Here is a 72,089-nt window from a genome sequence, read left to right on the forward strand (position 1 = left end):
CTAGTAATGCTCTAAATTCTCCAAGGCAGGCTTCAGCAATACGTGAACCGTGAACTTCCTGATGTTCAAGCTGGTTTTAGAAAGGCAGAGGAACCAGAGATCAAATTGCCAACATCCATGGGATCATCAAAAAATCTATAATGGGACTACTGAAAAATCACTGAACAGAGACAAGGAACGTCCAAAGACAAGGACATTCCATACAGAGAAAAGAAATATTTTTTTATACAAAAAATAAAGAAAACTTTCACAGTGGGAATAAATAGTATTGAGATTTAATCTCAATAAAAATCAGAAATTATGACCAGTTAATTAGTTCCCTGTAACTTGTTCAACAAACTCTTCTTCATTTCTTTTAATGAAATCACCATAATAATTTTATTTTAATAGATCATTTATGGATTTAAGTATTTTCTGAAAAGTTATATCCATGTGTTTTTCTATATCACATTCTATTCTTATACATGAATTATGGAAGCAAAATATAATTTCTAAACCACTGAGTACTAAAAACAAAAAAATATAATAATTGAAATAGTAGACTTTATGAAATCAAAGTCACTATACAACTGTGAGACATTATTTTCATTCTCATGTATTTAAATGATTTGTTTAAGTTCCTATGTTCATCTGTATTATCATATTAGTTTACTATTACAAGTATTTGGAAATTTTTATAATTAAAATAAAATTCAGATAATAAAGATTATCAAAATTACAGGGCCTAATAGTGAGTATATGTAAAAATCACAATTTCCATATACATCCCAATTTTTATATTGCAGATATAAATACCTACTAAAATTTTTTTTTAAAAAGCTCTTTATTCTAGGAATCTTATTTTTGCACCCATTTGAAATTCAGTATTTAATTCAGCTATTCATTATATAACCAGGTAATTTCTAGTGAAATAATTAATACATATTCAGTGACAGCCTTTGCATTATACTGGATTTTATAATAAATATGAATAAAAAAGATTCATATTCAATTATCATTTAAAACATATTCATAGAATGTATACAATGAAAATATATACACACATATAAATGCATGTGAGATATTGCTTACATATATGCTTACAATTTAATATATTAAAAAAGAGCATAATCAGACTATATGTTTAATTTATTGCATTTAGTTGAGAAAACCCATTTAAAGTTTTCAAAAATTAGAATTTCTTTTAAAAAAATATTCTATTTAAAAGAAGCTCTTTCTTATTTAAAATATCTTAAAATAGCCTCAAAATACACTTCAGTTTCTTTAATACACAGTTCCACATTTTAGATGTCAGTGTTGGAAGCTGAAAAAATAATATTTTGCTCAAACTGACATGCAATTTGAATTAATCGATGGCCACACCTTTTAAGTTACTGATGATATACAGTGAAAAGAAAATTGGTCTACAAATATCTATTTAACCACTCAGGTAGTAAACACCTGCTGTCGTCTATCTATTTCTCAAGTTTTCCTGCTGGAGATTCAAGACAGCCCTGTATTTCATTTAAGAAAGCTGTGAACCCAAAATTCCATGCTAGAAAATTTTGAATATAACTCCATTCAGTAATAAAATATCTGAGTTTATAAAACTTGATTAACTCTCACACTGCATCTATGACATACTTCAGAGAGTAAATGAGCTAAAACAGACAATACAAATAAAAGCAGCAAAAGTTAGAATATAAGTAAAACCAAAGTGGTGTTTTCCTCTTTCACCAATTTTCCATATAGCTTAATTTGATCTCCAGTGAGTCAGATAATATTCCTCTTAATACTCCCTTAGCAGTTACAATAACTGAGCTTGCCAGTATCACCAAATGAAGTGAACCAATAAATTGAATTGCCTCCACAATAGTTTACTCTTAAAGTAATATCTATTACATTACTATTTGGAAACTGTTATCAGAAATAGCATAAGCTGCAGAAATTTCATATTTCAGATAAAGGATGATACCTTAAATTTCTTTAGCTTTTTTTGCACAAGAATCATTATTTCTGTTCATTCCCACAAGAACCTTTGAAATTTCTTATTTCCCTGCCTGCAGTGATACTCTCTAAAAAGTCGCATGTTTGGATTTTCCTAGGACTTCATTTTTTACGAACAACAAACATTACCACCTAACAAATGTGTTCTTTGACCTAAACTAGCATCAGATCAGATCAGATCAGTCACTCAGTTGTGTCCGACTCTTTGTGACCCCATGAATCGTAGCACACCAGGCCTTCCTGTCCATCACCAACTCCCGGAGTTCACCCAGACTCACGTCCATCGAGTCAGTGATGCCATCCAGCCATCTCATCCTCTGTCATCCCCTTCTCCTCCTGCCCCCAATCCCTCCCACCATCAGAGTTTTTCCAATGAACCAACTCTTTGCATGAGGTGGCCAAAGTACTGGAGTTTCAGCTTTAGCGTCATTCCTTCTGAAGAACACCCAGGGCTGATGTCCTTCAGAATGCACTGGTTGGATGTCCTTGCAGCCCAAGGGACTCTCAAGAGTCTTCTCCAACACTGCAGTTCAAAAGCATCAATTCTTCGGTGCTCAGCCTTCTTCACAGTCCAACTCTCACATCCATACATGACCACAGGAAAAACCATAGCCTTGACTAGACGAACCTTTGTTGGCAAAGTAATGTCTCTGCTTTTGAATATGCTATCTAGGTTGGTCATAACTTTCCTTCCAAGGAGTAAGCGTCTTTTAATTTCATGGCTGCAGTCACCATCTGTAGTGATTTTGGAGCCCAGAAAAATAAAGTCTGACACTGTTTCCACTGTTTCCCCATCTATTTCCCATGAAGTGATGGGACCGGATGCCATGATCTTCGTTTTCTGAATGTTGAGCTTTAAGCCAACTTTTTCACTCTCCACTTTAAATTTCTCAGTGTCTAAAATTATCTCTTTCACTTTTTAACCTTGTTTCCCCCATCTCGTGTAAGCTCTATGAATGTAGAAATGTTTTTCTTTAATTAATACAGTTTTTTAGAGCAGTCTAAAATGAAGTGAAGTGAAAGTCGTTTCTGACTCTTTGCAACCTCATGGACTTTAACTTGCCAGGCTTTTCTGTCCACGGAATTCTCCAGGCAAGAGCACTGGAGTGCATATCTGTTCCCTTCTCCAGGGTATCTTCCCAACCCAGGGGTCTAACTAGGGTCTTCTGCACTGCAGGTAGATTCTTTACCAGTTGAGCTATCTGAGGTTCACAGCAAAGTTGATTTTGGAGCCCAAGAAAATAAAATCTGTCACTGTTTTCCCCATCTATTTGCCATGAAGTAATAGAACCAGATGCCATGATCTTAGTTTTCTGAATGCTGAGTTTTAGGCCAGCTTTTTCACTCTCCTCTTTCACCTTCATCAAGAGGCTCTTTGGTTCCTCTTCACTTTCTGCCATTAAAGTGGTATCATCTGCATATCTGAGGTTATTGATATTACACCTGTCAATCTTGATTCCAATCTGTGCTTCACCCAGTTTGGCATTTCACAGGATGTACTCTGAATGTAAGTTAAATAAGGAGGGTGACAAAATACAGTTTTACTCTTTTCCTAATTTGGAACCAGTCTGTTGTTTCATGTCCAGTTCTAACTGTTGCTTCTTTACCTCCATACAGCTTTCTCAGAAGTCAGGTCAGGTGGTCTGGTATTCCCATCTCTTGAAAAATTTCCATAATATGTTGTGATCCACACAGTCAAAAGTTTTAGCATAGTCAATGAAGCAGAAATAGATGTTTTTCTCCAATTCTCTTGTTTTTTCTATGATCCAATGAATGTTGGCAATTTGATCTCTGGTTCCTCTGCCTTTCCTGAATTCAGCTTGTACATCTGAAAGTTCTTGGTTCACATACTATTGAAGCCTTGCTTGAAGAATTTTGAGCATTACCTTGCTAGCATGTGAAATGAGTATAATTGTGTGGCAGTTTGAACATTCTTTGGCATTGCTCTTTTTTGGAATTGGAACTAAAATTGGCCTTTTCCAGATCTGTGGCCACTGCTGAGTTTTCCAAGTTTGCTAGCATACTAAATGCAGCACTTTCAGAGCATCATCTTTTAGGATTTGAAATAGATCTGCTGGAAATCCATCACCTCCACTAGCTTTGTTTGTAGTAATGCTACCTAAGGCCCACTTGACTTCACACGTCAGGATTTCTGGCTCTAGGTGAGTAATCATACCATCATGGTTATCCACATCATAAGACATTTTTTGTACAGTTCTGTGTGTTCTTTCTACTTCCTGTTTATCTACTCTGCTTCTGTTAGGTCCATACCATCTCTGTCCTTTTTGTGCTCATCTCTACATGAAATGTTCTTTTGGTAAGTCTAATTTTCCAGAAGAGATCTCTAGTCTTTCTCATTCTATTGCTTTCCTCTGTTTTTGCATTGTCCACTTAAGAAGGCTTTCTTATGTCTCCTTACTACTCTCTGGAACTCTGCATTCAGTTGAAAATATCTTTCCTTTCTCCTTTGCTTTTCACTTCTCTTCTTTTCCCAGCTATCTGTAAGGCCTCCTCAGACAACCATTTTGTTTCTTGCATATCTTTTTCTTTGGGATGGATTGAATAACCACTTCCAATACAATGTTGTGAACCTCAGTTCATAGTTCATTCATTTTCACTAGCCTTATTGAAAGGTAAACTAATATAAAAGACTGCACATGTATCCAGTTTGATGAGTTTAAACATATACTCATAAAACCATCACCTCAATTAAGTTAATAAATATACCCACTTTCTAAAAGTTTCTTCTTGCCTCTGTATTTTTGTTTGTTTGTTTGCTTTGTGGTAAGAACACTTGACTTGAGATCTACCCTCCTAACAAAATTTTAGGTGTACAATGTTTTTGTTCACTAGAGGCACTAAGGTGTATCTTCATTCCCAAGTTCCATGCAGCATTATTTACAATATCTGAGACATAGAATTAGCCTAAGTGCCCATTGATAGATGAATGGATAAAGAAGATGTGATATGTATATAATCCATTATATAATGATGAATATATAATTATATACAGATGATATATATAATCATTTATTAGAATGGAAACTATAACAATATCAATGGATCTAGAGCACATTATGCTAAGTGAAATCAGTCAGACAGAGGAGGAAAAATACCATGTGATTTCCTGTATACGTGGAATCTGAAACAAAAGGAACAAACATAACAAAGGAGAAATAGTATTATAGATGCAGAGGTCAAACAGGTGGCTGCCAGAGGGGAAGGAAGTGGGTGAGGGAAAAAAATATGTGAAGAAGATTAAGAGGTACAAACTTATAGTAGCAAAATAAGCAAGTCACAACACAAATTGTACAGTGTGGGGAAGATGGTCAATAACTATGTAATATCTTTATACAGTGACATATTTAACTAGACGTTTTGGTGATCCTTTTGAAATATACAGAAATATCGAAACATTATATTGTATAACAGGAGTTAACATAGTGTTGCAGGTTAATTATACTCCAAAAACAAGCAAATAGACTCACAGGAAAAGATCAGATTTGTGGTCATGAGATGAGTAGGTGGAGGAGAAGTCAGATGAAGGCAATCAAAAGGTACCAACTTCCAGGCATAAGATAAGTAAGTACTAGGGATGTACAACATGATAAACATAATTAGCACTGCTGCATGTTGTATACGAAAGTTGTTAAACAGATTATATCCTAAGAGTCCTCATCACAAGGAAAGTTTTTCCATTTCTTTAATTTTTAACTATATAAGATGATGGACACTCACTACATTTATTGGGATAACCATTTCATGATTCCTGTGAGTCAAATCATTAAGCTGCACATGGTAAACACATGTGCAGATGTCAATTCTATCTCAGTGAATTCAAGGAAAAAAGTTACATGCATGTCATGCAATGTTATTCTGCCTTGAAGAAGGAAATTCTGCCAAATGATACATATGGATGAACCTGAGGGGCATTTTGCTATCTGAAATAAGCCAATCACAGGACAAATACTTCACAGTCCCCTTTGTATGAGGTCTCTAAAATAGTCACACTCACAGAAAGAGAGAGGAGAATTAAAGTTGCCAGAGACTAGCTGGGAAGAGCAAATGAAGAGTTTTTCAAAGGGTACAACTTTTCAGTTGTGCCAGATAAAGTCATTCTAAATGTATATATTGAAGCAGGCTTAGAAATTATAGTCTGTTAATAATCTACCCTTTCTCTAACAAGAAAATTATATGACTCCTTTGATCCTAGATCCCCCAAATCCATGGGTACACTCTATCTGAGGATAGTTTAATTCTTTAATAACAGCTGTTATATAATGTTTAAAGTTATCTAGAGCAGTGGAAGTGGAGACATGTTTGTGGATATAATATACTAAAAGAACTAACCCATTAAAAAAAAACTAACCCATTATATTTCATTTCTTTGTAAATTATATTCTTCAGTAAAAAGATACCACAAGTAGGAAAATTGCTTACATAATTCAGGGGCTTTTCTTTGAGAAAAACATTTTTGTTCATATGGTAGTCTACCCCTACCCCAAGAGTGCTTTACAGCCTAGAGACATGAGCAATGGTCTAACTAAGATGGAAAGATTTGTAAGAAGGGGGCAAGAGGAGACTGACAATTTTCTCAGCAAGCAGATCCTAAAATCTAAGGCAGCTGTATCCAGTAAGATGAATTGCAAGGGGAAGAAAGGGAGAGTTACTGATTCTTAAGAGTGGAATTCCAAGCTATTAATTAAGCAATTTCTGCAGGATTGCCACTTTTTTGCATATGTGAGTCAAAGTTCAATTTAATGAGAAGGTATATTCTCTGCCATCAAATCAATTAAATACATATTTAATTATCTTACACTGAAGTTCTTCTCAAATTCTTGTGCAGCACTTGCAGCCTTCTATGCTGCCTCACTATGCTCTTTTTTTATTTCTGAGTATAATATTAATTTAAATAATTTCACTGCTTATATCTGAAGTGAGGCAATTGTGGAGGTTAATTTTTCATGTGAAATATATTAATCACCTTCCTCGGTAACAAGCATTTCAGGGCATGTCAAGCTTTGAAAATATCCTGGGGATGTAATTGTGTCATTATGTCCACGTTTTGAGTTATATCCCATTGCTTAATCATGTGTTTTGAAAGAGATGACCTCATCATATCACGGGCTGCTCACTTTGCATTGCAGTCCATACTCAGAAAATGTAATGAAATTGGAACCAAGTTGCTGTTTAACTGATCTCTATTATTTTATCTATACATACTTGTCTTGTGAATCTACCCAATAAGATGTTTCTATAGCCCCTGGAATAACTAGTACTTGAGGCAAAGATCAGTAATGCAATGAGATGATGGTTGCATTTATAATCTGGCTCTGTTGTTTCTTGTTTCTCAACATTTATATCTCGAATTCCTAAAGAATACACTCTCACTTGATGGAATGACATTTTTCTTTGCTTGCATAACATAAAGTGGTTTCAATTTCCTTCCTATTTAAAAATTGATAAAACTTCAATTATTTTTGTGCTTTATTTTTTCAAATACAATGATATCTTTTTAAACTAAAATTTAATTTTTACTTTGATTTTTGTTATTATTTCTTAGGAAAGTATCAAGATCTCCATCCCCAGATACGGAGGAAAAGGCTCACGGCCATGTATGATTGGCCTGTTTAGAACACAAGGGAAGAGCCTAACATATTCTCCTGATATGTTGCTTTGAGTTAATAGCTGGATGGTATTTCTGAGAGGTAATATCTTGGGAAGTAACTCCTTCAGATAATCAGAAAAACCCTTTAGGGACATACATATCAATTCAAAGTAGATAGGAAGGAGGGTGTCTGGGGTATGAAACCAAAGAAATAAAAAACAAAAACCCAATACCAAACAAAGGATTAATATAAGGGACAAGACTTCAAAGAGGTTAAAATGACCTAGGCTATTTCCTGCACTCCTTCCCTCTTTTCCTTCCTTCCTTCCTTCTTTCCCACTTGTCTTTCTTGCTTTTTAAAAGATCATCTATCTGTCAAGAAGTATTATACATATTGTGATCTATTTTAATGTTTAAATAATGACATGCAAACCCAAGCATGCTTGGTAAGATGCAGAGCTGGGCCATATTAAGAGATACTGTCAAAAGTCTGCACTGTAAACTCTTGTATGATTGGGAAGCTCAGCAGGGCGAAATGACCCCTTAGAATTCTCCTGCGATAGTCACTGGCAGATGACAGTAGTCAGCCCCTGGAGACACTTTAGGGCTACAGCTATTCTCTATCAAATATCTGTACCCTGAGGTGGGTCAGGAAGAATCAACATGGGAAGAAAGCAAATAGCATAGAATTCTGAGAAAGATGTCTTTTTTATTCTTTTGGTTGTAAATATATTCATGCTTTGTCATAAGTATAAGTCTACATTATACATAAACACTCATTTTTAAAAGGACATTATTTCTATGGATAAATTTTTGCAATCAAAAGCAAAAAAGTTTTTTTTTTTGGTCTTCAAGCATTTTTCTTTTTTTTTTTTTTATTCTTCCAATTTTATTTTATTTTTAAACTTTACATAATTGTATTAGTTTTGCCAAATATCAAAATGAATCCGCCACAGGTATACATGTGTTCCCCATCCCGAACCCTCCTCCCTCCTCCCTCCCCATACCATCCCTCTGGGCCGTCCCAGTGCACCAGCCCCAAGCATCCAGCATCATGCATCGAACCTGGACTGGCAACTCGTTTCCTACATGATATTTTACATGTTTCATTGCCATTCTCCCACATCTTCCCACCCTCTCCCTCTCCCACAGAGTCCATAAGACTGTTCTATACATCAGTGTCTCTTTTGCTGTCTCGTACACCGGGTTATTGTTACCATCTTTCTAAATTCCATATATATGCGTTAGTATACTGTATTTATGTTTTTCCTTCTGGCTTACTTCACTCTGTATAATAGGCTCCAGTTTCATCCACCTCATTAGAACTGATTCAAATGTTAAAATTATATTCCAAAAATAATTTTACAAATGCTGATGAAATCAGATGCCAGGATGTAGGCAGATACACAAAGCTCTTTTTGGAGGAGGTATCTGGGTCTCTGAAATAGAAGGATTATATTGGGTGGTACCCACAGGAACTAGAGGCATGGACATTTCACAGGCCTTGTTGACAGTCTGTTAATTACCAACAGTTTACAGAAGAACTATGCAGCTGGGACCTTCTGAGAAATATCCATAAACTTTCCTCCCCCCAAAAGTGTTAAGGCATGGCAAACAAATAATTTCTACAAATGCTGTTTTCTTCTACAGGCATTATAAATACTATGTTTTCACTTACAAAGTATTTTCCAATGATACTATAAACGGCTTTTGCCCTGGAATTTGGTTTTATGCTTATTTGTTTTCTTTTTGAAAGACATTTTCTTTCTCGCTTTCTAAAGAACAAAACCCAAATCAGCATTCACATGGATAAAAGCTGATTCAATAGAATAATGGATTTGAAACCAAAACAAATGAAATGCTGCCACTGTAAAATGAATTTTGCCCCTTAACAATTCAAAATAGGACTATTGAATTAATATTTTACCTCTCATTTCTACAGCCAATTTGAATATTAATTGCTTGGAGGCCAACAAATCTGTTCTTTATAAACCTTACTGCATTGCTGAAAATCACATTGCCAAGCAGTTTGTGTTTTCTCTTGTTAGGAAAAAAAGTGTGCCCTCTAGAGTCACAGAAAATGCAGCTAGTAATTTACAGTAAGAAATCTCTTGCCAAAATGGTTGTGAATAAGGGAACAAAGGACAGAAAAAGGCATGTTTAGTAGGGAGCCATGGTGCGTGCTAAGTCACGCCAATCCTGTCTGACTCTTTGCAACCCTATGGTCTGTAGCTTGAAAGGCTCCTCTGTCCACAGGGATTCCCCAAGCAAGAATACTGCAGTGGGTTGCCACGCCCTCCTCTAGGGGATCTTCCTGACCCACGAATCTAACCTGCATCTCTTACATCTCCTGCATTGACAGGCAGATTCTTTACTATTAGGGCCAATAGGGAGTAATTTCCAACCATATTGTCATGATCTTCTGTCTTGAGGGGACTTTCAATCTTTACTTTTTGAGTTGTGACACACAACTTTGATGTTTAAATAAACTACTGGAGTAGAGTTAGGAAAAGAGAGAAATCTTGCCAAAATTACTGAACTCTAAAGAATGCATCTATTCATTTTAGCCCTGATTTAGGCATCATTGCTCACAAAAAAAAAAAAAAAAAAAAATGTTGAACTTTAAAACAAGAACAAATTAAGTACTGGATTTATACTCCAGAATTCTCTTTGACATTAACAAACTTTTACCCTTCCATGTATCTTGCTTCTATAAGTTGAGCTGATTAGGATAGTGAAATTGTGATGATAAGAGTATTTTAATAATCAAAAGCATAGGAATCACATCAACTTGAAATAGTAAAGACAGGTAGCAAAACTTCAGGCAGGATGAGGTAAGGCAACTCTTCCTTTATTATTATTTTTGGTTGTACTGGTTGAATATTAAAATGGAATCAGAAGGCTTTATTCCATATACTTAAAGCACTAGCAAAAAGATTACCATAGCTGTATAGTACAAGCACATTTTAACAGTCATCCATGATCATGATTTAGGGATATTTTGATTCTTTACTCCTTAAAGATCAGTTTTGGTGGTTGCCAATCAGTAATCAATTACCTAGAGATTCACTGAGTCCTCTTTTGTTTGATCTGCTGGGTGGTAATTATTTGAACTGATTTTACCAATGATAAAATCTTATTTAAATTTTAATATTTTCAGTCTTTCTTGACAAACTGGAAGGTCTACACCCAAACTCCACGTGCAAGGAGATTAACAAAGGTTATACCCTTTAGACAAGGCTTTTCCCCTCTTGGTTGTCATAGTTTACATTTGTTTCTAACAGTTCCCACAACTAAGGCTGAATTTGATTGGCAAACATCATCTTTGCTGTACAGCTGCCCCTTGAATAACGTGGATTAGACTGTGTGGGTCCACATACATGTGAATTTTTATTTCAGTAAATATAGTGGGAAAAAAATGGAGATTTGTGATAATTTGAAAAACCTCACAATCAAAGAACATAGCCTGGAAATACAAAAGAAAAAAAAATCAAAAAGTTGGGTAAGTCATGAATGCATAAAATATGTGTATATACTAGTCTATTTTACTACCATAAAACATACAAATCTATTATAAAAGTTAAAATTTAGCAAAACTTACACATGTTAGCACTTACAGATCATACCATTTACAGTGAGAAAAATGTAAATGAATTTGAAGATGCAGTACTAAATCATAACCTCATAAAAGTAACTGCAGTACATGCTGTACGGCTGGAATAATTTCTCAGCCACCTCCTGTTGCTATTGTGCTGAGCTGGGACTATCAACTTGAAATGCCAGGTGACACTAACCATCTCCAAGTGAGCAGTTCGCGTCTGCAGTAAATTGCATAAAAAAATGATGTTTCGTGGTCCTCACGTGTTTTTCATCATGTTTAGTGCAATATCTTGAATAAAATCATGGGGTCCATGTGAAATGCCACTAATGATGCTGAAGCACTCCCGAGAAACAGAGAAAAGTAACGACATTACAAGAAAAAGGTGAACTGCTTGATGTATACCACAGATTTAAGTCTCCAGCTGCAGTGGCCCACATTTCAAGATAAATGAATCTAATGTGAAGACCACTGTAAAAAGAGAAAAGGAAATTCGCAAAGCTGTCATTGCAGCCATGCCAGCAGGCAGGAAAACCTAGCACTTTTTGCCAAATATGTTTTTAACTCATACTGAAAATGCAGCTTTTATATGGATGTAGAATTACTATAAGAAAGGCATACCTATAGATTCCAATATGATTTGAGAAAAACCAAAGGCATTATGCTAAGCTGCTAAGTCGCTTCAGTCGTGTCCGACTCTGTGCAACCCCATAGACGGCAGACCACCAGGCTCCCCCATCCCTGGGATTCTCCAGGCAAGAACACTGGAGTGGGTTGCCATTTCCTTCTCCAATGCATGAAAATGAAAAGTGAAAGTGAAGTCGCTCAGTTGTGTCTGACTCTTAGCGACCCCATGGACTGCAGCCTGCCAGGCTTCTCCATCCATGGGATTTTCCAGGCAAGAGTACTGGAGTCGGGTGCCATTGCCTTCTCCGGCATTATATGACAACTTAAAACAAAAAGAAGGTGAAGGACCTAAAGCTGGAGCATTTAATTCAAGCAAAGGATGGTTTGAAAATTTTAGAAAGAGGTTGGGCTTTAAAAATGTTAAGAGAACAGGAGAAGCAGCTTCTGCTGACCAAAAGTCAGCATATGAGTTCCCATGTCATTAAGAAAATCATTGAAGAAAAGGATATTTGCCTGAACAGGTTTTTAACATAAATGCAAATTCCCTCTTCTAAAAAATAAAGCCACAAAGGACATTTACTAAGGAAGAGAAGTGAGCACTAGGATTTAAGGTAGAAAGGGACAGACTCACATTACTGCTTTGTGCAAAGTCAGGTTTATGATAAGGACTGAGCCGATGGTGGTGGTTTAGTCGCTAAGTTGCATCCAACTCTTTCGACCCCATGGATTGTAGCCTGCCAGGCTCCTCTGTCCATAGGATTTTCTAGGCAAGAATACTGGGGTGGGTAGCCATTTCCTTCTCCAACTGTAAGGCTGGACCTCAAATCTTGAAGGAAAAAGATAAACCCCAGCTGCCAGGGTTTGGTTGTACAACAGGAAGGCCTGGACAACAAGATTATTGTTATAAACACTTTCTGGATTGGTTACATCAATGCTTTTTCCCTGAAGCCAGGAAGTACCTTGCCAGTAAGGAATGGTCTTTTAAAGTTCTTTTGATATGGCACAATACCCCTGGCCACCCAGAACCCCATCTTAACACCAAAGGCCTCAAAGTGGTCTATTTGCCCACAAACAAATGTCCCTAATTCAGCCTGTAGATCAGGAGATCCTAAGAACCTCTACGTCTCATTAAGCATAGTGTTCTGTGGAAAGGATTGCCAATGGTATGGAAGAGAAGACAAAACATCATGAAAGCCTGGAAGGATCATACCATTGAAGGCATCGCTGTTGTTACAGTAAAATCTGTGAAAGCCATGGAGCCTGAAACAATGAATTCTTGCTAAAGGAAAAGGTGTCCAGATGTTGTGCATCTGGATTCATGCCAGCGCCAATCAAGGAAATCTTGAAAGATTCTGGGGATATTGGCAATAAAAAAGATGTGGGGAGATGGGTTAAAATAAGATATTGGAGGAATTCAAGAGCTGATAGACCCCACACCAGGGGAATTAACAAAACGAGACTTGATGAAGACGAAGATTTCTGAGCCAGTGCCAGACAAGGAGGAAGAATATGTAGAAGAAGCAGTGCCAAGAAACAAACTCACATTAGACCATCTGGTAGAAGGGTTCCAATTATTCGAGACTGCTTTTGACTTCTTTTGGGACATGACTCAGGCTACCCAGGTAGTGCCTGTGGTAAAGAACCTGCCTGTCAATGCAGGAGACCCAGGAGTCACAGGTTGATCCCTGGGTCAGGAAGATCCCCTGGAGAAGAGAATAGTTATCGACTCCAGTATTCTTGCCTGGGAAATCCCATGGACAGAGGAGCCTGATGGACTATAGTGCAAGTGGTCATACAGAGTCGGACATGACTTAGGGACTACGCACAAGGACACGAGCATGGCTCTTCTATGATATGGGCACGCAACTAAATAAAGCAAACAGTGGAAGAAGGATTGGTACCAAATAGAAATACATTTAGAGAAAGTGAAAAAGCGATAGGAGTCAGACAGAAATCCTGGTGCATTTCCATAAATTATACCACGTGTTCCTGCCTCTCCTCCTACCTTCCTCCACCTCTTCCATCTCTGCCACCTCTAAGGCAGCAAGACCAATGCCTTCTTTCACTTGCAAAGCCTACTCAGCATGAAGACAATGAGGATGAATAACTTTACAATGTCCCACTTCCATCCGTGTGTGTGTTAGCTCTCCACTGTGTCTGACTCTTTGCAACCCCATGGACTGTAGCCCTGCCAGGCTCCTCTGACCATGGAATTCTCCAGGCAAGAATACTGGCATGGGTTGCCATTCCCTTCTCCAGGGGATTTTCCCATCCCAGGGATCAAACCCAGGTGTCCTGCATTAAAAGCAAATTTAATACTGTCTGAGCCACCGGAGAAGCCAAATAGTGAGTCATCATCATGTCATCCATTTATAAACTTATCTGTTGTGTACATGTGTATCTTTGTGTGAAAATGTAATAACTGTCCCACGAGAACTGAATGAGCCATTTTTGTGTCATAACATCATTGCCTAAGTATTCATCAGGGGGAACATCGTGTGTAAGACTTGTATTGCAGTGAATAGCCTATCCTTCTATAGGAAACATGTGAGTGATAGTTAATAAAAAATTAATAATGTGCCAGCTTTCTTATTGTTTCAAAATTTTGCTTTCAAAAGATTACATTACCATACAGTATTCCTCTCTCTTTCTGGTAATTGGAGAAACTGCATAACAGCTTATTGTCACAAGTACATGTTTCTTTTCAAAAAGGAACAATGCTTGCAATATTGTATTATGAATCTGACTGCAGTACCATGTGCCCTAAAAAATGTATAGCAATTCATTTCTTACTGCATTGGCTAGGCTACCATGAGGCAATCATGTTGCTTCTTCTTTGTCATCAATACGTGAATTGTTACACTGGTAAATACATATAAATTTATTTTTTACATTTTTTTTTCATTTTTTGATCTCCAGTGTTAGTAGTATGTCTAATATCTACAGTGTTTTGAGTTATATATGTATAAATATAGAGAGACTTACCAATAAAGCTCTAGACTTATTCATTAAACACATTCATTCATACTTCACTAGAAGTTGTGTAGTAAAGAACCCACCTAAAATGCAGGAGACGTCAGAGTTACGGGCTTGACTCTTGGTCGGAAGACCCCCAGAGGAGGGCATGGCAACCCACTCCAGTATTCTTGCCTGGAGAATCCCATGGACAGAGGAGCCTGGTGAACTACAGTTCACGGGGTCGCAAAGAGTCTGACATGACTGATGTGACTGAGCATACATGTAATAGTTGTTCTATGCAACTAGATGGTACTGCAGGGCTTCCCTGGTGGCTCAGTTGGTAATGAACCTGCCTACAATCATACAGGAGACTGCCTGCAATGCAGGAGACCCAGGTTTGATCCCAGGGTCAGGAGGATCTCCTGGAGAAGAGAATGGATACCCACTCCAGTATTCCTGCTTGGGAAGTCCCGTGGACAGAGGAACCTGGCGGGCTACACTCCATGGGGTTGCAATGAGTCAGACACGACTTAGTGACTAAATCCCCACATAGTACTGCAAGTGCAATATCCAATATGCAACACAAGATTTGCTAAGGTGCTCAGAAGAATGTAATTCTTAGCTCAGAATCAGATATGAATTAGAGAATAATATATGATCTTCAATCAAGGAAGACTTTCCTTGACTAAGAAAAATCAATTATAAAATATGTACTAATGAGAAAAATCAATTTATCCACACATTAAGATTTTTAGTGCCATTTGCTAAAACCAGTATTTTTTTTCCTAATTAATATAAAAACTAAATTATTAAAGCACAAGTAAGATGTGAGGATGTTCTGTACATGAAACAAAGCATGGGATGACTTGAACTTGCTCTCAAATTTTATGTATTTCAAAAATTGACAATGACTATTTGCCACTATAACAGGGACAGTGAAACAATAAATTCTGTTCTTTAAACAATTTAACTTGTGGACATTTAATTTTCTTTAAATATAATTGTGATGAATTTTCTCAGAATAATTTCATTTTATCCCCAGTCTTCTCTCTTGCTGCAGTCATTATTATTACATTATAATGTTGTATTGGTTTTCCTCGTGACCAAATAGACTACTGTCCAGAACGATATTACCTTTGAGCCCCTTGGTATATTACACCTTGCACTGTCCCAGAATGGAAACAAAATGAAACCCAGGGAAACTCTAAACTGGGAAATGACCGAGTTTTAAAGACAGATGTAGTATTAACATGTGAAAGTGATCCTTTTATTTACAAGTTTTTCCTGATACAAACTGCTTTCCTTACCAGACTAAACTTCCGGGGAGTCTTCATTTATTCATATTGCAATTGGGTTCATTTTTGGGGAAAAAAAAAAAAAGCCACAAAGGGATCATCCTATGTAACAATATCCACTGCCAGTGTTAAACTACCAAATAGACTAACATAATAAAGTTGTTTTGATTTTCCCCCTCATCTTCTGTCCCTCTTACGGACTCTTCCCCTCTCAGATCTGGAGTGCAGGCTTCAAGGCCTCATATTGTACATCAGCCTCAGGTGACACTATGTCACACAGCCCTCAAGTACTCAACACCCGCGTGCCATCCCCACCACCATCTGTTATTCTTCAGACCTACTTTCATTGATCCTAAAATTATGTTTGCTCTCCAAGAGCTTTATAAACAGTAAAATGTTAATAAAGCCTTACTTAAATCTCAGAAACCTTTTCCATTTATTTTTTATAAGCTGCCCGTTTCCCTGAGAAAACATGTTCATGAAATACTGCAGGACATACTAAGACAGACTGCTTTAGAGGAAAACCAGATGTATATCCAGGTTGCGAAGTGTAGAAAATTTGATGTGCCCTTTGTAAGACAAAGAAAGCATAATTACAACTGCTAAATTAAGTACCAAAGTGACTATATAAATCACAACAAACAGCAAATTTCTGAAAACTACAAATACTGCAGGATTCAGAATCCAGAAAAATACAATATTTTTATCAAATAACTGTTTTGCCACCTCTATAATACATTTTTCTTACATTCTTATTTTATTAATTCTGACCACAATGTCAAATGAAAACAACTTGTAATACCATTGTCAGTGTAGAAATTAAAAAAATATAATTCAGTCTCTCTTCTGACATGGTTAATGAAGACTATTATTATTAGTTATTATTAAATAATAGGCACTCTCCCAATGAAGAGGGCTTCCCTGGTGGCTCAGACAGTAAAGAATCTGCGGGCAGTGTTGGAGACCCGAGTTCCATCCCTGGGTCAGGAAGATCCCCCTGGAGAAGGAAAAGGCAACCCACTCCAGTACTCTTGCCTGGAAAATCCCATAAACAGAAGAGCATGGTAGGCTACAGTCCATGAGGTCATAGTTCAGTTCAGTTCAGTCGTTCAGTTGTCTATGACTCTTTGCAACCCCATGAACCACAGCATGCCAGGCCTCCCTGTCCATCACCAACTCCCGGAGTTCACTCAAACTCACGTCCATCCAGTCAGTGATGCCATCCAGCCATCTCATCCTCTGTCGTCCCCTTCTCCTCCTCCCAGCATGAGAGTCTTTTCCCATGAGTCAACTCTTCATATGAGATAGCCAAAGTACTGGAGTTTCAGCTTTAGCATCATTCCTTCCAAAGAACACCCAGAACTGATCTCCTTTAGAATAGACTGCTTGGATCTCCTTGCAGTCCAAGGGACTCTCAAGAGTCTTCTCCAACACCACAGGTCAAAAGCATCAATTCTTTGGTGCTCAGCTTTCTTCACCGTCCAGCTCTCACATCCATACATGATCACTGGAAAAACCATAGCCTTGACTAGACAGACCTTTGTTGGCAAAGTAATGTCTGCCTTTGAATATGCTATCTAGCCTGTTCATAACTTTCCTTCCAAGGAGTAAGCATCTTTTAATTTCATGGCTGCAGTCACCACCTGCAGTGATTTTGGAGCCCCAAAAATAAAGTCTGACAATGTTTCCACTATTTCCCCATCTATTTCCCATGAAATGATGGGACCAGATGCCATGATCTTCGTTTTCTGAATGTTGAGCTTTAAGGCAACTTTTTCACTCTCCTCTTTCACTTTCATCAAGGGGCTTTTTAGTTCCTCTTCACTTTCTGCCATAAGGGTGGTGTCATCTGCGTATCCGAGGTTATTGATATTTCTCCTGGCAATCTTGATTCCTGCTTGTAATGTTCTCTGCATATAAGTTAAATAAGCAGGGTGACAATATACAGCCTTGAGATACTCCTTTCCCTATTTGGAACCAGTCTGTTGTTCCATGTCCAGTTCTAACTATTGCTTCCTGACATGCATATAGGTTTCTCATGAGGAGCTACCCCATGGGGTCACAGAATCATACATGACTGAGCGATTTTCACTCACTCCCAAAGAAGACCTGATTGTTACATTAAAACTTATACAGCAAATCAAATTAAAATTACACACCTAATTTCTTTTCCTGAGTCATAATCTCTCAGGCAAGGAATCCAATTGTCTCTATAACTGGTCCCAGCCCTAAAAGCCATCCCTTCAGACTATCTATTGTTAACAAGAATGCTATTATTCTTTCTTCTTCTTATGGAATGCAGTGTTTGTTTAACAATAACTATGGCATATTAAACCCTCCCTCATACTGTGTAGTTCCCTGCATAGTGATGATGAATGTTACATTTAGAGTCTCAAGGACCTAGATCTAAATCCCACCTCTGCTCCTCCCTGGGCTTCCCTAGTGGCTCTGATGGTAAAAGAATTCATCTACAATGCAGAAGATGAAGAAGACGTAAGTACAATCTCTGGGTAGGGAAGATCCCCTGGAGAAGTGAATGGTTACCCACTCCAGTATTCTTGCCTGGAGAATTCCGCAGACAAAGGAGCCTGGTGGACCACAGTCCATGGGGTCACAAAGAGTCAGACACAACTGAGAAATTAACATATTTTTTCCTGCTACTCTCTACCATGTGACCATGAACAAACACTTTATAACTCTGATCTTTGGCTTCTTTGTTTATAAAAGTGAGTTACTATAGTACTTGCTGAATGTGGAGGCTATAAGAATGAGATAGTTCAATGCCAGGGGAAATATCAATAACCTCAGATATGCAGATGACACCACGCTTATGGCAGAAAGTGAAGAGGAACTAAAAAGCCTCTTGGTGAAAGTGAAAGTGGAAAGTGAAAAAGGTGGCTTAAAGCTCAACTTTCAGAAAACAAAGATCACGGCATCCAGTCCCATCACTTCATGGGAAATAGATGATGAAACAGTGTCAGACTTTATTTTTTGGGCTCCAAAATCACTGCAGATGGTGACTGCAGCCATGAAATTAACAGACGCTTACTCCTTGGAAGGAAAGTTATGACCAACCTAGATAGCATATTCAAAAGCAGAGACATTACTTTGCCAACAAAGGTCCATCTAGTCAAGGCTATGGTTTTTCCTGTGGTCATGCATGGATGTGAGAGTTGGACTGTGAAGAAGGCTGAGCGCCAAAGAATTGATGCTTTTGAACTGTGGTGTTGGAGAAGACTCTTGAGAGTCCCTTGGACTGCAAGGAGATCCAACCAGTCCATTCTAAAGGAGATCAGCCCTGGGATTTCTTTGGAAGGAATGATGCTAAAGCTGAAACTCCAGTACTTTGGCCACCTCATGGGAAGAGTTGACTCATTGGAAAAGACTCTGATGCTGGGAGGGATTGGGGGCAGGAGGAGAAGGGGACGCCAGAGGATGAGATGGCTGGATGGCATCACTGACTCGATGGACGTGAGTCTGAGTGAACTCCGGGAGTTGGTGATGGACAGGGAGGCCTGGCGTGCTGCGATTCATGGGGTTGCAAAGAGTTGGACAGGACTGAGCGACTGAACTGAACTGTCTATTCAATAAATAGCTCTTACTTCACTCTGTGTAACAGACTCTAGATTCATCCACCTCACTCCAACTGACTCAAATTCATTCCTTTTTATGGCTGAGTGATAGTCCATCATATGAATGTACCACAACCTCTTTATCCATTCATCTGTCAGTGAACATCTAGGTTTCTTCCACCCCCGACTATTGTAAATAAAGCTTCACTGAGCACTGGGGTACATGTGTCTTTTTGAATTATGGTTTTCTCAGAGTATATGCCCAGCAGTGGGATTGCTAGGTATATTAATGGAATGCATATTAATATTATGCAAATATATGGCATCTAGAAAAATGGTGCAGGGCAGGAAAAGAGATGCAGATAGAGAATGGACTTGTGGACACAGCAGAGGAAGGAGTGACTGAAAGTCTCTCAGTCGTGTCCGACTCTATGGGACTCCATGCACTGTAGCCTACCAGGCTCCTCTGTCCATGGGATTTTCCAGGCAAGGGTACTGGAGTGGGTAGCCATTCCCTTCTCCAGGGGATCTTTCAGACCCAGGGACTGAACCCAGGTCTCCTGCATTGCAGGCGATTCTTTACCAGCTGATCCAGCAGGGAAGCCCAAGAATACTGGAGTGGGAAGCCTATCCCTTCTCCATGGGATCTTCCCAACCGAGGAATCAAACCAGGGCTTCCTGCATTGCAGGTAGATTCTTTACCAGCTGAGCTACTAGGGAAACCCATAGGGTAGGAGAAATTGAGAGTAGCATTGATATATACACTACCAGTGTAAAGCAGACAGCTAGTGGGAAGATGCTGTATAACACAGGGAACTCAGCCTGGTGCTCTGTGATAACTTAGAGGCCTGGGAGAAGATAGATGTACATTTCTGGCTAATTCACTGTGTTGTATGGCAGAAACGAACACAGCATTGTATAGCAATCATCCTCCAACTAAAAATAAATAAATACATAAATTGTGCTACCTTTCTTATCTAATTCCACAACACTCTTGTAATGCAGATGCTTGTTGTGGAAAGTCATCAAAGAGCCAGGAAAGTCCCTAATCTGGCCCACAAGCTGCACTCGACCCCTGGAGGCTCATCGCACCCTCCTTTGTCCTTGGCATGTGCATTCCACTCACCTTGCTCATTCCCAGAAGCTGTCTCAAGGACACAGCCTTGAGATAACAGTGTGATGATGAAATGGTCTGGGCTGCATACATAACTGAACCCAGGTAAGACCTCTATGCAAACTCCAAGGTTCTGATGGGCAGGTGCAGAAACGTACTTGTTGTACAATAATTTATCTTGCTTATTAAACCTGCCACCTACCAATGTAGAGACATCTGCCCTCCATTTCTAAAATCTAATAGATCTAAGATCTATTTCTTAGATCTCTCCCTGCCCTTTGTATAAGGGGTCAGTCTCAGATTACAGACAGGAAGTTCTGGAGGAAACTGCAAATCAACAATGCAATGCAATTCAGTTCAGTTCAGCAGCTCTGTCATGTCAGACTCTTTGTGACACCATGGACTTTGCATTCCCTTCTCTTCCCAACCCAGGGATCAACCTGCATCTCCTGCACCTCCCGAATTGGCAGGCAGATTCTTTACCACTGAGCCACCTGGGAAGTATGTATACACACACACACACACACACACACACTCACACACACACTCACACACATACTCACACACACACACACACACACACACACACACTCACACACACACATATACATAATTTCTCAAGGGAGATCAGGTAAATTCTAACAGTTATTCTGATGTGATCATTAACAACAACAAAAAAAAGAAAATTGTATATATACATTGCTTTTTCAAACTTTAAGCTATAGACATGCAGCAAGAGCTATGATGTCACACTTGTGGAGAGTTGCTGCAGAGGCAGCTGTTATTTAGAAATCCGCCTAAACTTAATGTATCTCTTATAACTGTGAAACTCAAAATAGGAACATGCTGGGTGGTACTTTATCCCATGAATTGATCATTTCCTCCAGCAGCAGAAAATGTTCAATTATCTTCAAACTCCATCACTCATTTCTGCTAGATAGAACACTGTACTCAGAGCTGGATAAGGAATTAGATGTACAAACGATCTATTTGCATCAGCCCTTCTTAATCTAACGTGTGATTTCAGTCTCCTACAGTCTCTCTCTTAAGGTATTATTGACTTTCTCAAGGGCTGCCAATAGCAGGAGAAAAGCCCCTGTGGTCAACAAGTAAACCAAGTGTTCAAGAGTTCTTGGTACTCCAGTAGTTCTCCAAGCCCTTTGAGCTCATGAAAATCACTCTATCAAGACCCCAAGATACCTTTCTCTATCGAATCTTGGATACTGACTTCCAAATATAGCAAGGCAGAAACTCGGTGAATTCAGTCATATCTTGCTTTGCCAATGATAATAATCAGATATATACCTATAAATATTTAAAGAGGGTAGAAATAAAAAAATCCCACAGACTTTCTTTTTTTTTAATCTGCAGCACAATTGAATTTTAGAATCAATCTGCATCATTTCATTTTGCTTATTACTTATACTCTGGAAAAAATTAAATCTTAGGAATTAAAATATGTTTTTTAGATCTATAGTCACAAAAAGCTGAAATTAATTTATCTTAGTAATTTTTCATTCCTGATCTCTACAGATAACAAACCATACAGATTCTTTATGGTTTTTGGAAGCCTCTACTCATGTACCTCAGAATATTGCAAAAGTATATCCCACAGGGCCATTTATAAAAACACAGAATGACAAGTTAAGTTTGAGCCAGCAACTTAATGATGCAATTATTGAGATAAAAAACTTTGGGGGGAACATTCCTCAACTCAGGAGAGAGTACAATGGGTCTTGTGCTTATCTGAAGATTTTATTCTAAAACTGTTAGATGGTTCTTCTTAAAATAAAAATTAATATCATGATATTAATATGAGACCTCCATTCATCTTTTAATGGCAGTCATGATACAGTAGTGAAAGAGTATTGATTCAGTAGGACTCATATAACTGTAAATATATACAGCTAATAATTTAAATCATAGTTTGATAAAATGAAACAAAGATATTCAAAATCTCTCAGGATTAATTCAAGGAGAACTTTTCGTAGCTCTAAACAGTGAATATTATAAATTTACAAATTTCTACTCTAAAAAATGTAGAGGTTATTTCTTAAATATGATATGGATGAATTAAAATATGATAATGAGATAAACGAAGAACTCATGCTAACTAAAAGCAAGCAAAACCTTTGTGCAAAAGAAGATAAACCATTAATTTTGTCTATGATGTCTACCCCAACTCCTTATTATAATAATTATCATTTATTCATTTGGGCAGTCAAAACTAATTTACTGAGGATCAGCTCTGAGTTCTAAGCACTGGGAATATAGAGATATGTTTATGTGTTTCTGGAGCCCACAAGACATAAGGGTAAAAGACAAGCAAGCCATACATTATATGATATTTCATAAGTAGCTTAGCTATACTGTACAGAGGTACGGCCAAACCTCAGAGATTGATCATCATATTCCATCTGAAGCCATAATTAACATATAAAAACCTAATGGAAATATTGAAATGTATGATGAGCTACCTGCCTGGAAAGCAGAAACATAAGGAATTCATGTCTGCAGATTGGGACAAATGCTGTAATATAAGCAAACATAATTAAATAAAACAGAGAAACATAACTAGTTCCTCAGCTCCCATTTCACTTTGATTATTGTGTCCAGAATATTCAAAAAGCTGTAAAGGGGATAAAAAGCAGTACTTGATAGAGCTTGATACCCAAGAAGATAGTAGGCATTAAGAAAGGGACAGTTCAGTTCAGTCCTTCAGTTCGGTTCAGTTCAGTCGCTCAGTCGTGTCTGACTTTTTTGTGAACCCATGAATCGCAGCACCCCAGGCCTCCCGTCCATCACCAACTTCCGGAGTTCACTTAAACTAATGTCCATTGAGTCCATGCCATCCAGCCATCTCATCCTCTGCCGTTCCCTTCACCTCCTGCCCCCAATCCCTCCCAGCATCAGGGTCTTTTCCAGTGAGTCAACACTTCCCATAAGGTGGCCAAAGTATTGAGTTTCAGCTTTAGCATCAGTCCTTCCAATGAACACCCAAGACTGATGTCCTTTAGGATAGACTGGTTGGACCTCCTTGCGGTCCAAGGGACTCTCAAGAGTCTTCTCCAACACCACAGTTCAAAGGCATCAATTCTTCAGCACTCAGCTTTCTTCATAGTCCAACTTTCACATTCATACATGACTACTGGAAAAGCCATAGCCTTGACTAGATGGACCTTTGTTAGCAAAGTAATGTTTCTGCTTTTTAATATGCTATCTAGGTTGGTCATAACATTCCTTCCAAGAGGTAAGCATCTTTTAATTTCATGGCTGAAATCACCATCTGCAGTGATTTTGGATCCCAAAAAAATAAAGTCTGACACTGTTTCCACTGTTTCCCCATCTATTTCCCATGAAGTAATGGGACCAGATTCCATGATCTTAGTTTTCTGAATGTTGAGCTTTAAGCCAGCTTTTTCACTCTCCTCTTTCACTTTCATCAAGAGGCTTTTTAGTTCCTCTTCACTTTCTGCCATAAGGGTGGTGTCATCTGCATATCTGAAGTTATTGATATTTCTCCCAGCAATCTTGATTCCAGCTTGTGCTTCTTCCAGCCCAATGTTTCTCATGATGTTCTCTGCATATAAGTTAAATAGGCAGGGTGACAATATACAGCCTTGCTGCTACTGCTGCTGCTAAGTCGCTTCATTCGTGTCCGACTCTGTGCAACCCCATAGATGGAAACCCACCAGGCTCCTCCATCCCTGGGATTCTCCAGGCAAGAACACTGGAGTGGATTGCCATTTCCTTCCCCAATGCAGGAAAGTAGAAAGTGAAAATTGAAAGTGAAGTCGTTCAGTTGTCTTTTCCTATTTGGAACCAGTCTGTTATTTCATGTCTGTTCTAACTGTTGCTTCCTGACCTGCATACAGATTTCTCAAGAGGCAGGTCAGGTGGTCTGGTATTCCCATCTCTTTCAGAATCTTCCACAGTTTATTGTGATCTACAAATGGCAACCTACTCCAGTACTCTTGCCTGGAAAGTCCCATGGATGGAAGAGCCTGGTAGGCTACAGTCCATGGAGTGGCAAAGAGTTGGACACGACTGAGTGACTTCACCTCACCTTACACAGTCAAAGGCTTTGGCATAGTCAATAAAACAGAAATAGATGTTTTTCAGGAACTCTCTCATTTTTTTGATGATCCAGGGGATGTTGGCAATTTGATCTCTGGTTCTTCTGCCTTTTCTAAAACCAGTCCCTCAGTTGTGTCTAACTCTTGAGACCCCGTAGACTGCATCATGCCAGACCTCCCTGCCAATCATCACCAACTTCCAGAGTTTACTCAAACTCATGTACACTGAGTTGGTTATGCCATCCAACCATCTCATCCTCTGTCATCCTCTTCTCCTCTTGCCTTCAATCTTTCCCAGCATGAAGGTTTTTTCCATTGAGTCAGCTCTATGCATGAGGTAGCCAAAGTATTGGAGTTTCAACTTCAGCATCAGTCATTCCAATGAATATTCAGGACTGATTTCCCTTAGAAAGGACTGGTTGGATCTCCTTGCAGTCCAAGGTACTCTCAAGAGTCTTCTCCAACACCACAGTTCAAAAGTATCAATTCTTTGGCACTCAGCTTTCTTCATAGTCCAACTCTCACATCCATACATGACTACTGGAAAAAACATAGCCTCAATTAGACAGACCTTTGTTGGCAAAGTAATGTCTCTGCTTTTTAATATGCTGTCTAGGTTGCTCATAACTTTTATTCCAAGGAGTAAGCGTCTTTTAATTTCATGGCTGCAATCACCATCTGCAGTGATTTTGAAACCCAAGAAAATAAATTCTGCCACTGTTTCCCCTTGTATTTGCCATGAAGTGATGAGACCAGATACAATGATCTTAGTTTTCTGAATGTTGAGCTTTAATCCAAGTTTTTCACTCTCCTCTTTCACTTTCATCAGAGGCTTTTTAATTCTTCTTCGCTTTCTGCCATAAGGATGGTGTCATCTGCATATCTGAGGTTATTGATATTTCTCCCGATAATCTTGATTCCAGGCTGTGCTTCTTCCAGCCCAGCATTTCACATGATATATTCTGCATATAGTTGAATAAGCAGGGTGACAAAATACAAACTTGACATACTCCTTTCCTTATTTGGAACCACTGTGTTCTTCCATGTACAGTTCTATCTGTTGATTCTTGACCTGCATACAGATTTCTCAGGAGGCAGGTCAGGTGGTCTTGTATTCCCATCTCTTTATGAATTTTCCATAGTTTGTTGTGATCCACACAATCAAAGACTTTGGTATAGTCAATAAAGCAGAAGTAGATTTTTTTTTTTTTGAACTCTCTTGCTTTTTTGATGATAAAATGGATGTTGGCATTTTGATCTCTGGTTCCTCTGCCTTTTCTAAATCTGCTTGAACATCTGGAAGTTCTTGTTCAGGTACTGTTGAAGTCTGACTTCAAGAATTTTGAGCATTTCTTTGCTAGCATGTGAGATGAGTGTAATTCTGCAGTAGTTTGAGCATTCTTTGACATTCCCTTTGTTTGGGATTGGAATGACCGCTGAACTGTTCCAGTCCTGTGGCCATTGCTGAGTTTTCCAAATTTGCTGGCATACTGGGTGCAGCACTTTCACAGCATCATCTTTCAGGATTTGGAATAGCTCAACTGGAATTCCATCATCTCCACTAGCTTTGTTCATAGTGATGCTTCCTAAGGCCCACTCAACTTTGCATTCCAGGATGTCTGGCTCTAGGTGAGTGACCACACCATCATGGTTATCTGGATCATGAAGATCATTTTTGTACAGTTCTTCTGTTTATTCTTGCCCCCTGTTCTTAATATATTCTGCTTCTGTTAGGTCCACACCATTCCTGTCCTTTATTGTGCTCATCTTTGCATGAAATGTTCCCTTGGTATCTCTGATTTTCTTGAAGAGATCTCTAGTCTTTCCCATTCTATTGTTTTCCTCTATTTCTTTGCATTGATCACTGAGGAAGGCTTTCTTATCTCTCCTTGCTATTCTTTGGAACTCTGTATTCAAATAGGTATATCTTTCCTTTTCTCATTTGCCTTTAGCTTCTCTTCTTTTCAGTTATTTGTAAGGCCTCCTCAGACAACCATTTTCATTTTTTCATTTCTTTTTCTTCAGGATGGCATTGATCATGGCCTCCTGTACAATGTCATGAACCTCTGTCCATAGTTCTTCAGGCACTCTGTCTATCAGACCTAATCCCTTGAATCTATTTGTTACTTTCCACTGTATAATTGTAAGGGATTTGATTTAGGTCATACATGAATGGTCTAGTGGTTTTCCCTACTTTCTTCAATTTCAGTCTGAATTTGGCAATAAGGAATTCAGGATCTGAGCCACAGTCAGCTCCCTGTCTTATTTTTGCTGACTGTATAGAGCTCCTCCATCTTTACCTGCAAAGAATATAAATCAATCTGATATTGGTGTTGACCATCCGGTGATGTCCATGTGTAGAGTATTCTCTTGTGTTTTTGAAAGAGGGTGTTTGCTATGACCAATGTGTTCTCTTGACAAAACTCTGTTAGCATTTGACCTGCTTCGTTTTGTACTCCAAAGCCAAATTTGCCTGTTACTCCAGGTATTTCTTGACTTCCTACTTTTGCATCCCAGTCCTTTATAATGAAAAAGATATCTCTTTTTTGGGTGATAGTTCTAGAAGGTCTTGTAAGTTTCATAGAACTATACAACTTCAGCTTCTTCAGCATTACTAGTTGGGACACAGTCTTGTATTACTCTGGTATTGAATGGTGTGCCTTGGAAATGAACCAAGCTTATTCTGTCATTTTTGAGATTGCATCCAAGTACTGCTTTTCAGATTCTTTTGTTGACTATGATGGCTACTCCATTTCTTTTAAGGGATTCTTGCCCACAGTAGTAGATATAATGGTCACCTGCATTAAATTCACCCATACCAGTCCATTTTAGTTCAGTTCAGTTCAGTTCAGTTCAATTGATCAGTCATGTCCAACTTTTTTGCGAACCCATGAATCGCAGCACGCCAGGCCTCCCTGTCCATCACCAACTCATGGAGTTCACTCAAACTCATGTCCATCGAGTCAATGATGCCATCCAGCCATCTCATCCTCTGCCGTCCCCTTCACCTCCTGCCCCCAATCCCTCCCAGCATCAGGATCTTTTCCAATGAGTCAACTCTTCTCATGAGGTGGCCAAAGTATTGAGTTTCAGCTTCAGCATCAGTCCTTCCAATGAACACCCAGGACTGATCTCCTTTAGGATGGACTGGTTGGATCTCCTTGCAGTCTAAGGGACTCTTAAGAGTCTTCTCCAACACCACAGTTCAAAAGCATCAATTCTTCGGCACTCAGCTTGCTTCACAGTCTAACTCTCACATCCATACATGACCACTGGAAAAACCGTAGCCTTGCCTAGATGGACCATTGCTGGCAAAGTGATGTCTCTGCTTTTGAATATGCTATCTAGGTTGGTCACAACTTTCCTTCCAAGGAGTAAGCGTCTGTTAATCTCATGGCTGCAATCACCATCTGCAGTGATTTTGGAGCCCAAAAAAATAAAGTCTGACACTGTTTCCACTGTTTCCCCATCTATTTCCCATGAAGTGATGGGACCAGATTCCATGATCTTAGTTTTCTGAATGTTGAGCTTTAAGCCAACTTTTTCACTCTCCTTTTTCACTTTCATCAAGAGGCTTTTTAGTTCCTCTTCACTTTCTGCCATAAAGGTGGTGTCATCTGCATATCTGAGGTTATTGATATTTCTCCCAGCAATCTTGATTCCAGCTTGTGCTTTTTCCAATCCAGCGTTTCTCATGATGTACTCTGCATATAAGTTAAATAAGCAGGGTGACAATATACAGCCTAGAAATATTCCTTTTCCTATTTGGAACCAGTTTGTTGTTCCATATCCAGTTCTAACTGTGGATTCCTGACGTGCATATAGGTTTCTCAAGAGGCAGGTCAGGTGGTCTGGTATGCCCATCTCTTTCAGAATTTCCCACAGTTTATTGTGATCCACACAGTCAAAGGCTTTGGCATAGTCAATAAAGCAGAAATAGATGTTTTTCTGGAATTCTCTTGCTTTTTCCATGATCCAGCAGATGTTGGCAATTTGATCTCTGGTTCCTCTGCCTTTTCTAAAACCAGCTTGAACATCTGGAATTTCACAGTTCATGTATTGCTGAAGCCTGGCTTGGAGAATTTTGAATATTACTTGACTAGTGTGTGAGATGACTGCAATTTTACAGTAGTTTGAGCATTCCTTGGCATTGCCTTTCTTTGATATTGGAATGAAAACTGACCTTTTCCAGTCCTGTGGCCACTGCTGAGTTTTCCAAATTTGCTGGCAGATTAAGTGCAGCACTTTCACAGTATCCCTAAAATGTCAATGTTCACTCTTGCCATCTCCTATTTTACCACTTCCAATTTGCCTTGATACAATATTGTTCTTTACAACGTCAGACTTTACTTCCTCACAAGTCACATCCACAACTGGGTGTTGCTTTTACTTTGGCTCCATCTCTTTATTCTTTCTGGAGTTATTTCTCCACTGATCTCCAGTAGCATATTGGGCACCTACCGACCCGGGGAGTTCATCTTTCAGTGTCCTATCTTTTTGCCTTTTCATACTGTTCATGGGATTCTCAAGGCAAGGACACTGAAGTGGCTTGCCTTTCCCTTCTCCAGTGGACCACATTTTGTCAGAACTCTCCAACATGACCCATCTGTAATGTGTGCCCTACATGGCATGGCTCATAGTTTCATCAATTTAGAAAAGGCTGTGGTCCATGTGATCAGTTTGATCAGTTTTCTGTAATTCTAGCTTTCGTTCTGTCGGCCCTCTGATGGATAAGGATAAGAAGGTTATGGAAGCTTCCTGATGGGAGAGACTGAATGAGGGGGAAACTAGGTCTTGTTCTTATGGGTGGGGCCATGTTCAGTAAATCTTTAATCCACTTTTCTGTTGATGGGTGGGATTCCATCCCTCCCTATTATGTGACCTGAGGCCCAACTATGGTGGAAGATAACAGTGACCTCCTTCAAAAGGTCCCATGCATGCACTGCTGCCCTAAGTGCCTGAGACCTTGCAGCAGGCCACCACCGACCCACACTTCTGCTGGAGACTCCTGGACCCTCTTGGGCAAGTCTGGGTCAGCCTTCTGTGGGGTCACTGCTCCTTTCTCCTGGATCCTGGAGCACACAAGGTTTTGTCTGTGCCCTCCAAGAATCTGTTTCCCAGTCCCGTGTAAGTTCTGGCGGCTGTATGGTGTTGTTAATGGTGACCTCCTCCAAGACGGTTTATGCCGTACCCAGGTCTGCTCCACCCAGAGTACCAGCCCCTGTGGCAGTCCACTACTGACCCGTACCTCCACAGGAGATGCTCAGACACAGTTCTGGCTCAGTCTCTGTGGGCTCTCTGGGTCCTGGTGTACACAAGGTTTGTTTGAGTCCTCTGAGTGTCTCTGGTGTGTATGCGGTTTGATTCTAAACATGATTTCACCCCTCCTACCATCTTGCTGGGGCTTCTTTGCCCTTGGGTGTGGGGAATCTTTTTTAAGTGGAATCCAATATTCTCCTGTCAATGGTTGTTCAGAAGCAAGAGAGACACATGGATTTTAATACTTGGACTTGGGCATGTTACATTCCCATAGGACTGTTATATGTACAGATAAGATCCCTGAACTAATGACAATGAACTAATAGGGTAAGAGGGTGTAGAAGAGCTGAATGAAGACTGGGGAGGAAGGAAAACAATCCTGATTAAAACAAAGTATATCCTCCAAAATACAGAGAGATTTCCATTATTCTTAAGGAGAGTTATATAATGAATAATTTAAAATATTATTCTCTTTAGAAAGAGTTTGGGAAGCCAACATCATTTTATCTGTATATGGTCATGAAAAACTAATTTAGTTTTTCATTCCTTTACCTATTTACTTCTGCAATGTCTGTTGAAGGCTTTCCATATGCTCGCAAGAGGAAAGATTTGGAGTTGTCAAGAAACAAAAGTGTGATTCATGCAAAACACCATATTTGGGTTCAAGCAATCAACTGTAAGCATGCAATTTTCTAGTTGTGGAGGTGGAAGTGGACATACTAAGAAAGGAAAAAAAAAAGAGAGAGAGAGAGAGAGAAAGTTTCATAATGCTTGATTCCAAAAGGGCCACTGTTACATTGAAAAACATTCTTATTTTTATAGATACTTCAAGTGGTTGACATTTAGCCTAAAACAACAGTAAGAAATCTTCAGAGGGAGCATAACAACTCTTCAAAAAGGTAGAGGATTATCAAGTAAAAAAGTGAGTAAAAGCAGGATCTAGGGACTAACAAGCAAAAGGCTTATTTCATTCATTTATAATTGAGAAAAATGCATAATTCTTCACTAGACAATCCACACAGAAGCTAGAGACTAGTTATTGGTGATAGCTTGGTGATAATATGTTATACTTAAACCTAAAATTACAATATTCTGTTAAAGTTTTATGGTCCCTTATTAGTCCCATGTTTAGAAAGTTTTTTTGGAGGAACAATGACAGCTAATAGAATAACAAAGCTTTTATAGAAAGTATTCAGATTTATATAATCTTGAAAAAATATAATCAAGAGATCAATAATTTGCTATGATTTTCAAAATGGTTTATTCTGAGAACAAAAACTGGCTGTTCATATTTCCTATATGACAGTGGGTTCAAACAATATGGCAAATATTCTACTAGAGCAAACAAATAGACTTTTATTAATTTTTAAGTACTGGACAGACTTTAGAAAATGGTTGTGAAACTTTCATAATAGCAATTTTTTTATGATATATGAAGATGCTATACAACATCTTCCTTGGATGTTTTAGAGACTCACCTCACCATTCATGTTTCAGACAGTATCTAGTATGATATTTCCATTAATTCCTTTTCCATTTCTATGGCCTGAAAATTGCCTCATGTGTTATATAATAGTTTGTCTCCTATTGATTTTGGAATAGCTTCTCCATTATAAGTAATATCTTGCACAATTTAATTTTATGGTGGTGATTAGTGCTCTATTGGTTCTTTTCTATTAAATAAAGTCCCCTAACTTATTCTTTTGATATTAGTTACATTGGATTATTTCAACAAATTAAACATCTATATATTCATTTTAAGTGTCTTCTAATATACATCCAATGCTACTTTTGAGTCCTATTATTATGAATAATGTTACAGAATATAAGATAAACTCTTCTTATTATCAAATATCATAAAAATACCACTGAAAATATTTCTCTGTCTTCTTAATGTTATCTTTATTGAATCAAGTTGAAATCACTTAGAAATAAGATTTTTCTTTTAAAAATTACAAAATGGATTTTGCAGTAGCTCATTCTACAAAATGTACTATTCACTGAAACATTTTGTCTTGGTTTATTTTCATGAACTAGAAACATGTTTAATTCAACTGGATTTACTTAGCTTACCAAATAAGCATATAGAGCAGTTCAGGGATGATATGACAGCTTCGCAATGCAGGTTTTCATTTTCCTATTCAAATATCTTTAACTATAAGAAGTACAAATGCAAAAGCTGGTTTTGTCTTTTTGAAAGTGATTTCTAGAGCTCTAGCTAACAATTCCTGCTTATATCCCAATGTCAATTATACAGCACTAAGCAAGAAAAGTTGGGAGAACAGGAAACTTATCCAAACACACTTGCCCCCCACTCCAAATAGGTTGGCATTATTAAGGAAGAAGAAAATGAACATAATTTATGTAAATAATGATTTGCCATAGAATTGAAAGGACACAAATTTCAAGGAAAGAGAGTATGTGAAGATAGCATCTTACAAGATAGGCTAGAAGATTGTTCCCTTAGAAGAAAATTGTCTCTAATACTTATAGCCACTGTGTTCTAATTTTGTAATATTTTGTTCAATAAGAAACAAAGCCTTCACCCACTCACAGACTTAGAGAATGAACTTATGATGCCCAGGGGGGAAGGAGGCAGGGATTGACTATATCAGGAGTCTGGGACTGACATGTAAACTCTGTTATTTAATTAAAAATAGATAACCAACAGAGATCTACTATATAGAACAGGGACTTCTGCTCAATACTCTGTAATAACCTAAATGGGAAAAGAATTTGAAATAAAGAATATATACCTGAGTATGTATAACTGAATCCCTTTGCTGTATATCTGAAACTAACACATTGTTAACCAATTATACTCCAATATAAAATAAAGATTAAAAAATATAATAAAGAAGCAAAGGCATTCAGTCCATTCAACAAAAATAAAGTAAGCTCCATATTAAGGATTAAAAACTACTTCAGGAAAATTGCTTGAAAAATGTTCATTGATTGAGGTACAGTCCACCTTGCAAATGAAATGAATACTCAAAAAAAGAATGACGATATAATGCCCTTGCCCTCAACAAGTTCACCTTTGTGAAACAAGTGACAAGAGAACATACACAAATGATTACGGCACAGCGACATAAATACAAATAGAAGTGCCGATAACATTCCGTTGGAATTAAAATAACAATTTATTCTCACTGGCATGGGGGGAAGGTCAAATAAATTGAAGGTAATACAGAAATAAAGAAGAGGATTTTTCAAAGTGTGTCCAAGTTACAGAATATGGTTGGCAGAAACTATTCATTTTTTCTAACAGATGTATGTAGACAGGGTTTTATAAACTTTTTTAAAAGAAGCCTCAAGAGGGTAATTTTAAAAAAATGGATTTTATGTTCAGAGTTCATTGATCCATGAAATTGCTTAGTCTCTCATGTCCCAAGATTTAGACTGTCATAATTTGAAGAAATCTCTCAAAACCTATAGAATAATATGATAGTCTTCCCTCAATGAGATGATTTGAGCTGAAAACTGACAGGTGATTCAGGGGTTGTGAACAATGTTAATAAAATAAGTCAATTTTCACACTGAAAGACATAAAACCCTAAGTGCTATCAAGTGGACATATGAACTCTTTAGCTCATTTTTCATCTTGTGATATTTTATTATGTATACCCTACATTCCAAATCAACAGTTCAAATCAAAACCCATTATTAAATTCATTTAACTATTAATACATAGGAAGTATAAGAGTAAAATTCTTCACAGCACCTTGTGACTGGATTCAACCTCAGTGATTAAACAAAAGACTGTCATTTTATGAAAAAGGTTTTCTTCCAGTTATTTCCATATATAAGGTAACTTTAAAAAATGAATTAGTGAACTACAATTACCATTCTAAAAATATCCTCAGAGTTGCATGTTCAAGGTAAGTTCATCTGTATCATATTTTCGGTTCCACATATAAGTGATGTCATAAGGCGTCTGCCTTTCTCTTTCTGACTCACTTCACTTAGCATGATAATCTCTAGGTCCACCCACGACGCTGCAGATAGCATTATTTCCTTCTTTCTTGTGGCTGGGTAATATTCCATCTGAACAATATTCCATTACATGTATGTACCATATCTTCTTTATCGGTTCCTCTATTGATGGACATTGAGGTTGTTTCCATGTCTTGCAGATGGTGAACTGTGCTGCTGGGACAGAAGGGTGCAAGTATCTTTTCGACTTACAGCTTTGTCTGGGTGTATGCCAACAATTGGGGAGTGTAGGATCATACAGCAACTCTACCTTTAGTTTTTTGAGGAACCTCCATATCGTTTTCCACAGTGGTTGCACCAATTTACATTCTCACCAACAGCATAATATCCCTTTTCTTCACACCCTCTCCAGAATTTGTTATTTATAGACTTAAATTGTGGCCATTCTGACCATTGGGATGTGGTACTTCACTGTAGTATTAATTCATGCTTTTCTAATAAATAGCAATATTGAACATCATTTTATGTGAATGTTTCTATTAGGTTAGCTTGAATTTTTAGTTGAAAATGAACAAATAACTTTCATCATTGGGAAGGTTTCTTTTAATACTAATATCCACTGGATCATCGAAAAAACAAGAGAGTTCCGGAAAAACATCTATTTCTGCTTTATTGACTAAGCCAAAGCCTTTGACTGTGTGGAGCACAATAAACTGTGGAAAATTCTGAAAGAGATGGGCATACCAGACCACCCGACCTGCCTCTTGAGAAACCTATATGCAGTTCAGGAAGCAACCATTAGAAGTGGACATGGAACAACAGACTGGTTCCAAATAGGAAAAGGAATACGCCAAGGCTGTATATTGTCACCCTGCTTATTTAACTTACATGCAGAGTACATCATGAGAAATGCTGGGCTGGAGGAAGCACAAGCTGGAATCAACATTGCCAGGAGAAATATTAATAACCTCAGATATGTACTGGAGAAGGCGATGGCACCCCACTCCAGTACTCTTGCCTGGAAAATCCCATGGGTGGAGGAGCCTGGTAGGCTGCAATCCATGGGGTCACGAAGAGTCAGACACGACTAAAGTGACTTAACAGCAGCAGCAGCAGATATGCAGATGACACCACCATTATGGCAGAAAGTGAAGAAAAACTAAAGAACCTCTTAATGAAAGTGAAAGAGGAGAGTGAAAAAGTTGGCTTACAGCTCAACATTCAGGAAACTAAGATCACGGCATCCGGTCCCATCACTTCATGGCAGATAGATGGGGAGACAGTGGAAACAGTGGCTGACTTTATATTTCTGGGCTCTAAAATCACTGCAGATGGTGACTGCAGCCATGACATTAAAAGATGCTTACTCCTTGGAAGGAAAGTTATGACCAACCTAGACAACATATTACAAAGCAGAGACATTACTTTGGCAACAAAGGTTCGTCTAGTCAAGGCTATGGTTTTTCCAGTGGTCATGTATGGATGTGAGAGTTGGACTATAAAGAAAGCTGAGAGCCAAAGAATTGATGCTTTTGAACTGTGGTGTTGAAGAAGACTCTTCAGATTCCCTTGGACTGCAAGGAGGTCCAACCAGTCCATCCTAAAGGAGATCAGTCCTAGATATTCACTGGAAGGGCTGATGCTGAAGCTGAAACTCCAATACTTTGGCCACCTGATGCGAAGAGCTGAGTCATTGGAAAAGAGCCTGATGCTGGGAACAACTGAAGGCAGAAGGAGAAGGGGATGACAGAGGATGAGATGGTTGGGTGGCATCTCAGACTCAATGGACATGGGTTTGGGTGGACTCTGGGAGTTAGTCATGGACAGGGAGGCCTGGAGTGCTGCAGTTCATGGGTTTGCAAAGAGTCATACACAACTGAGTGACTGATCTGAACTGAACTGAACCTTCATCCATTTTATCTTTATTTAAAGATTTCATGTATTTAACCATTCTTACAAAGGTTCTGGAAAACTGAATATGGTTCTTTGTCTCTCTGGCTGCCCTTGTGCACCTAACCTCAACCCCATCTTCTTGAGCTTAAGAAACAGGGTATTCTATTTCATATACAAAAGAAAATAGGGGAGATACTTTAAAAAGCACCTTTCATTATTTTTGCACTGTACCCAAAAGAAATGGAACCAATCATCTTGCCTTTCATGAAGCTGGGAGTAGTTTTATAAGTTACCTACATATGCAATTTTTAAAAATGAATCTGCATCAATCTACTGGCTGTCACAATGCTCTTTGAATTTTAGCAGTAACTATTGTCACCACATTTTGAAAATATGACTTCAAATAACCAAACTAACAATTTTAAATGTCTATCTTAAGAAGGCTGCAAGACATCAGATCACTAATTTCTGACTCATGACAGCTAGGAAACAGTCCTAAACTCCCAGGTATAGAAACATCCTCTTGAACAAGTGACTTAAATTTTCTAACTCTCTGTTTGCTGTAAATTGGGCATGATTTTCATCTTGGGAGAGTGTTTTAAGAGCCAAATAAGATAGCAAATGTAAAGTATCATATTGACTTATTAATTAAATATTAAAATGTTACTCATTTTCTCTCCTGGCAGTTAAAACATAAGTTGTTCTATTTGCTAGGCATCATTATCAATCAGGAATTAGACATTAGCAAAAGTATGTAATTAATGATTTTAAGAAATCAACTATATATATCTTTTTTTTTTTTTGCAGAAAAGTAAAAGGTAGAATCTTAATGTTATATCGCTGAAAAGTAAGCAAATCTAAGAATCAGATGATGTCTACTGACTGTATGATTATACTTAGTCTCCCTCTGTTAGCTTTCTTAATTTCAAAAGTTAACACAATTTAGAATTCCACGGATGGTGTAGTCCATGGGGTTGCAAAGAGTCAGACACGACTGAGTGACTTTCACTTTCTTAAAGCTCTCTAAAAAGTATTTTCTTCAAAAAAAAAAAAAAAGAATCTGATGAAAAATAAAATAGAACTATGAATAGAGATGAAAGAAGACAAAACTCAAACTGATAGGAAAAATTACAATTAATAGTTTCAGATGTTATATGTAGTCATTAACTTTAGCTTCAGTAACTGGAATACAAAAGTAAGAAGTCAAGAAACACCTGGAAAAACAGGCAAATTTGGCCTTGGAATAAGGAATGAAGCAGGGCAAAGACTAATAGAGTTTTGCCAAGAAAATGCACTGGTCATAGCAAACATCCTCTTCCAACAACAAGAGAATACTCTACACATGGACATCACCAGATGGTCAACACCAAAATCAGATTGATTATATTCTTTGCAGCCAAAGATGGAGAAGCTCTATACAGTCAGCAAAAACAAGACCAGGAGCTGACTGTGGCTCAGATCATGAACTCCTTATTGCCAAATTCAGACTTAAATTGAAGAAAGTAGGGAAAACCAATAGACCATTTAGGTATGACCTAAATCAAATCCCTTATGATTATACAGTGGAAGTGAGAAATAGATTTAAGGGCCTAGATCTGATAGATAAAGTGCCTTATGAACTATGGAATGAGATTTGTGACATTGTACAGGAGACAGGGATCAAGACCATCCCCATGGAAAAGAAATGCAAAAAAGCAAAATGGCTGTCTGGGGAGACCTTACAAATAGCTGTGAAAAGAAGAGAAGCAAAAAGCAAAGGAGAAAGGGAAAGATATAAGCATCTGAATGCAGAGTTCCAAAGAATAGCAAGAAGAGATAAGAAAGCCTTCCTCAGTGATCAGTGCAAATAAATAGAGGAAAACAACAGAATGGGCAAGACTAGAGATCACTTCAAGAAAATTAGAGATACAAAGGGAACATTTCATGCAAGGATGGGCTCGATAAAGGACAAAAATGGTACGGACCTAACAGAAGCAGAAGATATTAAGAAGAGGTGGCAAGAATACACAGAAGAACTATACAAAAAAGATCTTCATGACACAGATAATCACAATGGTGTGATCACTGACCTAGAGCCAGACATCCTGGCATGCGAAGTCAAGTGGGCCTTAGAAAGCATCACTATGAACAAAGCTAGTGGAGGTGATGGAATTCCAGTTAAGCTCTTTCAAATCCTGAAAGATGATGCTGTGAAAGTGCTGCACTCAATATGCCAGCGAATTTGGACAACTCAGCAGTGGCCACAGGACTGGAAAAGGTCAGTTTTCATTCCAATCCCAAAGAAAGGCAATGCCAAAGAATGCTCAAACTACCACACAATTGCACTCATCTCACATGCTAGTAAAGTAATGCTCAAAATTTTCCAAGCCAGGCTTCAGCAATACATGAACTGTGAACTTCCTGATGTTCAAGCTGGTTTTAGAAAAGGCAGAGGAACCAGAGATCAAATTGCCAACATCTGCTGGATCATGGAAAAAGCAAGAGAGTTCCAGAAAAACATCTATTTCTGCTTTATTGACTACGCCAAAGCCTTTGACTGTGTGGATCACAATAAACTGTGGAAAATTCTTCAAGAGATGGGCATACCAGACCACCTGACCTGCCTCTTGAGAAATTTGTATGCAGGTCACGAAGCAACAGTTGTAACTGGACACGGAACAACAGACTGGTTCCAAATAGGAAAAGGAGTTCGTCAAAGCTGTATACTGTCACCCTGTTTATTTAACTTCTATGCAGAGTACATCATGAGAAATGCTGGACTGGAAGAAGCTGGAATCAAGATTGCCGGGAGAAATATCAATAACCTCAGATATGCAGATGACACCACGCTTATGGCAGAAAGTGAAGAGAAACTAAAAAGCCTCTTGATGAAAGTGAAAGTGGAGAGTGGAAAAAGTTGGCTTAAAGTTCAACATTCAGAAAACGAAGATCATGGGATCCGGTCCCATCACTTCATGGGAAATAGATGGAGAAACAGTGAAAACAGTCTCAGACTTTATTTTTTTGGGATCCAAAATCATTGCAGATGGTGACTGCAGCCATGAAATTAAAAGACACTTACTCCTTGGAAGGAAAGTTATGACCAACCTAGATAGCATATTCAAAAGCAGAGACATTACTTTGCCAACAAAAGTCCGTCTAGTCAAGGTTATGGTTTTTCCTGTGGTTATATATGGATGTGAGAGTTGGCCTGTGAAGAAGGCTGAGCGCTGAAGAATTGATGCTTTTGTTTTTTTGTTTTAGAATTGATGCTTTTGAACTGTGGTGTTGGAGAAGACTCTTGAGAGTCCCTTGGACTGCAAGGAGATCCAACTAGTCCATTTTGAAGGAGATCAGCCCTGGGTGTTCTTTGGAAGGAATGATGCTAAAGCTGAAACTCCAGTACTTTGGCCACCTCATGGGAAGAGTTGACTCATTGGAAAAGACTCTGATGCTGGGAGGGATTGGGGGCAGGAGGAGAAGGGGACAACAGAGGATGAGATGGCTGGATGGCATCACTGACTCGATGGACGTGAGTCTGAGTGAACTCCGGGAGTTGGTGATGGACAGGGAGGCCTGGCGTGCTGTGATTCATGGGGTCGCAAAGAGTCGGACACGACTGAGCGACTGAACTGAACTGAACTGTATGTACCATGTTACCCAGAATCTTCCTTATTTATATTTTTTTATCAGTAAAGTAATCTATAATTATCACACTATTAGCTTCTTCAGTTAGTGCTGAACTTTACCATTTCATGATTTCTTCTCCAGATCACCTTCAAAGGAGGCACAGGGGAGAGCTGTCATTCTGGCTTTAGTGAGTCTTCCCCCAAAACTTCTTTGAGTTGTGTTTTGTAGATAAATATCAGTGTTCTACGTTCTCTTGCAAGAATGTCCAGCTATACAGTAAGGTAGCTTTCCCTGTTCTGATCATGGCAATACATGAGTAAGCCCCTGAGTCTGAAGCTCTGATCACTTCAAGAATGAGTGAATGAAAACCCTCCTAAGACACTATCATTTTGCAGAAAGCTTCCATTTATATGCCATGATACATGAGGAGCTGGCAGTCTACCCACTTTGAAGTCCATTCCTCAGAATCTTCCTTCTTTACTCAACATGTTCTCTGACATTTGAACAAAATGTCATGAGCTAAATTTCTCCTGTACTGCATGCTGTTCATTCACATCTCCTTTTGAGTATGATCTACTTCTTACTTCAGACTTAGGAACCTGTGGTCATGCATGTTCTGAGTTGTGCTATGATAAATCTTGTGAGTCATTGTCATTTTAGCTTGAAACACTGCAATCTGTGAAACACCTTATCCTCAGATGTTACCTGTAGATTTCCATAATGAAGAAGTGGTCCTGCATTTCAGCTTTCTCTTTCAAACCATGAATCAAGGCTTCTTTTTATGTATGTATGTATGCATTTATGGCCCTTGTGTTTCATGGTTGGGAGTGTTTGGTATGGGTCTAGCATTTGCAGTTTGGCCAACAGAGGGCTGTTGACTATTGAGGTGCCCAGTGGGAGGGATTTTACTGCTACTGTCATCAGGCCGTAATGACAATATGGAGCCAGGGAAGCTGCCTGGGAACTGATTATAGGTGGCATGACCTTTTGCTCTGGCTGGAGCCAGAAAGCTGCTGGGGGAAGCAGAAAAAAACAGAGGGTGATGTGTGAGCCCCCTGTGGTGGAAGCAGGGATTTGCACTGTCAGGGATGGATGAAAATGGAAGGCTGCTCGGTCGGGCTAGAGGAGCTGAGGTTTTAAATGCATGCTTTTTATAAGCACTGTTTGTCTTGTGAATTATAATACTAATTAAACAAAGTAGAAGCAAAAATAACTTTTAAAAACAGAAAGGACAAACTCTTTCATATAAGACTTAAAGTCAAGTGCCTAACAGGGTTATTATTAAAACATAATTTAAATAATAACTTGAGTGTTTCGAAGTATGCATTAAATCTCATAAATGCTCTATAAATGGGCTATCATTTGGGAGTTACACTAGTTTCCATTTTATTTGAATTTGTAAACTCTGTGGTAGATGTTTTAATTTAATAATGTCTAAAGCCTACTTGAAACATGCTTATTTTAAAACCTTCTAATTATTGGTCTTATACTGATAGGTGAAAGATTAACAATATTGTTGGGGGCCAGAGTGAGGTACTCCGCCCATGACAAAGGTCATGAGGAAGGAGGCTCGACATACGCAAAGGCGGGATCGAGCCTCAGGAGTCCCCCTGGAACTCCTCGAGCATCTACCCCCATAACCAGAGCCTGCCTACTTTACTACTTTGTGCTCACCTACACCTCTGACTTTACGGGGGGCTGTCCCCCACCACCTCTTTCGGAGAAGGAGTTAACTTAGAGCTCCAGTTAATAATAATTCCTGGGCGTGATAAGAGTGTTTTAACCTACAAACTCCTCTGAAGGTTCTCTAGCCTGCCTGACAGGCTTGTCCGGCCACATGTGATTGCTCACAGCCTTCCAACCGTGAGAGGCATGAGATGCTTTAAACCTTCTAAAAACAGGTTCCTTAGAAAAGTTAGAAAACTATTAGTATAAGTATAATGGGCTGATTAGAATTGTATTGGTGAAGGGTTTTTCATTTGTTGAGCCAATGTTTGTTGCTAAGTCTCCACATCCCCTGCCCTTACACACATTAATGAATATATAGAAGAAATAAGTATTAACCTTTGATATTAATCATGTTAGACCTTAGGCTAAGTAAATTCTTTCCTTAACTAAAACCCACTACACCCTCACCCTATAGGAACGTAACTTTATTTGGGTGGTGTCTGTTTTGAGAATAATCAGCCCTGGAGAAATAAGTGTCCTGGTTGACTGACTGCTGTCACAAGGAGAGAGTCGTAAATTGTCAGCAGGCCCCCTGGCCAGAAGATGATGTAACACCCCTAAGACCTCTGTATACATTTGTATGAAGCACCTGACTTTGATAAAAGTCAGGACTGCTGACCCCGCTTGACTTTTGCATAACATCTCAGTGTATAAAAGTAGACCATGGAAAATAAAGAATTGGGATCAGTTTCTCGAAATACTGGTCTCTCCATGTCGCTCTCTCTCCCACTCTGGCTGAGTCTCCATCTGGAGCGTGGAACCCACCAAGCTTATTAATTATGCCTGGGCTTCTAAGATCCGACCGGGGAGGCCTCAGTGTCTCCTCTCCTTCGGGAGAATGGAAGGATGCCTGTGGCCTACGTAAGTGGTGCAAACTTCTTGTCTTGAAGTTTTATTGGTCTCCCGCATAAACCAAGCCACTCCGGCTCTTTTCTCCACTGAATTTTCCTACTGAGCTATCCTTATTCTATTACTCTTTATATCTTTAATTAATATCTAATTGAAGCTATTGTATCCTGATCCTCGCCTATGCCGTCTCTCCTTCGAATACCCTGGATCAGCCGGGGCTGGACCCCGGCACAATATGATATAGAGATTGGTGGTTCTAAGAGGTTAATTTAAACTAAGTGTTCTGTTTAGTGTTAAAGTCTGTTTCAAAGAAAAGTGTTTTAATTAAGGAGTGTGAGTGTGCTATCTGAATAAGATAAAATTTCATGAGCTGTGAGATCAGAAGACCAAACTGGACACCCTGGGTATGCCAAAATTTATGACCTTTGATTTTTTTTTTCATTTTTTAAATAGAATACATACCTACCAGTGTTCACCATATGTGTGGCTCTAGCTAGTATATCATGTTTCAACTCTCATGGCCCTTGTGACACAATGGATATAGTGCATGCCATAGGCTGTTTGTAGTCACTTGACCTTGAGATGCTGTGATCTTAGTTATCTATATAGATTCAAAATTAGCCAAAAATATTTTTTCATGGCAGAATCTATAGGAATATAATTTTAGCTCTCATTTTAATTTATGTACTGAAAATTAAAATGTTAAAACCTTAGAACAGTACATTTTTGTTCAAGAGTCTGCTGGGGTCCAGCCCCAGCTGATCCAGGGTATTCGAAGGAGAGACGGCATCGGCGACCTATTTATTTAAATATCCATCAAAGATATAAAGAGTAATAGAATGAGGATAGCTCAGTCAGGAAATTCAGTGGAGAAAAGAGGCTGAACAATTCAGCCAGAAGATGAGAGAAAGAACGACATAGGGAGACCAAGTTTTGGTGAACAAGGCCCGCACTTTATTTTCCAAAGTAGTATTTATACCTTAAGTTGTGCATAGAGGATAATGGGGGAAGGGGTGGAGTCATGCAAGGACAGTAGTTCCTGATCCTAATTGAAGCCAGGCTTTCAAACTTATCATATGCAAAAGTTTAGGTGATTTACATCATCTTCTGGCCTGGAGGCCGGTTAACATTTTAAGAAACTTATTTTTCTCTAAAGGTGATTATTCCAAAGTCAGGTGCCAGCCTCCAAAAAAAACATTGAACAAAGCTGCATTTCTATAGGGCAAAGGTGAGGTGGGCTCAATCAAGAAAAGAATTAACTCAAGGGTCCAAGGTTACAAACATTGAGGCTACTACTGACATTTCTATACACCCAATATATCAATCAATACACTGCCAAGGACACAGTAGGTAAGGGGTATGGAGACTTAGCAGCAAACATTGGCCCAATAAATGAAAAACCCTTCACCAATACAATTTCTAATCAATCTTTTAACTACTCAAAGGAATCTGTGTTTAGACAGTTTAGAACATCTCCTGCCTCTCACAGTTGGGAGGCTCTGAACAATCACATGTGGCCGGAAAACCTATTCAGTTAGGCTAGAGGATTTCCAAAGGAGTTTGTAGGTTGAAACACTGTCACACCCAGGAATTATTAACTGGAGTTGTAAGCTAACTCTTTTTTCAGAGAGAGGTAGTGGGGGACAGCCCCCCATAAAATCAGAGGTGTAGGTGAAAGCACAAAGCAGAAAGTAGGCAGACTCTGGTTTTGGGGGTAGATGCTCGAGAATTTCCAGGGGGACTCCTGAGGCTTGATCCCGCCTTTGCGTATGCCGAGCCTCCTTCCTCATGACCTTTGCCACAGGCGGAGTCCCTCACGCTGGCTCCTGGCAGTGATAGAATTCCAGTTGAACTATTCCAGATCCTGAAAGATGATGCTGTGGAAGGTGCTGCACTCAATATGCAATATACAATATGCACTCAATATGCAATATGCCGGGTCCCAGCAAGAGTCTTACTACTTTTATTCAACATCTTATTGTCTTGTCGTTGCTGTTAGTTGCTAAATCATGTCTGACTCTTTTGCAACCCCAAGGACTGTAGCCCACCAGGTTCCTCTGTCCATGGGATTTCCCAGGCAAGAATACTGGGTGGGTTGCCATTTCCTTTTTCAGGGGATCTTCCCAACCCAGGGATCGAGCCCACATCTCCTGCATTGGCAGGCAGATTCTTTACTACTGAGCCACCAGGGAAGCCCCTCATTGTCCTTTATCACCTTCCTATTTCAGAGCATAAATCCTACTGCCACTCTTGTCAAAAATAATTTTTAAAATTTCACCATGGAAACAATCATGTGCATATATATAACTGATAAGTGTTCATCAGGAACATATCAAGATATGAAAACAGGAAAAATAGAATGCCTTATCTGAGTCTATGAATGCGAAGAGTTGACTCATTGGAAAAGACTCTGGTGCTGGGAGGAATTCGGGGCAGGAGGAAAAGGGGACGACAGAGGATGAGACAGCTGATGGCATCACTGACTCGATGGACCTGAGTTTGAGTGAACTCCGGGAGTTGGTGATGGACAAGGAGACCTGTCATGCTGCAATTCATGGGGTCACAAACAGTCGGTCATGACTGAGTGACTGAACTGAACTGAACTGAATCTATATAACCATCTACCTATACACACCTTTATATACACATGTACACGTATATACATATATGTGTATGCATACTGTTTATCACAGAGAAGGCAAAGGCACCCCACTCCAGTACTCTTGCCTGGAAAATCACATGGACAGAGGAGCCTGGTAGGCTGCAGTCCATGGGGTCACTGAGGGTCGGACACGACTGAGCGACTTCACTTTCACTTTTCATTTTCATGCATTGGAGAAGGAAATGGCAACCCACTCCAGTGTTCTTGCCTGGAGAATCCCAGGGATGGGGGAGCCTGGTGGGCTGCCGTCTATGGGGTCACAAACAGTCGGACACGACTGAGCGATTTCATTTTCTTTCACTTATACTGTTTATGTATATTTACATATTTACACACCTGTACACATACAGACAGAGGAAGAGAGACATCATATATTAATCTAGCCCAAATAATAATTAGATACTTAGAGTAGTAAACTGTATAAATGATACAAAGGAAACAATGTTATCCTTGCCCTACATGGTATTAAAATGGCAATAGGAAGATTAGGTAGATAAAATCCTTACTATCAGCAAACACTTAAAATGTATGTGATACTGGCAATTTCTATATTCAAATGAATATTAAGATTAAGTTTACTTAATCAGAGCATATGTTTTCAAGGCAATAAGTCTTATGCATGGAAGAACTCAGATATAGAGATTGTATCCAAAAACATGAAGTAAACTTAGAATAATACTACAGAAGTGAGAGGCACAAAACTCAGTTGGCCCTCCATACCTGTGGATTCTGCATCCATGGTTTCAACCAACCATGGATTGAAAATATTTTTTTAAAAAGATCCGTAAACTTCAGAAAAGCAAAACTTGAATTCGTACACAATAGCAACGGTTTATGTAGCATTTACATTGTATTTACAGCTCTTTCCAGAGCATTTACATCGTTTTAGATAGTATAAGTAACCCAGAAATGATTTCAAGTATACAGGAGGCTTTTTTAGGTTATAAGCACAACAATGCCATTTTCTATAAGGGATGGAGCATCTGCAGAGTTTGGTCTCCAAGGAGTTTGGTTGCCAAGGAGTGGAGGGGATTCTGGAACCGATCCCATGTGGGTACCACAGAATGACTGTACTACATGAAAACACTATGTGAAAAACACAGAGTAATTTGGGTTTCCTGAGATTCTTGGGGCATCAAATTTTGGACCGCAAAAAGGCCTTACGTTGAAATATTTATGTATAAGATTTGGATGTTAAAATAAGTTAAACTCACAAAAGCAGAATTGCTGAACAGCAGTCTAAAGTGCATGGGATGAATCTCAGGAGGAGTCACAGGAGACTCTTAGTTGAGTCAGAGGTGACAGTGAATACGTTTGGGGAAGATTGGAAGAGTAGTTTATATACCCCCAGCCTCTGAAGCCTACTTTTTTCACAGGACACTTCATTATCAAGGAACAACCTCACCAAGAAAATTTGTTTCCCAATGTAGAAGAGAAGATTGAGAAACTGGCTACAATCCCTCAGTCCTCCTTATGTTGACACCCTTTAAATGTTGCTTTACATTTATTTCTATCAAGGAGTGAAGCTTTTTTTAATTTTTATTTTTTACCATCTCTTGAATACAGGCTGTCTGTGTGACCTGGCTGGCCAATAGAACGCAGCATACGTAACAGCATGCCAATTCTGAGTGTAGGGCTTGAGTCCAGAGTCACCTCCCCTCTCTCTATTGAGATCCTTCTCAGTTGTCATGTAAATAAGTTCCAGCTTGCCTGCTGAAGAAGAGAAAGAACAGAGAGAGAGAGACATCCTCCCAGCTATACTAATTCTACTTAGCCACTTCCCAGCTGACCACACTGTTGAGCTCAGATGCACAAGTGAGCCCACCAACACAAGAACTGCCCAGGTAAGGCCAGCCCGACTGCCAGTCAGAGACTCATGAGTTAAACCACTAAGATTTGCAGTCTTTTGTAATAAAACAAAAGCGAACTGATACACATGGTCAATATCCTCCTGATGAAAGAATAAGGTTAGGGGTTTACCACACAGGCGATCTAAGTGCATTCCTGTTATATATGAAATAAGTTTAATTGACACCACTCAATTATAAGATAAACTTTTTCACGAAAATATATTAGACAAGTCAGAGGTAACAGTCTCGATCTTCAAGTTATATTTTAAAATGAGTATGTGTTGTGATTTTAGTTTCCAGTGAGTTCTGGATTACTGCTCTTGCCATATGAATGCCAGGGGCTTTGTTGATTGCTCAGCTCACTTTTGGAATAATCTCCATACAATCAACTTCTGGTTTTAAGTCATTTTACATTAAATGCTACACAATTGTCTAAAACATGAAAGAGAACAAAGGATTTATTCTGCAGAAAAAGATTTGTGTATTGTTAGGTAAGCTTTGTGTAACTCCAGATAGAGAAGCTTTCTCACTTTCACATAGTAGGCTTTCTAGCATTCCACATACGTGTGACTATGTGTATGTGTGCATCAAATAATGAATGATAATATAAAGCAAACTGCCTTTCTTATGGTCCAATATTAATTAAAACCAAGTGTCCCTTCCACAATGTAGCCAATGTACGTTAATCATTCTGTCTTGTGCAGATGTGAAAAGAGGGAACACACAATTATTAAGGAGAAAAAGTACATATTGTAACAATAAATGTCCACAATGTGAAATATATTGCTTTTTCCCTATGAGTTACTTGAATACTTGCCAAATAACCCTTTCTCCACCACTTAAATAATGTAAATTGTCCTTTCACAATAATATATAGTTAGAATTACCTTTGTATGGAGTTTAACTGAAACATGTTTATTTCCATTTACCTTCCCTCCCCACTTTTAAACAATGAAAAATCACAGTAAGTTTTTAATGTCTTTACTGACATAAATATAAACATAAAAAAATGAATTTTATTTTACAGAAGAAAGAGCATTGATCGCAACCATAATTAACTTGGACTACGCCTTTCTGTTTAAACTTGGGAAAATCTTTGTACTTTCTGAGATTAATTTTCTTTGTCTATTAAGTTGGAATAAGAATACCTAGAAAGGCAGTGGATGGAAAATGGCTGAAGAGATTAAGAAATGACATGTATAAAGTGGTCAGCTACAAATGATCTTCCCTATATCGCTCTGTACTGGGAACAGAAATTAAATCCCTTAAGATAAATTCAGATTTTCAGGTATTTGAACTCTCACTCTCAAGCTATCTTTATCTGTGTTCTAAATGTTTTACCAGAGAACACTTTCTCTGTTTCTAAGTAATGACCCTGTGTGATAAACATTTGAGAACCGCAATCAAATGCTGATACATGAGGAAAGAAAAGCTCTAAAGGAAAACCACTGTTGCCCAGTGTCTTTGTATCCCCTCCCCAAGGAGGAAATGGTGTTTCCCAAAGTGATGATGAAAAGCATGATTAAAAGGCAGAAATTTGGCAGAGACCATTTTCAGTCCCAAATTGGTGGTAGTTTCTCTGCAGTTCTGTTTCCATAGCCCATCTGTCAGTATTCTGTAAGTCAGATGGCACTTCTGGTGGGGACTTTGGGTTCTGACATTAGCTTCTACGGTGGCTTCAGAGGAAGTGGCTGTCCTAGTGAATCATTTCTTCACTGTGGAAATCATCCTGGACCCTGAGTTGGAAACTGGTTTGCCCTTCAGCATTTCTACCAGTGGTAGTCACTTAATTCCCTATACCAAATATCTTTCTTGTTAAAATACCTAAAGATTTTTCTAGGATTGGATTTTTCTATCTCTTGGACTAATCCCTGACTGATAGAGCTTCAAAAGATTTTTGATAAAGAATAAATCTATTCAACAAATTGTAAGAGATTGTAAGAGATAAATAATGATAAAGAACTAGGTTAGATTTAGATTATGGGCTTCCCTAGTGGCTCAGAGGGTAAAGTGGTTCTTAAATGCATTGGTAAGGAAGTGGAATTCATTCTAAAATTCATGAGAAGCCACTTGAGCAGAGAAGGAGCATGATCAATACATATTTTAAGAAGATGGTTCTGGAACCTGTGAGTGGAATAAATGGAAAGATGCTAGACTGGAAGTAAATGGCTTGATCCAATGAAAGCTGTTGGAGCTGACATCCACCACAACAGAATAAAAGAACATCCTCTGAGACAGCAGCACTTTCACAAGCACCAGGCAGGCAACTGGTTTTAATACTACTAGAAAAATAACCAGTAACAAGGCTTATTATTTTTTTTTCCTATTACAGCTCACAGCTGTCATTTTGTTTAATGCTTTAAAGTTAAATTTATAATAGGTTTCCCAGCTGACAAAAGCAAGATAACATGTAAATGAATGGATATGAGGTGCACCTTCAAGTATCATTTCTCTGACAGATGTTTCACAGCAATATGTATCAGTTCTTATCACAAACATATTGGTGGTTTTAATTAAAACTATGAAACACTAGAAAAATAAAAACAACTTGAATATTTCCCGGTGATAAAACCAAGTGCCAAGCTTTGTATACGTACTCAGTACACAATAGTTCTCTTACTTTCCATAATACCTACAAAATGAAAAACCCCAGTATACCATGACAAAGCCAGATGTGCTCTGAGGCTAGAATATGCCCTTGGGTATAGACACTTTGTCTGTGGAATACCCAAGTAATTCTGGGACCATTGAGCAAACTGACTTAAAGTGTCATTTGAGAAGATAAATATCCCCTGGTGCTTCAGGGAAAAGGAAAGATAAAATCCAATTACAGAGTCAGAGAGAAAAACAGCTTTTTGAGGAATAAAGCACTCGAAGTGGGCCTTGAAACAAACATGGAAAAGATGATGGAAATGATATGATGAAAAGTACTTTCAAATAAAGGAAAAGAAGGATATAAAGATTTAATACAGGTTGGACCTATATTGTGGAGAACAAAAAATGGTTTGCTGAGAAATCAGTATTTGATTGGTGGACTATAGAAACACTTCAAAAGATTTTAAGTGGAAAACTGATCAAATAAATTACAATAAAATGTTGGTATCAATACATTTACTGATGGAATTCCTCTGAAAGATACACTTACATATGCATCTGTAGAGCTGGTCTCTAAATAGTTTTCCAAAAACATTTGTTGCCATCATTTATAAAACGGGATATATCACAATTATAAAGTACAGACTTTGGGCTTTCTCAGGGTTTATTTGAAAACTGAAGATACATAAGCAGGAAGCATAAAGTCCTACTCAGAAATTGTAGTAGGTTTCAGTTCAGTTCAGTCTCTCATTCGTGTCTGACTCTTTGCGACCCCATGGACTGCAGCACCCCAGGACTCCCTGTTCATCAGCAATTCCCAGAGTTTACTCAAACAGTTGGTGATGCCATCAAACCATCTCATCCTCTGTCTTCCCCTTCTCCTCCTGCCTTCAATCTTTCCCAGCATCAGGGTCTTTACAAATGAGTCAGTTCTTCACATCAGGTGGCCAAATTATTGGAGTTTCAGCTTTAGCATCAGTCCTTCTACTAAATATTCAGGACTGATCTCCTTTAGGATGGACTGGTTGGATCTCCTTGCAGTCCAAGGGACTCTCAAGAGTCTTCTCCAACACCACAGTTCAAAAGTATCAATTCTTTGGCACTCAGCTTTCCTTATAGTCCAACTCTCACACCCATACATGACCACTAAAAAAACCATAGCTTTGAGGAGAAGGACCTTTGTTGGCAAAGTAATGTCTGCTTTTTAATATGCTGTTTAGGTCGGTCATAGCTTTTCTTCCAAATTAAAAGGAGTCTTTTAATTTCATGGCTGCATTCACCATCTACAGTGATTATGGAGCCCAAAAAATAAAGTTGGTCTCTGTTTCCACTGTTTCCCCATCTATTTGCCATGAAGTGATGGGATCAGATGCTATGATCTTAGTTTTCTGAATGTTGAGCTTTAAACCAACTTTTTTACTCTCCTCTTTTACTTTCATCAAGAGTAGTAGGTTTAGAGACAAAGATTTATTATCATATTTTGAGGCACTGGAATTAGTGGCTGTGGCTCCCTTTGCCATGCATTTACAGCCTCCACTAGTACATTTCATTTATCCATGGTCTTGGTATATTTGAAATAGCTAAAATCTGGGGATAGCTAAAATGGGGATAGCTGTATCCCCATTCCTAGAATATATCCCACCCCCATATAAGTTCACAAAGTACTTTCCACACTCCAATGCATTTGTCAATCACTAGATTTTCAGTATAGGCATGAAAACTTTGTTTTATTACACTCTGATTCATTGAAGGCTAGATGACAGCATTTGTTAGCAACAAGGTATTTTCTAATTAAGGTATGTACTTTTTTTAGATATAATGCTCTTGCACACTTAATAGACTATGGCATATTATAAACTTAATTTTCATACACACTGGGAAACCAAAAATTTGTGTGACTTTCTTTAATATGTATTTGCTTTATTGCGGTGGTCTGGTACTAAACCTATAATACCTATGAGGCATGCCTGTACTATTCTCCACATACGTTGATAAAGTATTTATTTCAAGTCTGTTTTCTCAGGCAGTTGTTCCAGTTAACAATAAATAAAAAAACTTCATAAAACAAAAAATTTAAGTTTAGAAATCAAACTTTATATTTGATCATGCCTTCATATTTATTAATTTTCAGAAAGTTTAAATCCATTACCTGCACTATCAAAGCAGTGGGAAAAACTCACTTAAAATTGTACACTCAAAGAAAGGTAATTTATTACATTCATGAGTTATAGTATATTGTGTTTATTTAATTTTATTTCATGTTTTAAGTATAACATAAATAAATTTATCACTATGGTAAATAATTTTTCATTAAAATAATTACTTTCTGATTACAATACATAATAGTTTAGCTAAATGAATGTCTCTGTATGAAGGCACAATTGGGCATATATGGGTCCTTGATCATAAAACTAGGGTGTTTTTGGAAGTTTGGAAGTACATAGCTGAGACATTTGGAATACTACAATTTTGACACTTGGGGTTATGTGATTGCTTTCTGACTATAAGGTAAAGTCAGGGGAAAGACAAAAATGAAAAAGGACACAGCTGGATATGATGCTCCTGCTGGCTGCAAAAATCAATTCCTGGCTCCTGAAGGGAGCAAAGGAGGAGAAGAGATTTCCATATCTTAGAGACATGCTGTGTCAACCAGAAGCTCAAGCAAACACAGGTAATATAAAAGTAAATGTTTCTGGATTTTGTAACTTCCAAGTTCTAATTTGGTGTGTTTGCACCAATGGTTTACACAGCCATTGAGTCAGGCCCACAAGTTTAAAAATAATTATTTGCTCACTGAAATAATTTCATAAAATAAACCAAGTCTTCAGCTTTTAAACCAAAAACTAATACAGTGTTAAAATAATGCCACTGCCAAGTGTGCATGTACAGTCTGTAGAATTAAGGTTTTCTGCCAGTAGTTTTGTAATTTGATCCAGGATACTGGGAATATCTCACCAATCACCTTAGATGGCCCTCACTTGAAAACACACACACACACACACACACCCCATGAAGAGATGGGTACAGAAAGGAAACAATATATAAATTAAAATTTCAGGGTATTAGCTAATAGGCTAAATCCATACCATGAAACAAAGTCTCGTAAAAACTGTGATGCAGTATATGCTGCTGCTGCTGCCACCAAGTCACTTCAATCGTGTCTGATTCTGTGCGACCCCATAGACAGCAGCCCACTAGTCTTCCCTGTCCCTGGGATTCTCCAGGCAAGAACACTGGAGTGGGTTGCCAGTTCCTTCTCCAATGCATGAAAGGGAAAAGGGAAAGTGAAGTCGCTCAGTCGTGTCCGACTCTTAGTGATCCCATGGACTGCAGCCTACCAGGCTCCTGCATCCATGGGATTTTCCAGGCAAGAGTACTGGAGTGGGATGCCATCGCCTTCTCTGATGCAGTATATAGTTTAATGGAAAACCTTACTTTCCTCACTTCTTAAACTTTGGCTTTATTTTCTTCATCTGCCTCCCTAACAGGAACCAAAGTAGCAGGGCAAGTGAGATCATCAGATATGTACGTCCAACTTTGGTAAATCTTGGCTGTATCAAAGTTGACGGTACACAAAGGAAGTGCAAAATCAAAAAAAGAATGGAAGACGCACAATAGATTTAACACAATGATCTCACCTAAAAAGTATAACCCTATCAATGCCTTGGACTCAAGCAATTTGACCAGTAGCTTCTTCTCTAAGGAAGAGCTCTGGGGTGGTGAAAGAAGGAAGTAGAAATATTATTCTAAGCCTTATTTTTGCCCCTCTGCCCTCATACAGCCTGTTTCTATTCATTTTATAAGTTTTATGTCTTAATTGATAAAATTAACTTCCTAGAATAATCAGGCCACAGACTATCTGTATCCAGGTTTATAGATTGTAAGTATATCCTCTGAGTGTATTATTTCTGAAGCAAATGAAAAAGCACTTCAGAAAAAGGCCATTAGTTGAAGAGATTTAAAAAAAAAAAAAACAACTTTAGCATTTTGCCATCTCATTTTGAGATACAGTTCTGGACTTTAGGAATTTCAAATTAGTCTTCTGATTCGCAGACATAGCAAAGTTCAGTGAGGCAGTGTTCTTCATTAAGAAACATTTAACTCAGTAATGGTCTGGACCGACTGGAGAATGAAGAAAAGCAATTTAAAAGAGCACAGGATCTGTTTTAAGAATAATCACTTGTTTGCCACATAAAATGAATAATTTAGATGGTTGTTAGCCACAATTATTATAGGTGGGCAAAGGCAAATGGAAAATTGTACAATTTCATGGATGGTAATTGCATCTTGGATGCGGAAGAGAAATTCATGCATTTGCTAAATTGAACTACAACATTAAGACAAAACAACTATTTGGTCACTTGTGAACTCATTAGCGTTTTAAATCACATATTGATCTTTTTTCTAATTTTTAATACTTTATTATGCAAAATTAAATACACCAAGCATCCAGCTTCAACAATCAATAAATCATGACAAATATTGTTTCACCTAAATACCCACCCAATTTCTCCAATTGCCCCACTCAGATTATTTTGATAAAGGTTTACACATTCCAATCATTCAATCTGTAATTTTTTATATTGACGCAAGGATATTGTGTTCAGTGTTTATGTCAGTTCTGAGTTCTCATTTTCCCCCAAATGACTAAAGCATAGGAAGTGAGCCACATTTACCAACATGGATCACCATGCTGCTCTTCTTTTATAAACACAGGCTGATTTATGAGATAAAGAGATTGAACGTATTTCAGGGTGCCTTGGTGCTTTATAATCACTCTTTCTGTATATTACTTATAAAGGGCTCAATGAATGCTTGTAGAACGAGTTCAGAAAAATCTATCATTTATGACCAATTAGGCTTATAAAATTAACATCATTATTACATATGAACAAATATTCATAATATAAAAGCTATAATAGTGCCTACCGCATAATATCAGAATTAAATGTTATAGTGCATATAGGGCTTCCCTGGTGGCTCAGACGGTAAAGCGTCTGTCTGCAATGCTGGAGACCGGGCTTTGATCCCTGGGTCAGGAAGATCCCCTGCAGAAGGAAATGGCAACCCACTCCAGTACTCTTGCCTGGAAAATCCCATGAACAGAGGAGCGTGGTAGGCTACAGTCCATGGGGTCACAAAGAGTCAGACACGACTGAGCGACCTTACTTACTTGAACTATTAAATATCTGACCTTAATATTCATGTTGCTGTTTGTGATTTTGTGGTCTAACTCTAACCATAAAGGAATGAGGATCTGCAAACTTTTCTGGGGCAGGCAGACTTGCCCATTTGATCATTCATGGAAAAAGAACTCTTTAAAACCTAAAAGACAATTTAGAGCTTAATTTCTTCTGTACTAACCAGTATCAAAAATAGCCTTTTATCCATTATACTTCAACCACAGGGCTAGATCCTTAGTTTTGTTTCCTTAGTGCAGGACCTCCAAATAACTCTGCCTATCAACTATGTAAATATTCTGAGAGTGATGATCAACAGCTGTTGCTTTTTTTTTTAAATTTAATTTAATTTTATTTTTTAACTTTACAATATTGTATTGGTTTTGCCATATATCAAAATGAATCCGCCACAGGTATATGTGTATTCCCCATCCTGAACCCTCCTCCCTCCCCATACCATCCCTCTTCCCCTTGAAAATTTGCCTAGAAAACCACTACTTAGGGAGGCAGTATACTTCGGCTGTAGGGCTTCTCTCCTAGCTCAGTCGGTAAAGAATCTGCCTGCAGTGCAGGAGACATGGGTTCGATTCCTGGGTCAGAAAGATCCCCTGGAGAAGGAAATGGCAATCCACTCCAGTATTCTTGCCTGGAGAATCCCATGGACAGAGGAACCTGGTGGGCTACAGTCCATGGGGTCGCAAGAGTCGGACACGACCGAGTGACTTTCACTACATTACTACTACTATACTTTGGCTCCAGAGTTCTCATCTATATATGAGTGTCACCTTGGGAGAAATTGGACAGAGAAGAGGGAGGGTGAACATAGTTCATTATTAAGAAAAAGTGCATCAGAAGATTAAGAAAAATTATTAAGATAAAACAGAACTGAGATGTTGGTTAGGTTAGATATTTTAGTAGCATAAACCGTGCTCTCTCCTGTAAGATACTAGAAGTCTAGTTGGGTAATGGGCTGTAACACAGATGAGGCAATTTATATAAGTGTTGTATTAATGTCCATACTTAACTTATAGACTGTTCAGAGAAGACATGTAGGTGGCCAAAAAGCACATGCAAAGTCACTAACATCAGGGAAATGCCAATCAAAACTACAGTGACCTGTCAGCTCACATTGGTCAGAATGGCCATCATCAAAAATGCAAACAATACTCTAGCGAAAGAGTATGGACAAAAGGGACCCCCTCCTTCACTATTGGTGGGAATGTAAACTGGTACAACCAGTATGGAGAACACTATGGAGGTTCCTTAAAAAACTAAAAATATAGCTACCATATGATCCAGCAATCCTATTCCTGGGCATACATCCAGAGAAAACCATAATTCAAAAGGATGCATGCACCTCACTCTTCACTGCACACTATTTACAAGAGCCAAGACATGGAAGCAACTTAAATGTCTATCAATAGAGGAACAGATAAAGAAGATGTGGTACATATACAATGTACCATAAAAAAATAATGAAAGAATGCCATTGCAGCGACGTGGATGGACCCAGAGATTGCCATACTGAGTGAAGTAAGCCAGGCAAAGACAAATACCATATGATATCACTTATATGTGGAACCTAAAAATGTAATACAAGTGTAACTTGCCCACCAAATGGAAACAGACTCACAGACACAGAAAAGAAACTTATGATTATCAAGGGGGAAAGACTTGGGATAAATTGGGAGGTTGGGATGAACACAACCTACTGTATAAAAGACAGATGACTTATGAGGACCTACTGTATAGCACAGGCAACTCTACATAATATTCTGTGATAATCTATTTGAGAAAAGAATCCCAAAAAGAAAAAATGCATGTATCTATAGAACTGAATCACTGTGCTATACACCTGAAAGTATAGCACACCACTATAAATCAACTATACTTCAATAGTTAAAAAAAAAATCCTATACAAAATATACATGTAAGAAATGGATCAACAATAAAAGTTAGTAGTCATTAACTGAAGTATGGTCAGAATTCATTCTCAGAAATTGTAATTATGCAACTCTAAACTAGATCCTCAAGAGTTCATACTTTAAAAAACTTCTAGGGCAAATTTTGATATATACCATTTATTGAATGACAATAATATGAAGATTATGATGTGAGTTGCATATGATTACAAAGTAGAATACAAGATGTCTGCAAAAATGATCTTCAGGAGAGGTAGGGTGTCACTGACTGCCTTCACAGTTTGCTTGACTGGCCTTTCAAAACTATGTAAGTGACTGGTACTTACATTATTGTTCTTCAGTCACTCAGTCATGTCCAACTCTTTGCAACCCCATGGACTGCAGCACACCAGGCTTCCCTGTCCTTCACCATCGCCAGGAGCTTGCTCAAACTCATGTCCATTGAGTCGCTGATGCCAACCAACCATCTCATCCTCTGTTGTCCCCTTCTCCTCCCGCCTTCAATCTTTTCCAGCATCAGGATCTTGTCTAATGTGTCTGGTCTTCACATCAGGTGGCCAAAGTATGGGAGTCTTGGCTTCATCATCAATCCTTCCAATGAATATTCCACGTTGACTTCCTTTAGGATTGACTGGTTTTATTTCCTTGCGGTCCAAGGGACTCTCAAGAGTCTTCTTGAACATCACATTTCAAAAGCATCAATTCTTCAGCGTTCAGCCTTATTTAAGGTCCAGCTCTCATATCCATGCATAACTACTGGAAAAACCATAGCTTTGACTAGACAGAACTTTGTAAGCAAAGTAATGTCTTTGCTTTTTTATATGCTGTCTAGGTTTGTCAGAGCTTTTCTTTCAAGGAGCAAGCATCTTCTAATTTCATGGTTACAGTCACCATCTGCAGTGATTTTGGAGCCCAAGTAAATAAAATCTCTCACTTTTCCATTTTCCCCCCATCTATTTGCCATGAAGTGATGGGATCAGATGCCATAATCTTCAGTTTTTGAATGTTGAATTTTAAGCCAACTTTTTCACTCACCTCTTTCACCTCAATCAAGAGGCTCTTTAGTTCTTCTTCACTTTCTGCCATAAGGGTGGTGTCATCTGCATATCTGAGGTTATTGATATTTCTCCATGCAATCTAGATTTCAGCTTGTGCTTCATCCAGCCCAGCATTTCACATGATGGACTATGCATATAAGTTAAATAAACAGGGTGACAATATACAGCTTTGGCGTACTCCTTTTCCTATTTGGAAGCAGTCTCTTGTTCTATGTCCAGTTCTAACTGTTGTTTCCTGACCTGCATATAGGTTTCTCAAGAGGCAGGTCAGGTGGTCTGGTATTCCCATCTCTTTCAGAATTTTCCACAGTTTATTGTGATCCACACAGTCAAAAGCTTTGGCATCGTCAATAAAGCAGAAATAGATGTTTTTCTGGAACTCTCTTCCTTTTCCCATGATCCAGCAGATGTTGGCAATTTGATATCTGGTTCCTCTGCCTTTTCTAAAACCAGCTTGAACATCTGGAAGTTCATGGTTCACGTACTGCTGAAGTCTGGCTTGGAGAATTTTGAACATTACTTTACTAGCATGTGAGATGAGTGCAATTGTGCAGTAATTTGAGCATTCTTTGGCATTGCCTTTCTTTGGAATTGGAACAAAAACTGACCTTTTGCAGTCCTGTGGCCACTGCTGAGTTTTCCAAATTTGCTGGCATATGCTTTGTTCATAGTGATGCTTTCTAAGGCTCACTTGACTTCACATTCCAGGATGTCTGGCTCTAGGTCAGTGATCACACCATTGTGATTATCGTGGTCATGAAGCTCTTTTTTGTACAGTTCTTCTGTGAATTCTTGCCACCTCTTCTTAATATCTTCTGCTTCTGTTAGGTCCATATCATTTCTGTCCTTTATCGAGCCCATCTTTGCATGAAATGTTCCCTTGGTATCTCTAATTTTCTTGAAAAGATCTCTAGTCTTTCCCATTCTATTGTTTTCCCCTCTTTGTACTGATCCCTGAGGAAGGCTTTCTTATCTCTCCTTGCTATTCTTTGGAACTCTGCATTCAGATGCTTATATCTTTCCTTTTCTCCTTTGCTTTTAACTTCTCTTCTTTTCACAGCTATTTGTAAGGCATCCTCGGACAGCTAATTTGCTTTTTTGCATTTCTTTTCCATGGGGATGGTCTTGATCCCTGTCTCCTGAACAATGTCAGGAACCTCCGTCCATAGTTCATCAGGCACTCTGTCTATCAGAATTAGTCCCTTAAATCTATTTCTCACTTCCTCTGTATAATCATAGGTGAAGTCTTTCAGTCATGTCTGACTCTTTGTGACCCCATGGACTGTAGCCTACCAGGCTCTTCCATCCATGGGATTTTCCAGGCAACAGTTCTGGAGTGGTTTACCATTTCCTTCTCCAGAGGATCTTCCCGACCCAGGGATCGAACCCAGGTCTCCCACATTGTAGGCAGATGCTTTACCGTTTCAGCCACCAGGGAAGGTATAATCATAAGGGATTTGATTTAGGTCATACATGAATGGTCTAGTGGTTTCCCCACCAAGGTAGCATTAATCATTTTAGAAGGACAACACGCATGTCAGAGTCAAAAAACAAAGTCTTTACCAACCACATAAAAATTGGGATCTTGTTAACAGATTTTCTCTCAATATATTTGGTCATTTTATGCTTGGTTTGCCCCTTTTAGTCAAGTAGTTGCAGTAACTATCAATATATCACTTGCCACATAGTATAAGAATATACTAAACTTCACTGTACAACATTTTCATCTAATCTTCAGTGCTGCAGCTGCTGCTAAGTCACTTCAGTCGTGTCCGAGTCTGTGCGACCCCATAGACGGCAGCCCACCAGGCTCCCCAGTCCCTGGAATTCTCCAGGCAAGAACACTGGAGTGGGTTGCCATTTCCTTCTCCAATGCATGAAAGTGAAAAGTGAAAGTGAAATCGCTCAGTCGTGTCCGACTTCTAGCAACCCCATGGACTGCAGCTCACCAGGCTCCCACATCCATGGGATTCTCCAGGCAAGAGTACTGGAGTGGGGTGCCTTTGCCTTCTCCAAATCGTCAATGCACTTAAACTTTTTAAATTATAGTGAACTAGACTAGTTTACATGTTGCAACAAGTCTGTACTACTTACAGTACCAAATTTTGGTGTGCCCTAAATGCTCAATTTTACAACGAAATGAAACAATCATAGAAAAATCAGCCCTATAACTGTGGGAATATGCCAACTGCTGTAGGTGTAGTTTCTGCCTATTACTCTAAGGGACAACATTTATCTCTTGGTCTGAGACCGCTTTCCAATATGGAGATAGAAGCAAGAACCAATTAAATATCAGGCAAATATTTGATCATATTCTGAACCATGTTAAGAAGCTGAACTGATTTCATTCCACACTGTTGTTTCCTGCATACCTAAGTGAACAGAGCATAGTAGAGTTCAGTTCAGTTCAGTTCAGTCACTCAGTCGTGTCCGAATCTTTGTGACCCCATGAAAAGCAGCACACCAGGCCTCCCTGTCCATCACCAACTCCTGGAGTTTACCCAAACTCGTCCATTGAGTTGGTGATGCCATCTTTCCCAGTATCAGGGTCTTTTTATAAGAGTCAGTTCTTCACATCAGGTGGCCAAAGTATTGGAGCGTCAGCATCAGTCCTTCCAATGAATATTCAGGACTGATTTCCTTTAGGATTGACTGGTTGGATCTCCTTGCAGTCCAAGGAACTCTCAAGAGTCTTCTCCAACACCACAGTTCAAAAGCATCAATTCTTTGGTGCTCAACTTTCTTGATAGTCCAACTCTTATATACATACATGGCTACTGGAAAAACCATAGCTTTGACTAGATGGAACTTTGTTGGCAAAGTAATATCTCTGCTTTTTAATATGTTGTCTAGGTTAGTTTCTTGCCTGGAAAATCCCATGGATGGAGGAGCTTAGTAGGCTGCAGTCCATGGGGTTGCTAAGAGTCGGACATGACTGAGCGACTTCACTTTCACTTTTCACTTTCATGCATTGGAGAAGGAAACGGCAACCCACTCCAGTGTTCTTGCCTGGAGAATCCCAGGGATGGGGGAGCCTGGTGGGCTGCCGTCTATGGGGTCGCACAGAGTCAGACACGACTGAATTGACTTAGCAGCAGTAGCAGCAGTAGGTTAGTCATAACTTTTCCTCCAAGGAGCAATCATCTTTTAATTTCATGGCTGCAGTCAACATCTGCAGTGATTTTGGAGTATCATTTAGTATCATGTCATCTGCAAACAGTGAGAATTTACTTCTTCTTTTCCAATCTGGATTCCTTTTATTTCTTTTTCTTCTCTGATTGCTGTAGCTAGGACTTCCAGAGCTATGTTGAATAATAGTGGTGAAAATGGGCATCCTTGTCTTGTGCCTGATCTTGGGGGCAATGCTTTCAGTTTTTCACCATTAAGAATAATGCTTGCTATAGGCTATAGGCTTATCATATATGGCCTTTAAGCCTGGTGAGGAAGGCATATCAAAAGCCAAGACAACCTGAAAGCGAGGCCGCTTGCACCAGTTAGCCAAGTTGTAGATGCAAAAGGAAAGTTCTTGAAGGAAATTAGAAAGGCTACTCCAGTTGAACACACAAATAAGTGTAACAGGCTTATAGCTAATATGGAGAAAGTTTCAGAGGTCTGGATAGAAGATAAAATAAACCACAGCATTCCCTTAAGCCAAAATCTAGTCCAGAGCAAGGCCGTAATACTCTTCAATTCTATGAAGACTGCAAGAGGTGGGGAAGCTGCAGTAGTAGTCTGTAGCCAGCAGATCTGGTTCATAATGTTGAAGGAAAGAAGCTGCCTCCATAAAGTAAAAGAGCCAGATGAAGCAGCAAGTGTTGATGTATTGATAGAAGCTACAGCAAGTTATCTAGAAGATCTATGATAATGAATAATGGTTGGCGACACTAAACAGCAGATTTTCAATGTTAACAAAACAAGGTTATATTGAAAGACCCCATCTAGGGCTTTCATTGTTAGAGAAAAGTCAATGCCTGGTTTCAAAGCTTCAAAGGACAGGCTGAATCTCTTGTTAGGGGTTAGTGAGGCCCAAGACTTAAAATTGAAGCCAGTGCTCAACTACCATTCTGAAAATTCTGGGGCCCTTAAGAACTATGCTAAATCTATTCTTTTTTTTTTTTTGCTAAATCTTTTCTGCCTGTGCTCTATAAAGCCCAAATGACAACATATCTGCTTACAACATGGATTACTAAATATTTTAAGCCTACTGCTAAGATTTACTGCTCAAAAAAAAAAAAAAAATTTCCCTTTCATGATATTGCTGCCCATTGACAATACACCTGGTCACCCAAAAGCTCTGATAAGGATGGACAAGGTTATTCATGTTGTCTTCATGTCTGCAAACATAACATCTATTGTGCAGCCCACAGATCAAGGAGTCATTTAGAATTTCAATTATTGTTCTTTAACAAATATATTTTGTACAGTTATAGCTGTCATAGTGGTGATTCCTCTGATGGACCTGGGCAAAGCCAATTGAAAGCATGAAAAGGATTCACCATTCTAGATGCCATGAAGGATATTCATGATTCATGGGAAGAGGTCAAAAAAATCAACATGCATGAGTTTGGAAGAAAGTGATTCTAGCTCACATGGATGACTTTGAGGGCTTCAAGATTTCAGCAGAAAAAATAACTGCAGATGTGGTAGAAATAGCAAATTTACTAGAAGTGGAGGGTGAAGATATGACTGAATTGCCGAAATCTCATGATAAAACTTTAATGGATGAGGAGTTGCTCCTCATCACAGAAAATGGTTTCTTCAGATGGAAACTAGTCGTGGTGAAGATGCTAAGAAGACTCTTGAAATAAAAAAGGGATTTAAAATACTACATAAACTTAGTTGCTAAAGCAACTAAGGTTTAGAGGATTAAATTCAATTTTGAAAGAAGTGGTATTGTGGACAGAATGCTTTCAAACAGCACTGCATATTATAGAGAAAGTGTCCATGAAAGGAAGAGCTCACTGACGCAGCAAACTTTGTTGTCTTACTTTGGGAAACTGCCACTGCCACCCCGGCCTTCAGTCAACAGCCTTCGACATCTGGGTAAGGCCCTCCACCTGCAAAAATACTACAACTCCCTGAAAGCTCAGATGATGGTTAGCATTTTTAGCAATAAAGCATTTTTTAAATTAAGGTATGAACATAGTTTTTTAAGATATGCTATTGTACACTTAACTGGAGATGGAAAAGGCAAACCACTCCAGTATTCCTGCCTGGGAAATCCCATGGTAGGCTATAGTTTGGTGTCACCAAAACTTATATATGCACCGGGAAATTAAAAAAAAAAATTGTGTGACTTGCTTTACTGTGATATTTACATTGTTATGGTGATCTGCAACCAAACCTATAGTATCTCCGAGGTACGCCTCAGTAGAGACAAATGTGTGTGTGTGTGTGTGTGTGTGTACAAACATACACACACCGGACTATTGTTAAATCATAAAAAAGAGTGAAATTTTGCCAATCTTAACAACATGGATGGACCTGGAGGGTATTATGGTTAGTTAAATAAGAACAGACAGAAAAAGACAAGCACTGTATGCTTTCACTTATATGTGGAATCTAAAAGGTAAAAAAATGAAAGAATATAACAAAACAAAAACCAACTCACAGAGAACAAACTAACAGTAACCAGAGTGGGTAGGGTTAAGTGAAGGAGATTAAGAGATACAGACTAACAGGTTTAAAATAAATAAGTTACAAAGAATTTATGTACAGAACAGAAATTATAGCCAATATATTAAAAATAACTTTATATGGACTATAGTCTATAAAAATATTGAACCATTATGTTGTACACCTGAAACTAATACAATATTGTAAATCAACTAAACTTATAAAAAACAAAAGTGTAAAAGCTTATTATTCTGAGGAAGTGCTTGATACAGAATGGTTTTCAATTTCTCTTTTACGTTTTTCTAAATATAACTAAAATTTTATTAACCGGCTTAACAATTATTTGTTAAACTCAACTAAGTACTATACAATATTCTAGGAAAGAGGAGATGAATCAATTATGGCTTTTGGATTTTCATTTGAGTTGGTAGGTGGTTTGATGATGCATGTTACTGAATTGGGAGAAGGCAATCGCAACCCACTCCACTAGTCTTGCCTGGACGGAGGAGCCTGGTAGGCTGCAGTCCATGGGGTCTCTAGGAGTCAGACACAACTAAGCAACTTCACTTTCACTTTCCACTTTCATGCATCGGAGAAGGAAATGGCAGCCCACTCCAGCGTTCTTGCCTGGAGAATCCCAGGGACGGGGGAGCCTGGTGGGCTTCCGTCTCTGGGGCCGCAAAGAGTGGGACATGACTGAAACGACTTAGCAGCAGCAGCAGCAGCAGCAGCACCTACTGAATTGAGGAAAAAAGCTCAGATCAGAACCAAAAGTGTATATTGCCTCCTTATGCTTGCAATACCTTGACAACAAATGAAAAAGTTAAGATGTTAAAGGATATTTTCCTATGAATTTTGAACACACTGGAAAAAACTGTTCCTAAAAATACAAACAGATACACACACAGGAACAATGTATGTGAGGCAGTAGAGACTGAAAACATGAACCACACTTCATATAGGAAGTCCTGCTGTGATGAGAAACAAATGCAGCAGTCTCTGGATATTTAATTGACGTCAAGGGGAGATTTAAAGGTTTTGTATATATAAAAAAATGTTTGTCCCAAATGACTTTCAGAGAACTTCCTAAGCACCTGCTTACTGCTATTAGTATTATTTTCCCCTGTTAATATAGTTGAAGTAACATATAAAAGGCTTACTAGCTAATGCTCATAAATATTGCAAAGTATTTGAGTACAAATATTGTATGGTTCAATCAATTCCACCTGAAACAAATTATCCTAGGTTAGCATCTGATTGTTTTGGGTTTTCCTAAATTGTTACCTTAAAATTTAATGAACTCTAGACATTAAATTGGAGAAGGCAATGGCAACCCACTCCAGTACTCTTGCCTGGAAAATCCCATGGATGGAGGAGCCTGGTAGGCTGCAGTCCATGGGGTTGCTAAGAGTTGGACATGACTCAGCGACTTCACTTTCAATTTTCACTTTCATGCACTGGAGAAGGAAATGGCAACCCACTCCAGTGTTCTTGCCTGGAGAATCCCAGGGACAGGGGAGCCTGGTGGGCTGCCGTCTTTGGGGTCGCACAGAGTTGGACATGACTGAAGCGACTTAGCAGCAGCAGCAGCAGCAGCAGACATAAAATAGGAGTTTAGAGATAAACAGTAAAAGGATATATTTTAACTCCATAGTTTTCTTTATTACTTCTTTTATTATCTGCAACTACCATCTGCTCAATTTCATATCACAGTTATTTGTTTTTCCTTTTAATCTGACTTAAAATTCAATTATGATCTCACCTTAATTAAAATAGCAAGAACTTTATGAACATTATTATTAATAGTAAATGATGAGTCTCTTGGTACATATATATTTCCTATGCATATGATCATAAATATTCCGAAAGAAGTTGTTCTTTGTACAAATATTTGTGAAGATAAATAGAATGTACTGAATCCTTTTTAAGAATCCGAACTAATTTCTCTGTTGGTTGATTTTGAAATGTGATTATATGACAGAGGCAGCCCGTATAGGAGGTGTTCACCTGGTTTTTTCACGTGCATTGCCTGCTTTTCTTTGTGATACATTTAGGGTAACCAATCATCCAGTTTGCCTAGGACTATCTGATCTGAACACTAAAAGCCCAGTCCAGGAAACCTCCCAGTTCTAGGCAAATTGGTGCAGTCGGTTACCACACATTCTAGAAATCACTGTTATTTTAAAGATAAGACACAAATTGCTAAAACAAAACAAAAAAAAATTAAATACTTTAACATTAGTGATCTAGTCAGTGTAACACAGCATGTCTTCATTTTGAGAAAAACAATCTAAGAAGTCTGTATTAAGAATTATTTCAAACCTGTTTTAGAAAGTGTGCTGGTTCAAAGAAAGAAATTACTGCTTTATAACAGAGATGTGCAATACAATCTTATGGTTTTCTTTTTCTGAGCTACTGTCTCTAAACCTAGGCTGAATCAATACTTCTCAATTTGCTTTCAACTTTAAGGTTTTTGCAACTAATGTAACACAAAAGTACAGACCACAAAGAAGCAAACTTCTAAAGTTTTTGAGGAGTTGAGAGAAGGGGTATGTGGCACATGCTCTATTGCTCTGAAGAAATTTTAAAAAAAGCTTTTTTCCTACAACTAAAGAAGCTGAAAGTCTCATGATAGTTACTAAATGTTGCTTACATCTTTTCTCAACAGTGTCTATCATCTGATGAGATTATAAATAGCCAAGAACTTGCCAACACATAGCATTTTGTTCTTGATTCTCACTGCTGAAAAAGATCACTTTCACAACACAATGAATTTCAATAAAACTCTAGGACATGTCCTAGGAGAGAGTCAAGAAGACAGAAAAAAGTAATGGTAAGAGAAAGCTTATATGTGGCCTTTTCCTTAATTTGGGGGTGGGGGATGGTCAATAGTGCAAAGAAAAATAGCCTGTTTGAGGAGATATCATCAGATTGTAAGTTATTAAAGAAAATAAAAATCTGTTTCAACAATTGGAGAATTGTTTCACCTGCCTTTCAGGGCAAAACATATTATCAAACATGCTACAAGATATCCCAGATGGTCTTGAAAGGGTTGAGGTTAGATCAGCCTCTGTAGGGAAGCCAGGGGTCTCCAAGAGGCAGGAGGAAATAAATTACAGGTGGCAGACTGTTTTTTGTTTTTTTTTCTATACACAAGATTAAAGGAGACTCTTTTTAATTCTGTGCTGCCATGATGGCACTTGGTTCCACCTGAACTTAACTTTTTTTCAAACCTTAAGCTGCTAATGGCTCAGCAAACCTATACTTCTCACTCATGGAAATGTTTTTCTTAAACTATGTTAATGAAATTATGTATTTGCTTGGAAATCTGCCTTTCTTCAAGATTCATGTCAATTGTTTTATGGCCTGAGGTGACTTAGTTCAGTTCAGTTCCGTCACTCAGTTGTGTGCGACTCTTTGCGACCCCATGAACCGCAGCGCGCCAGGCCTCTCTGTCCATCACCAACTCCTGGAGTCAACCCAAACCCATGTCCATTGAGTCAGTAATGCCATCAAGCCATCTCATCCTCTGTCATCCCCTTCTACTCCTGCCTTCAATCTTTCCCAGCATCAGGGTCTTGTCCAATGGGTCAGCTCTTCACATCAGGTGGCCAAAGTATTGGAGTTTCAACTTCAACATCAGTCCTTCCAATGAACACCCAGGACTGATCTTTAGGATGGACTGGTTGGATCGCCTTGCTGTCCAAGGGACTCTCAAGAGTCTTCTCCAACACCACAATTCAAAAGCATCAGTTCTTCAGTGCTCAGCTTTCTTTATAGTCCAACTCTCACATCCACTGGAAAAACCATAGCCTTGACTAGACGGACCTTTGTTGGCAAAGTAATGTCTCTGCTTTTTAATATTCTGTCTAGGTTGGTAATAACTTTCCTTCCAAGCAGTAAGCGTCTTTTAATTTCATGGCTGCAATCACCATCTGCAGTGATTTTGGAGCCCAGAAAAATAAAGTCTGACACTGTTTCCCTTGTTTTCCCATCTATTTACCATGAAGTGATGGGACCAGATGCCATGATCTTCGTTTTCTGAATATTGAGCTTTAAGACAACTTTTTCACTCTCCACTTTCACTTTCATCAAGAGGCTTTTGAGTTCCTCTTCACTTTCTGCCATAAGGGTGGTATCATCTGCATACCTGAGATTATTGATATTTCTCCTGGCAATCTTGATTCCAGCTTGTGCTTCATCTAGTCCAGCGTTTCTCATGATGCACTCTGCATAGAAGTTAAATAATCAGGGTGACAATATACAGCCTTGATGTACTCCTTTTCCTATTTGGAACCAGTCTGTTGTTCCATGTCCAGTTCTAACTGTTGCTTCCTGATCTGCATACAGGTTTCTCAAGAGGCAGGTCAGGTGGTCTGATATTCCCATCTCTTTCAGAATTTTCCACATGCCAATGCTGTCTCAAAATGCATAAGTTAGGTGAGAACTCTCTGGTGCAACTCTCTCACTCTTGAGGCTTTCTTTTATCTGATTAGCGGCTTGCAATGTGGGAGATCTGAGTTCGATCTCTAGGTTCAGAAGATCCCCTGGAGGAGGGCATGGCAATCCACTCCAGTATTCTTGCCTGGAGAATCCCAAGGATGGAGGAGCCTCCCGGGCTGCAGTCCATGGGGTTACAAAGAGTCAGACATGACTGAGGGACTAAGAACAGCAACAGGTAGATAAGGCCTCGCTAAAAACTAGCAAGGGGGTATCTTTTCTGACCCTTTCCGATGTCTACATCAGAAGCTTTCTCTATCCCTTTTATACTTTAAAAAAACCTTGCTGCACAAAAGCTCCAAGTGATCAAGCCTCTTTTCTGGCCCCAGATCGAAATTCTCTCCTCCGGAGGCGAAGAATCCCAGCTTCATTCATGGCAACTTTTAAGTCCCAAATAAAACTTCAAGATTCTCAGGATACAAACAATTATTATATTCAACATGTGATTTATCTCAAGCAATCAAGTAAGCTACAAAACCAAAGCACTCTACATACTCTGTTCTTCTACAATCACCATATGTTAAAATTGGTCTCCAAGACACTGTCAACTCGTAGATCTCTAAATGCCCCACATTCTTCTCCTACTGTTGTCAACTCCATGCACCCTGCTAGACAGAATTTCTCCAAAGTATGCAAATCATCTCATTATCTCCCTCATTCCTGTATTAGGTGGAATATTCTGAAATTTTAATATGAATCACTGTATAATTTCACTATATATGTTTCTGTAATTGTATATATATAAGCATATCATCACCTTATAATAGCAATGATAACTTTCATTAAGTACTTTTTATATGTTAGGTGCTATGCTAAACATTTATATTTATTATTTTATTAAAAACAATTCAAGGCAGTTTTTATTATACATATTTTACATATGAGAAAACCAGAAGCTCAGGGTATAGTTACGTGCCTCATTCAGACAACTAAAGATGATGGATTTAGAGGCTGTAACCAAGATTTTACCATGTTAGACTAAAAATAAAAATGATGCATATATATATATATATATATACACACACACACACACACACACAGAGGTTTTCACTTTCTTACTCAAAGAAAGCACTCAGACAGGTTCCTACGCATGATCAAGATCTATTATCAGGAAATTAGAAAGTGTATTGTGACTCAAAATCAGCCTATGTACTTTATAGCCCTCTAAATAAGTTTATCCATTTTGTGGCCAAACACAGCAAAGACAGTGGTAAATTTGAGTAAGGTAACTTCAGGAAATCCAGAAACTTCTCAAATCTTATTCTTAATTTTTTTACACAAAGAGCTTAGAAGCCTCTCAGCCTGCCCTAGAAAAGATGAAGTTTTAAAGTAATAAATAAGTATCTATATATGTAGGCTTCCCTGGTGACTCAATGATAGAGAATCTGCCTGCCAATGCAGGAGACAGGGTTTGATCCCTGGGTGGGGAGAAGGGAATGGCAACCCACTGCAGTATCCTTGCCCATGAAATCTCACGGACAGAGGATTCTGAGGGCTACAGTCCATGGAGAGTCGGACATGACTCAGCAACTAAACAACAACAATCGATGTTTGTATATGATTCATGTGTATAGAATTAGAAAAATGATACAATCTAAAGTGGCTCTTTTGCTCCTTTACTGCTTGCCCATTTTTGACCCCCAACTAACCTTGAAAGAACCGAATCATAGAAACGAGATCACTAGCCAATTTAAACTAACTCCAGACTTAACGCTCTCCTGATCGCACACCATGCCTCACCTAAACTGTTGATTCCTTCCTTAGATAAAAAATAAGAATGAAGAAATAATTAAAAAAAAAAAAAGAAGGAAGTTTCCATGTTACTCTCTCCATACATCTCACACTCTCCTCCCTTCTCCCCATGTCCATAAGTCTATTCTCTATGTCTGTTTCTCCACTGTTCCCCTGTAAATAAATTCTTCAGCACCATTTTTCTAGATTCTGTATATATGTATTAGAATATGGTATTTATCTTCCTCTTTCTGACTCACTTCACTCTATAATAGCTCTTCACTTCACTTCTATAATAGAAGTATAAAAGGTTCTAGGTGCATCCACCTCATTAGCATATGTAAAATAGATAGCCCATGGGAATTTGCTGTATGGCTCAGGAAACTCAAACAGGGGCTCTGCATCCACCTAGAGGGGTGGGGTGGGGAGGGAGATGGAAGGGAGGTTCAAGAGGGAGGGGATATATGTATACCTATGGCTGATTCATGTTGAGGTTTGCAGAAAACAGCAAAATTCTGTAAAGCAATTATCCTTCAATAAAAAATAAATTAATAAAAGAGAAGAATTCAGTATTAATAGTTAAATAATGACTAACTCTGACCATCCTAGACAACATATTCAAAAGCAGAGACATTACTTTACCAACAAAGGTCTGTCTAGTCAAGGCTATGGTTTTTCCAGTGGTCGTGTATGGATGTGAGAGTTGGACTATAAAGAAAGCTGAGCACTGAAGAATTGATGCTTTTGAACTGCGGTGTTGGAGAAGACTCTTGAGAGTCCCTTGGACTGCAAGGAGATCCAACCAGTCCATCCTAAAGGAGATCAGTCCTGGATGTTCATTGGAAGGACTGATGTTGAAGCTGAAACTCCAATACTTTGGCCACCTGATGTGAAGAGCTGACTCATTGGAAAAGACTCTGATGCTGGGAAAGATTGAGGGCAGGAGTAGAAGGGGATGACAGAGGATGAGATGGTTGGATGGCATCACTGACTCAATGGACATGAGTTTGAGTAAACTCCTGGAGTCGGTGATGGACAGGGAGTCCTGGCATGCTGTGGTTCATGGGGTTGCAAAGAGTCGGACACGACTGAGTGACTGAACTGACTGAACTGAACGACTATCTCTCTACCATAACAGCTCTCTTAGCGAACCTGCAGGCTCATCACATGGGCAAGATAACACCTGAAGAGGGAGTAGGCAAGTCTTTATGCAGCAGAGACTGACACAGACCCATCTACTGCCTAGAGGACTCACAGAGGTCCTCCCACAGCCCCTACCTTTATACCCTTTAAAAACTCATGGCCGAGCAGAGTCTTCAGATTCGGTCTTGGGATAGGAGAAGAAAGGGAAGAAGGAAGGCAGAAGTGAGGAAAAAAGAAGAGGGGAGGGAGGAAAGAAAAGAAATACTCACAGTCCATAGGAAAGGAAACATTACAGTATGCATTTTGGAAGCACTAAAAACGCAGCACTATTAAAAGTATGCTTAGAGTACTGGTTCTTTTTTACTGTCTAACCTTGACCAGTAACATTAATATAATTTAACTTCAGTTCATATTCTGTAAGGCAAGCATTTGAGTATGAAATGTAAGTACAATATACTTTCTTATATGAAAGTAATAGCCACAGGCAGAGTACACGTTTCTCTGAGTTCTATTTTCTCACTGCCCCTCTGAGTATTTCCACAGCAGCTTGTACTTTGTTATATTGATACTCCAGTTATTTGTGTTCCTGTCACATTTAAGCCACTCTCACAGCCTCACACATGTAGCGAAGTACATGTGATTCCAAGTGTCACTTATTTTAATACCTTATTTTGTTTTGCATACATACTCGATTACGGCCTTTCTCAAATTTATTTCCTATTGCAGACCTAGCCAGATATACGAGCAATATTTTCCTCCACATGGCTAGTGCTGCATTTGCTTTTTGTTTTAGCATGCACAGTATTTTCATAATATTCGGCCTTAGTGGCATTTCACACACATGCACTTCTTTGCTGTTTTCATTCTGTGTGCTTGTCCCTTCTCTCAACACTCTCCTCACACTTTGTAGCCATTCCCTCTACCAGGAGGTTCTTCTCTGAGGACATTTATTTCCTAACTGTGTAAAATCCATCTATCCTACAGCAATTTCTAATTCCTTACAAAACTGAAATCCATTCTGTCTGTCCCTCCAGCTAAGTTTTTAGTTTTATGTTTCTCCATGCCTTGGCCCAAATGAGGCACAGTCAGCATGAAGAACTCTGACCACAATTCGAGGATGGCTTACTTATGTGGGAAAGCAAATAGACTGCGCTTCGATTTCAGAAGATGACAGTAGTCAACAGATCCTTCACTAAAGTGATATAAAGCAAAGGGTGAGTCATTATTATCAAAGCATTGCACATAAAAGATGAAGAGAACTCTGACTGAGACAGCTTCTCCTTCTCTGGGGGACTGCTGATTACAAAGCGTCATAAACAAATCGAAAAATCTATTCTCAAAGATGCAAAGACTCCAAAAACACCTCTTAAAGGGAAACACCAATGTGGTTATCACAACTTACTTACATTTATTCTTTTTGTTTTCAAATTCATAATTTATACTTTAATCGTGCTTCACATATCACAGATACATATGAAACAAGATTAGAAACACAATTACCAAGATAGTCATCAGAGTTACTCCTTCTTGTATTCTCCCTGAAACATACCCACAAATAAAAACTGCACTGGCATATAAGCAGTGAATCACTGCCCCATTCTTTCTACATCTTTATTTAAGTTTGATAACTTGACATTTGTCAATATTACTGGGGACAGTTAATCTTGTTAGAATGAAAATTTCAATAAAAATAATAAAGTTTTTTCATATTGATGATTTATTAT

General features: G+C 38.6%; 1 long non-coding RNA gene across 1 annotated transcript; it reads left to right on the forward strand.

Annotated features, from left to right (window-relative positions):
* Nucleotides 1-20,392: 20,392 nt before the first annotated feature.
* Nucleotides 20,393-34,602, forward strand: LOC133251706 (uncharacterized). Its single transcript, XR_009737747.1, has 4 exons — nucleotides 20,393-20,863; nucleotides 30,674-30,769; nucleotides 30,916-31,015; nucleotides 34,230-34,602. It is a non-coding gene; the product is annotated as an uncharacterized LOC133251706 (long non-coding RNA).
* The last annotated feature ends 37,487 nt before the right edge of the window (nucleotides 34,603-72,089 follow it).

The sequence above is a fragment of the Bos javanicus genome, chromosome 7 (genome assembly GCF_032452875.1).
Source record: "Bos javanicus breed banteng chromosome 7, ARS-OSU_banteng_1.0, whole genome shotgun sequence".
Lineage (NCBI taxonomy): Eukaryota > Metazoa > Chordata > Mammalia > Artiodactyla > Bovidae > Bos > Bos javanicus.